This window comes from Humulus lupulus, chromosome 5 (genome assembly GCF_963169125.1).
Source record: "Humulus lupulus chromosome 5, drHumLupu1.1, whole genome shotgun sequence".
Lineage (NCBI taxonomy): Eukaryota > Viridiplantae > Streptophyta > Magnoliopsida > Rosales > Cannabaceae > Humulus > Humulus lupulus.
In genome coordinates, this window is record NC_084797.1 from 65,249,049 (window position 1) to 65,321,137 (window position 72,089).

The window sequence follows — 72,089 nt, forward strand, 5'->3', positions numbered from 1 at the left end:
AGCTCTTTAGCCATTACCATTTTAGGTGATATTCTTATATTGAAAAATCAATCTGACACTGTATAGTTATTTGGGGAGTGTGCATTAGTGACGTAATGCCATTTTATTTTGGAAAGCTTCTCAAGCAGTCTGGGGCATCTGATGATGTTTGTTCAAAGGTTAGTTCTGGTTGGTTTCAACTTCTATTACATTAATAATGTATTCTAATCTTGATGGTGACTGTAGTTAGGGATTGGCAAAGAGAAAGCTTTGAGCATAGCTCGTGTTGTTCAAAAATATGACAATCTCATTGGTTTTGGTGAGCTCTCAGTTCTTTTCATCCTTTACATTGTTTGATAAAAACTAATCCATATTATGGATATTGTAACATGGTTGTTCATTTATATGGTCTACAGTTGAACGATTTTCCCTTGGAGTAAGAAATCCAACAGTATTTTTGGCCGGGGCATCGGTTAGTGTTCAATGACTAATTTACCATCTGAGCTTGTTTTTTATATAGTTTTCCAATCAATAAATTAATTTACACACAAAAAAAAGAAAGAAAAATGAGAAGTTGTTGTCCTATTTCGTCTGGTCTAATATTTATGCTCATGCCCTGGGATTGATGTGTTTTTTTGGGTAAGCAGGGAATATATGTTGAGTGTTTCTTTGCTGGAGTTTGGGTGGTGGTTTGGTCACTCTTCCAATTCAAGTCAGTTTAGCTCTGATTAAAATCCAATTGCATCAGATTGAATATATGAAATTTTGTTGAGTACTAATACACTAGTGTATCTGACAGGTCAATTAAATGAAGGGTATGACTAATTTATGTTTTACACCTTCAATAGAGAGTTTCAAAACTAAGGGATCATTGAAATTTCAATTTCAGGAAGTTTTTTCTAATGTTCTGTTGTACATATTTTTCATGAATGGAGAACTAACAATCATTTATTCTCTTTCTGAGCACAGTTGGGGATAGGATTCATGATATAGAATACAAAGAAAATCAACCATGGTTTATATCTTTGGGTGGTATTGGCAATCACTTGTTAGATAACCATCCACTATAGTTATAGCTTTTATAATTTGGGAAAGCAAAGTTACTTTGATTGGATTTGATCTCATTTTATGTTTATGGCAAAGCCAAAACACATCTTCACTATGTGTCCGGTGTTACATTTTCAATATCACACAAATATTTTTTATAAATTTTCACATCTTAAGGGCATAGCTGAAAGTGCATTACAGAAAGTTATTTTTACTGCTGCTATAAACAGAATGAATACACATATACTGGTAGATAACTTATGTTGTAAACTTATAACTAATCTAACTCATGAAACTCAGAAAATAGAAGTTGGTATGGAGATTAAGAAAGTGTTCCTTACAGAATAACTGCTCTTGGCTCTCATATTTTTGTGTGTATGTGTGTGTGTGTGCATATAATTTAAATAAATGAAGAAAAAAAGAGGAAGAGAAAACTATATCTTGTAAGGTATATGTTGTAACATAGCTGTGTTATCTATTTGGAAAAATATAACTAGGAAATTTCTCTAACCTGGGCTAGTATTTTTGTTTGGGATTTTCTTGCAGCATTCTTATAGAGTTTAACTGTTTAAGTATATTAAGCTTTAGTTTATCTTGACTGGAGGTCTCTACTGGTGTAAAAAAGTTATTGAGGGAATCGTCTGGCCAGTACAGCGACTTCAGTATTCTTTCCTCTTTGAATTCTCAGGTAAATCATGTAACTTACTGTTTCTTTAGTAGGATATATGTTTATATATATATGTTTATACCATTTTAATAAGTTCTAATCTTCCAGTTTTATCAGATACTGTATTGTGCAGTGAGATAATATATCAAGTGACCGATTACACACATGCATAGGCACACACTGACACGTATACTTGGATTGACTGATAAAAACTGATAATTTCATTACTTGCAACATACAAACCTAGAATTACCACTTTCATGCATTTTTAATTAATACAAGGCAATTTGGTTCTGTTTTTTTTTTTTTAAAGCCCTAGAATTTTCACTTTAAGTAATTGCTGGTGTGATTCCATTATTACACTCGAATATTACAGGTGTGTAGATGTGACTGGAGCTTATAGTGCTCAAAAGACAGAGCTTAACATAAGCTTGACGACAATAGGCCTTTTGTGGACTACAACTGACTTTATTGCAAAGGGGATTACACATACCTGTGGAAGAAAGGGAAAAAGGTATATGACAAGTGCACAAAAAATGGACTCACAACAAAGACAAGTGCACAAAGGATGATGAATTGGAGGATGGAGCAAGTTTCATGCATGGTTTACTTTTATGTATCTTGTAATGTTTTTTTTTTCATTTTTGAAATAAAAAATGTTCAAGATTATAAAACTTTATTATGTTATGCTTTCAAACTTAAGTTAGAACTAAGATCTCATGAAGTAGACACATTCATGGTTTGAATTAGTTATTGTTTAATGTAATACTTATGGTTTATCAATCTATTAAGAATTACATTTTGATTTTTTTTTATCAAAATACAATAATGAAAATCTTTTAATTAAAGAAAAAATTATAAGTATCCTTATCACAATAAAAAACCTTAATATGTTATGATTTAGAAACATATTATAAGCGTAACAAATTGTTATGATTTATATAATATAACAAACTAAAAACGCTATCAAAATAATCAAATGTAACAGTTGAAAAGTGTTATGCAAAAAGTATAAGATTAAACTTCAAATTTATAACTAAATACTCTAACTAAATGTTATTATTTGAATATTATAGCAACTAAAAATGTGTTATTGAATAGTTTAAGATAACATCAAACATAACATTCAAATACTGTTATAGAAAAGACAGGACTTTTAATAACAGGGGCTATGTTAGCATTTTCAGAAGCGTTATTAATACCACCGGTTAGCAGTTTTTAAGTGTTATGAATACTGTTTTTTCTTGTAGTGAAGCCCGCTCAGGTGATAATCTCACCAAATAGGGCGTTGCCCAAAGTGAGGATAGAGACCTAGATCCTCACTTTGGGGATTTCGAAGAAGAAGTAGGCCCCATCGAGGACCTTGAAGAGGTCCAACTCGATGAGGAAAATCCGACAAGAGTTGTGAAAGTCGGTAAAATCTAAGAGACAACAACAAAACAAGAACTGATGGAGTTCTTAAAGAGGAACCAGGACGTCTTTTCCTGGTCGCATAAAGACATGGTTAGGATAGATCCTGGAATCATCAGCCATGTCCTAAACATTGACAAAAGCTTTCCACCTGTGCAACAGAAAAAGAAGGCTGCTCGACAAAGACCGATCAAAAGCTTTGAAGGAAGAAGTTGAGAAGTTGAAGTAGAATGGGTTCATCAGGGTGGTGTTTTATCCATCGTGGGTCTCAAATCCCGTACTCGTGCCCAAGCCGAATGGCAAGTGGCATGCATGCGTGGATTTTACAGACCTCAATAAAGCCTGCCCTAAAGACTGTTTCCCACTCCCGAGGATCGACCAGCTGGTCGATGCCACTGCAAGACACGAGATCCTCTCATTCATGGATGCATACTCTGGGTATAATCAGATCAGTATGCATCCCCCTAATGAGGTAATGAGGATCACACTAACTTTCGAACCGATACAGGGCTCTACTATTACAAAGTGATGCCCTTTGGTTTGAAAAACGCTGGTGCAACTTACCAGAGACTCATCAACCACATGTTTAAGGAGATGATCGGTGAAAACATGGAGGTTTATGTCGACGACATGCTGGTTAAGTCGAAGAAGACAAAAGGACATGTAAGGGATTTGTAGGAATGCTTCAACGTCCTTAATAAATATAGGATGAAGCTAAATCCCCTTAAATGTTCCTTCGGAGTTGGATCATGGAAGTTCTTGGGATTCATAGTTAACTCAAGAGGAATTGAAGCTAATCCCGAGAAGATAAAAGCCCTGATCGAGATGAATTCGCTAGTGAAGATTAAGGATGTCCAAAGTCTGACCGGGAGAATTTCCACCCTAAGTAGATTTATTTCAAAATCAACGGACAAGTGCGTCCCATTTTTCAATCTACTAAGAGGTAATAAGAAATTTGAATGGACAGATGAATGCGAACAGGCCTTTCAAGCACTGAAAATGTATATGGTGCAGCCACCCATCTTGTCAAAGCCGGTCGATAAAGAGACTTTTTTCATCTACCTGGCAATCACGAATTACGCTGCTAGTGCCATTCTGGTAAGAGAAGAAGAAGGTGTGCAGAAGGCTGTCTATTACGTAAGCAAAAGGCTGATCAGAGCAGAATTGAGATATCCCCCCATTGAAAGGTTAGCCTACTGCTTAGTATTGGCCTCTAGGAAGCTGCGGCCTTACTTCCAAGCCCATCTGATTACTGTATTGACCGACCAGCCTCTTTGGCAAGTCCTGCAAATGCCAAAGGCTGCCGGAAGATTACTAAAGTGGGCAGTCAAACTCAGGCAGTTTGACATATCTTACCTGCCGCGAGCAGCGATAAAGGGACAAGCCTTAGCTGACTTCATCGCCGAGTTCACAGAGCCCGCGGATGGCGAGCAGATCGAGGAGCCTAACGAGCCTGAATGTCAAATCCAAGCACCCTCGTGGAAATTGTTTACAGACGGTTCATCTAACGAATCCCACGCAGGAGCAGGAGTGGTATTGATAACGCTGGAAGGGCATCGATTTCACTGTGCAATAAGATTTGACTTCACTGCCTCTAACAATGAGGCTGAATATGAAGCATTTCTCGCTGGACTGCAGTTAGCCAAGGATATTAACATAAAAGTGCTTGACATCTATAGTGATTCTCAGCTAGTCGTGAATCAAATCTTGGGAGAATATCAGGCGCGAGGAATGAAGATGGTCGCCTATCTCGACAAAGCAAAAGATCTGTTAGCCCAGTTTGACAGATACACTCTCCAGCAAGTGCCTCGTGATCAAAATTCCAACACAGATGCTTTGGCAAAGTTGGCAAGTGCAAAGGACGCTGACACTCTGAACATAGTGTCAGTCGAGCGACTATCCGTGCCCAGCATCCACGCAGCCGAAACCACTATGGTCATCCAGATGATGGATCCATGGATGGTGCCATATGTAGAGTATCTATCAAGCGGCGTGCTACCAGCGGACAGAAACAAAGCTAGGACCCTTCAGCGGCAAGTTTCTAGGTATATCTTGGTCGAAGGAATCCTATACCGAAGGGGATACTCACTGCCACTTCTCAAGTGTATTACAAAGGAGAAAGCCAAAGAGTTGATGAAGGAGGTACATGAAGGTTTTTGCGAGGACCACGCTGGGGGCCAAAGCCTGTCAAAAAAGATCCTAAGGCAGGGATATTTCTGGGCAACCATGAATGAAGACTCCATGGAGTTCGTGCGAAAATGTGACAAGTATCAAAGGTTTTCTAAAATCCCGCGAGCAGCTCTCAACAAGTTAAAGCAAATGCAGAGTCCATGGCCCTTTGCAGTTTGGGGAATAGATCTAATCGAATCTTTGCCTACGGGCAAAGGTGGTGTATAGTATGCAGTGGTTGCCATCGACTACTTCACCAAATGGGCCGAAGCTGAGCCACTCGCGACCATAACGACAAAGAAAGTGCTTGACTTCGTACTCAAAAACATCATCTGTCGCTATGGATTACCAAAGAAGATAGTCTCAGATAACGACCCCCAATTTGACAGTGAACTATTCACAGACTTCTGCAAATGTCACGACATTATCAAAAGCTTTTCTTCAGTCACTCATCCCCAGGCGAACGGGCAAGTCGAAGTAGTTAACAAAACGCTGAAGGATACCCTGAAGAAAAGACTTGAAGAAGCTAAGGAGCATGGCCAGAACAGTTGCCTGAAGTCCTCTAGTCGTACAGAATTTCCCACCAGATAGCAACAGGTTATACCCCGTTTTCCTTGGCATACGGGTATGAAGCCATGTTACCTGTCGAGTTGGATCCACCCTTGCACTGCAGATTAGCATACGACCAGGATTCTAACAGCCAGCTGCTGATGGAATCCTTGGACTCGATTGATGAAAGGCGTGAACAAGCCCAGCTCCGAGTAGCTGCATACCAACAGAAGATTGCTCGGTACTTCAACTCCAAAGTGCGAGAAAGAAAATTCAATGTTGGAGACCTTGTGCTCAGAAGAGTTTTCCTTAACACGCGCGACCAAGCTGCTGGAGTACTCGGGCCAAATTGGGAAAGGCCTTACCAGATTGATGAAGTCCTTCACCCAGGCACTTATAAACTTGCATGCTTAAATGGAGATCTCGTTCCTTGATATTTGAATGGAGAACACCTGCGCAAGTATTATCAATGAACAATTCTTCTTAAAGAATTGGCTTGTACAAATTTTACTTTTTACAAGTTTTGTGTACGATCTTATTGATCACTCGTAAAGACATGTTTAGTCCATTTACTACAAGAATAAAAGGGACTGTGCTCAGCCAGTCATTTCTTGCCAACTATTGTATTTATTACAAGTATTTTCTCATTACGTGTGTTGTTTTGCTGTATTATAATTCTAATCATATTGCTACGAGCAGTAACATTCGGGCAGGTTCTAGTTAAGGCAAGTGACCAAGGACCTAAAGCTCCCCGATCACTTGGGGGGCATACAAGGTACAAGTAAGCAAAGCATATCATTATAAGGTATGTAAACACATGAGCAAAATAAGTGAAAGCATGCTAGGGCACTTAGAGTATTTTTCAAAATTTTGATATTTTGTTAAATCAAACCAAAGTGCTATGCTAAGTTCGGTCATGCGAAAAAATAGTTGTTATAATAATATGCAAATATATTATAATATCAAAGCGATCCTTTTACACCGCAAGCAGTAACTGCTTGGATGTAATTGTTCAAAATAAAAGTAAGAGCTACCCATGCAGCAAACCAAAAAATTATATTGTCTTTACATCACGACCTATAGGTCATGTGGTTAAAAAAGAAAGAAATATAACAAGAAAAGACTAAGGTGATTGAGGAGCTGGAGGATCCTGGGGAAGATTCTGGTCGACAACACCCGCAGCTTCGTTGTCTGCACCCTCCATCCCGGCGACCAGCGAGATTTCAGGGGAAGCGGGGACCCTCGATCTTTCTTCTTCAGCCAACTTAGCCACACAGCGAGCCAGTTCAGCTTCCCTCGCATTCTCAGGAAGGTAGTCAAAGTTGGCACCCTGATTGTGCTTCCAGAAATCATAGAAACACCTCAGGGTGGCATTTTTGTACCTCTCCAAGTTGCCTGCGTTGGTCTTCTCCAAGTCCTCGACCCGACCCTCCAAATCTCTGGTTTCCTGCCTGCTCGCAATCAAGTCTAACTCGAGCTGTTTAGTCGCTTTGAAGTTAAAACGGTTGGACTCCTTGTATTGGTCCCTCTGCTCGCGGGCTTTTTCCAGAGACTTCAGCTTCTCCTCCAACTCCTTAGCCAGTTGGGCCTTTTCCTCAATCACCGCCGCCAGCTGATCATCATGTCTACCCTCAACAGCTTTGAGTTCATCCTCGTGTCGTTGCTCCGAGGTCCTGGCCTGTTCGGTGACAACACCCAGGCAGATGCGGCCGGCAGTAAGGGTTAGCATGGCCTGCAGTCAGAACAAAAATTAGACAAACAGTAAACTAACGAAGACATGTTTTCACAAAAAGATATGACTTACACTAGTGAACTCGTTCAGGGCATGGTTCAAAATTGGGTCAACACCCATCGTCTCTGTAGCAGCCATTGCCTCTTGGCAACGTTCATGCTTCGTGATCTTGGTGACCCTCTCCTTGATCAGCTTGAAGGCGCGACCAACCATCTCATTCCCAGTTGAGGCAGGGTCAGCCTGCTGAGGTTGGTCAGATGGGGCAGCGGGAGAAGGAGTCGACCCAGCTGCAACAGATGGAGTCTACTGCTCGCGGGGAGAAGGCGGAGTCACAGTGGCAGAGGGCCTGTCCTCCGAAGGGCCTACATTCCAGGCCTTCTTCGCCTGAGGCGCTTTGTTGCTCTCCCCAGTATGTCTCTTACTGGTTTTCTTCTTGCTTGGAGGAGCTGCGGCAGCCTCTGGGGTGCTGTAAAGATCGAACACATTGGTGGAGTCCATGTCTGAAAACCAAGAACAAAGTCAAACAGTAAGATATCATGAATAGCCAAACACATTACATCAGGAAAAGAAACAAAAAAGGATTGCAAAGTCCAATACCTGAGCTATTATTACTGGTCGCTACACTACAGACTCTACTAGTCTTACACTCATTCTTTGACATGAAGAAGTCTGGCCCTAAGTGTGGAGCATATTTAAAATTGTCGTCCCCGTCGAATAGATGATAGGGAATTGGAAAATTTTCTAAAAGCGAAATAACTATACCGTTGTCATCTGACGAATCATCAGAGAGGTCGGCAGGCTCGGTGGCCTTCTGCTTTCCTTTCCCTAAGGGGGCCGAGGGCCTCTCTGCTCGATGAATGCCACAGGTTCCCCGATCGTGACCCCAGTCGGTCTCCTCGGAGGTGAAACTTGAGGTTGTTGCTCGGGTTCCTCTTCGGCGCAAGCACTCCCTGCCGAGGGCCCCCTCGTGTCCGACTGAGGGACCCAGAGGCCAGCTAACCTAAGGTTCGCCTCTGTAACCAGATTCTTGACACTCTTTTCAGCATCAGTCATGCTGGCTAAGAGTGCCGATCTCGACTCCATGCCCAGAGTTGGGTTTGGTCGCAGCCACAGGCCTGGAAGACATCAAAAGTTTAAGACATTGTGGAGGAAAACACTAAAAGAAGAAGTCAGCCAGCGATACAAAAGTTTTACCTCCTCGTGCGAAAGCCAGGTTATCCGCGACCATGTCAGTCGTAAGGAAGTACTCTTGGTAGTACCTCCCCACGTTTGAGATGTGGGTCGTGTCAGTCAGGAAAGTGCGCCTAGTTTCCTGATGAGAAAGGTGGAAGAACCCTGTGCCTTCATGGTTGGGGTTAGATTTGAGGTTGAACAGGTAGTTAACCTCATGAGGCGATGGCACGGGCCATTTTTTCTGGCTGTATAGGATATAGAGTGCAACAAGCATCCTATATCCATTCAGGGTTATTTGAAAGGGGGAAACTCCAAAATAGTTGGCCACCCTCTGAAAGAATGGGTGAAGAGGCAAGGTGGCCCCTGCCTCAATATGAAACCGCGACCAGGCGCTATAGGCGCCTCCAGGCAGATTAGCCCTTTGGTCTGGTTTGGGCTTGACTAAGGTCACCCCTGGCAGACCATATTTCCTTAAGTAGTTGGCAATCATTCTAATCGTCACCCGACTTTCAGAGACTACATACCACTCAACATCCAGCTGAATGGCGTGTCGAGGGCAGGCATGTCTTTGGATGTTTGGGTCGGGAGCATTTTCATCTCGACCACTGGTCGAGGGAGCATCAGCCGAAGCAGCAGGCTGATGAGAAGGGTCAGAGTTTTTCCTTTTCTGGGCCTTGGTTTTGGTGCAAGCCATGTTTCGAGTCAAGACTGGGGAAGTGTTTGGATTGGTACGAGAAAAGGGAATATCGGGTATCAATGTCGACGGTTGTTCTTCATCCTCGAGCAGTTGAGCTAGCAGATCGTCGTCGATGGGTCTTTCTCCTCCCCACGGGTCTTGCATATAAACTGCAAACAGACAAAGGAGGAGATAAGACACACAACCTGGGAGCTTATGTTGAAAGTTGGAATAACGTTGCTCGCGTCTACGACCAGCAACATTCTAACTGAAACACTAAGTTTTATGTGAACAGTTTGAAAAACGGATCAAAAAGTGAAAGTAAAAAGTTTTTCTGAAAAAGCTTTTTCAACTCCGGAGGGGCGAGAAAAACCTAGATTTTCAGCTGGCCTAAAAATTGAACTTTTACTTCGATTTTATGCCCTAAACCCATGATCTTGACTATCAAACTGATTCCTAACTTCTACAGAGCAAAACTACACTACCCTATCAAGCATCAAACGGTATATACAAAATCCTCACAAATTTCTACCCAAGAACACAAAAAGTTTCAGAGCACAGAAGCAGTATGCATGGCATCTCAAAGGGTTAAACGTCGAAAAAATTTACCTGGATAAAGATTGGAGATTCTGAAAAGGAATAGCTTTGGGCTTGCAAAAGGATCCTTAGCAAAGCAACTGAAAACCTTGAAGTTCCGGGCTCTGAAATATAGTTCTTGAGAGTTCTTGGCAAAGAGATGGCGTGTAAAGAGTTAAAAGAAGAATGTGGGGATTATTTATAGAAGCTCAGGTGTGTCGAAAAAGGGTAATCATGAGTTACCTTTTTCAAGGCATGGGGGAGTGTAACAGCCGTCGGAAAGGTTTCTTGAAAACTGAAAAGGCATGATTGGACGTGATTAGGTCACAGTTTTCAAGAACGCACGAGAGGCTCTGACAGATTTCGTGGGGCATACGAAAAGTTAGTTTCCCAAGTTTACTTATTGCTGGTCGCAATAAATAAACTTGGGGGGCAAATGTTTATCCATAAATAAGCTGCTAATGACGTGGCAAGGATTCTCGACACGTGGCAGAAACGTAGCAAAGATACGGCTCGCCTATCGACCAGCATTATTTCCACATGGAAATATCACGTTTTATATACGACCAGACTGGTCATATACTCCGTTCATTTATGTAAAGATCTGTACAGTTGTGATGATATTCGAGAATATCTCTTCATTATGACCTACAGATCTGTTTATTAAGGATATAAATTATTTCCTAATTCATGAAATCCTTCTTGAGCCTATAGATACTCAAGAAATAGCTCAAGGAGGGGATCGATCTTTTTCTTTCAGAATTATAGTACTATTATCCATGGTTTGTATTGCTTTCTTCTTCTAAGGTCTGTGAAATTTAGGAACCCTAGTTCTTTGATCACACCTTTGGAGCTCAATACTAATAATAGTATCAAGTGGACGTAGGTCATTACCAATCACTGGGGCCGAACCACTATAAGTCTCTGTGTTCTTTATTTTTCCATTAGATCATTTTCTCAAGCTCTATATTACTTTCCTGTCGTTTTCTAGACTCCGTGTCGTTGACCAAAATCAGGGTCAACAAAGATCAACTATGTTGCAAGAACGATTGAGTAGGTTAGCTATGTTGTCTATCGAAAATAATTTCATAGATAAGCTTCATTACAATGATTTGATTAGCAAATTTGCTTCTCAAAAAGCAAGAAAAATACATTTTTACTTGATTCATTTGTTGTTATCTCTTCTATTTTAATCATTGCGTTTAAATTGATGTTCTCATCAAGTTTTATGGCTTCAAGAGTGTTTATTGTGGAAAATTTAGAGAAGAAAAGCTTGTTGGATGAATACATCTACACATTTAAATTTACTTTTTTTTTGTTTATGTTGTTTTTGTTGTAATTATATCTAGAATGTTAGAGAATATATATTATTTAATGGAAATGGTAAAACCAAATTACAACTCTATGTAAAATTACATTAGACAAGGTAGTAGGTTAAATAAATATTACAACTCAATTGCAAAAGATACAAGTAAAGTAGAAAGATGTAGAAGAAGAAGAATACAACTCAAATAATAAATAATAAAAATAAAGATGAAGACTAGAATAAAGAAATAACAAACAAGAACTCTCACACAACCAAATTGTAGAGTAGTGGGGATCACCAACTTGAACAAGGTTCAATACCTTTGTCAAAAAGCTTATTTCTCCATATTCTCTAAGCATTAAGGGACTCTCAAGTTTGGAAATAGCTCTCTGAAATTATCAAGTCTTTTGGTGTATTTTCTAGCCAAGTTCTTTATGGATAGAAATTAGTGTGTCTTACAAGTGAGCATTAGACCCCTATTTATAGAGTTTTGAGACACCCTTTGAATTTCAAATTCCACCAACCCCTTGACTGTTATCAATGTTAAATTGGATATTTATGGAATGAAAATGAAGATTCGAGAGTTACTTGGCATGTTAAAATTGTTCAAATTGGAAAAAAGACAAAATGAATTTTGGCTGCCAGCACCCCAGGCCACAGCCTGGGACATGCCAACCCGCGGCCGTGAGCCACTACTTCCCAGGGACTAGGTTGAGAGAGTCTCGGATGTCTTGTTTTAAAAGGTAACCAATAAGTATCTTAAATACTTATAAAAACAACCAAAAAATAACAATGATATTTTTGTAATTACATTTTAAAATGTCAAAATTTGTAAGGGTTGACTTTTATTTTTATTTTGTAATTGATAACTATTTCTTATTTTAGCTATGCTTTTGTAAACTTCTCAAAAAATAATTCTCATACACGTCAGTACTAGAATGATAAAAAGTACCAAGCCCAAACTTAAAACTCCCCAAACCTAGAGCACTCTATTGCAAGAATTCAATAAAATTTAAAAGAAAAATGATTATAGTGATAAAATTTTGTTAAGGTTTTATCGAGGCCCAAATACTGAATTTGGAAAGGGAAATTTGACTTTTTATGCTTAATAGTATGGTGTAATACAAAATAATGCTAGGCATTTTTAACATTACAAAATAATGCCAATTCATTTTTGGATACCCAAAATACTCCTAAAAACAACTATCTCTTCTCTTCCCTCCTCCTCTCTTCCTTCTTCTTGTTTCTTCCTCACTCTCACTCACCTCACCTCACCTCACACCACCACTAAGAGCACCACGGTAGAACCCCATCGAGCTTGGGATCGCCACTAAGAAAGCCATTTGTAGAGGGGGATCAAGACCAAAGTAAGGGTTGAGAAATCTTGGAGAAAAATTTAATGAGTAAGCAATTTTTTCTTAAATACTTGGATTAGTGATGTTTTCTTTAAAATTTTTGAGCATTTTGAATAGATCTGAGCAATATTTGTACATTTTTTTGGGTTTTTTCTGGTTTTTTGTCGATCTGCATTTTCTGGGAATTTTCTGGGTTTGTGTTGTGCTCGATGGGTGCTCGATGCAGGCTCGATGGCACATCAATTTTAGGGTTGCATGTTCTGCTCGATGGGTACTCGATACCTACTCGATGGTAATGTGCATTCTCACTATTTCATGCATGCTCGATGGATGCTCGATGCCTGCTCGATGTAGGCTCGATGGCACATCAATTTTAGGGTTGCATGTTCTGCTCGATGGGTACTCGATGGTAATGTGCATTCTCACTATTTCATTCATGCTCGATAGATGCTCGATGCCTGCTCGATGGCACATCATTTTTTACGTTGCATTTTGTACTCGATGGGTACACGATACCTACTCGATGGGTACTCGATGGTAATGTGCATTATCACTATTTCATTCATGCTCGATGGATGTTTGATGCCTGCTCGATGCAAGCTCGATGGCACATCATTTTTTACGTTGCATGTTGAGCTTGATGGTTACTCGATACCTACTCGATGCAAGCTCGATGGTAATGTGCATTCTCACTATTTCGTGCATGCTCGATGGAGGCTCGATGGTCATGTTTTTCAGCATCGTTAAAATACCATTTCCTACCATCTGTTTTCCAGCTAACTGTATTTGTGTTTTTTTATTTCAGGTTCTACTGTTTACGTATTTGTTTCTTACAACGGTGTTTGGGAAATGCATGGTAGGAAATGGTATTTTAAGGATGCTGAAGGTGAAGTGATACCAGTAGAGAATGATGTCACTTACTTGCAACTACTTGACATACTGCACGAGACATTTCAGGTGGATAGAGAGGTGTATGAATTGAAACTCGAGGTGCCATACGTATGCGGCGAGCAACCATTTGCACCGGTTCAATTGAAGAATGATCATCAAGTTTGTGTATTCTTAGGAATAAGCTTGAAAGAATGGGTAGTCTTATGTGTGACTCCAGTTAAGAAGAATGTCATATCAGATCCTTCTCCTAGTGTGAACAAAAAAGACACAACCAGTGTCGATCCATCTCCTGCAGGTAGCAGTTACAAGCATCTTAGCGAGGTGGGCACTTTTGTTCCAATTACTGATCCGATGGCTACTATTCAGCTTGATATACCACAAGGAGGTCCCACAGGTGTGCTTGAGGCATATGAGTACGATCCCTATGTGAATGATGATCCAGTTGGTAATTGCTTTGAAGATAATGATGATGGTTCCGAGGATGACTCGTATTATAGTGCAGATGTTTCAAATGAGGAGTTAGACATTTCCCAAGCCCAACAAGTAGAAGAAGAGTCAGGACTGCCTCTTGCACAGGCACACCTCCCAACTCAAGGACGCCGAGCACCTGCTCGAAGCAGTAATCAACCTGCTAGGACAGAAGATAACATTGGGTGGAGGGAGACAATTGTATCAAGAGAAGATCACACCAGATGGAGTGCCCCAATGTTTACAAAAGAAGATATTGAGGCATCTGCTAAAACCCATTCCTCATCATCTAGTGGACCAATGGGAGAATTATATGTTGGGAAGACTTTTGAGGACAAGATTGATTTAAAAACCAAAGTTGCTCTATTTGCAATGAAGAATAACTTTGAGTATATGGTGAAAAAGTCTGGTACTAACGTGTGGTATATCACATGCAAAGATCCTGACTGTTGTTGGAGACTGAGAGGGAAAAAACAACCAATGTCCCCCATGTTTGAGATCACGGTATACAAGAGCGTACACACATGCTCACTAGAAGTGCGACAAAAAGGTCATCGTCAAGCTGCACCGTGGGTCGTTGGACACCTCATAAAGAACAAATACGCAGTTGATGGGACCAGTTACATAGCAAACAACATAAAGGAGGATATGAAGAATTTTTTTTGGTATTGATATGAGTTATGAAAAGGCATGGAGATGTAGAGAGAAGGTAATTACGTATGTTAGGGGGACATATGAGGATTCTTATTGCAAGTTGCCATCCTACTTGCACATGTTGCAGCAAAAGAATCCAGGTACAATTACTGATTTTGTCACTAAAGATGGTCGTTTCCTATATTGCTTCTTTGCCCTTGGAGTTTGTAGGAGAGGATTCAGATTTTGTCATCATGTGATATGTGTGGATGGCACGTTCTTGAAGAATAAGTATGGTGGCCACATGCTATGTGCCGTTGCTTTGGATGCGAATAGTCATTTATATCCAATTACATTCAGGTTGGTGGATAGTGAGAACCACAACTCGTGGGAATATTTCATGACGAAGTTGAAGGAAGCCATTGGGGACGTTGATGACTTGGCTTTCGTGTCAGATAGGCATGCGAGTATTATTCATGCTCGAGAGGCTGTCTTTCCTGATGCCTACCACGGCGCATGCTACCATCACATCAGTATGAATGTGAAAGCCAAGTTCAAGACTGATCATTGTCACAGTGAGATGTGGGCAGCAACCTATGCATGGAAGAAGACCGAATTTCTAAAGCATTTTGAAAATATTAAGCGAATGGATCCTCCTATAGCTGCCTATTTGGAGGGAATTGGTTTCGATAAGTGGTCTCGTCCTTTCTTTCCTGGAAAATGATACAATATAATGACAAGCAACTACGCTGAAAGCTTCAACAACAAGACCAAGGATGCAAGAACCTTTCTAGTTACAATTTTTTTAGAATTCATTCGGTTCACACTACAGTCTTGGTTTTCTGAAAGATGTAGTGTGACAGAGAAGACTACCACCAAATTATCCACTCTGATGGAGGCAGATGTATCGAACAATGCTGACAAAGGAAGGTTCATGAATGTCTATGCCCTTGGTCAATTCGAGTTTCATGTAACTGGTGCAGACAGCGATGCTGAGGTGAATTTGATGACGAAATCATGCTCATGTGGGGTATTCCAGCTCATAGGCACACCTTGTCCCCATGCAGCTGCAGCAGCTATAGAGCGTGGAGTGAACCTTTACTCTTTGTGTTCATCGTTTTACACCATTGAGTCATGGAGGAATTCGTACAAAGAAACCATTTACCCAACTGGGAACGAGGATGACTGGATACTTCCAGATGACATTAAGAATATGGTAGTTGGTGTACCCATAGAGAAACAGCAAGTTGGTCGGCCAAAAAATCCAAAGCTAGGAAGACCAAGGACAAACCGTTGGCCATCTGGCGGGGAAAAACCAGTTACAATGCGTAAGTGCAGTAGATGTGGTGGTTGTGGCCACAACAAGTCCTCATGCAAAGCTCGGCTTTGAGTTTATTTTTTGTTGTATTTTATTTAAACTTGAAGTTGAAGGTTATTTTTCGTTTTCTTTTTTTTATTGTCGTTAATGAATTTTGGTCGTTAATTGTCGTTAATAAAAAGATGCTCGACTCAAAAAAATTTCTTAATAATCTAGATTTTAAGCAAATAAATATAACAAGAGAATGTTCAATGTCTAACATTCTGATACCATAAGTCAATTGTCCATTTGTTTCTGAACAACTCCATGTTGTCATCGCAAATCGTGTCAAGTGGTAGCCTACCCAATAAGTGTTCGATGTGCTTGATGGCGTACACACCACAATCTCCACTGTAACCAAAACATAAATTGCATTAGTAACAAAATCAACATAGAATTTAATTTAAAAAACTTGAATAAAAACTAGACTTTTGTTTACCTGACTTTGGTTTGGGGTACTGAATCAACTGGCATGCGGTGCACATTGAACTCTTTGCATCTTTTAGCTCCAGGTGGAATCGTCAACCGAGGGTCGTCCTTGAAAAGTTGTGACTGCAATAACAACGATGGGAACAAAGTAGACCATGACTTCATAAACGATTGCAGTTGTTTATCACTTATCACGGTCACGTCCGAATCATAAACATTCAGAGTCCAAGTAGAAATGGAGGCTTCAACTGCAAACCAATGCGCTTGAAGGTAGTTCTGGCACCAATATACAGTGTCTACTCCCTTCCACGATGCCAGAAATTGATTGTCAATTCCCGTAATCATTGATATCACATCTGAATCCCACAAAAACCTTTTCTTATCCGCTTCCTTGGCATTCTGATATGCATCATAACGGGCCGGTACCACTTGTGAGAACATAATATTCATCACAACAACATCTTGCCAATACGCCCCGGGATAGAACTGTCGACGCCTACGTAGCATATGCTTGGCCCCATCAATATGCTGCAAAAATGATAGGAAAGCAATTAATCAGCCTATCAAAACCCCTATAAACCCCCATCGAACCACTATCGAACCCCATCGAACCCAATCGAACCCATGAACCCAAACCACCTGCCTATCGAACCCCCTATAAACCCCCATCGAACCACTATCGAAACCCCTATCGAACCACTATCGAACCCCAATCGAACCCAAACCATCTGCCTATCCAACCCCCATCGAACCACTATCGAAACCCCTATCGAACCACTATCGAACCCCAATCGAACCCAAACCATCTGTCTATCAAACCCCCATCGAACCACTATCGAAACCCCTATCGAACAACTATCGAACCCCATCGAACCCAAACCATCTGCCTATCGAACCCCCATCGAACCACTATCGAAACCCCTATTGAACCACTATCGAACCCATGAACCCAAACCATCTGCCTATCGAAACCCCTATTGAACCCACTGTTTATACCAGATAACAAATATTAATAAAATTAATAAAATTACTTACCCCATCATCGATCCAAAACTGTGGTGTCTTCATCGTCAGAAACCAACTCGGACCATACACACCAGTTTGGACATCCCTCTTCGTCTTGTTCGGAATATCTCCAAGCAACCACTTGCCGACCGTCCTGTACTGTGTAGCAAGTGGCTTCTTTAGAGGGTCGAGGACTAATGGCATGTCATCAATCGCATCCAAACGAGCTTTCTTTCTTGTTGGGTCGGTGTAGTCTTCAAATTTCTTAGGTTTGCATCTTTTCCTCTTAGCCAATTCAAACTCTACACCAGCAACATCCCCAGGTTCTATAATAGCAACACCTGGGGTCTCAGGATTTGCTGTGAGTACTATCGGGGGAGGAGTGCCTATGTCATGTGAGACAAAATCATCTGGGAGGTCAAGTGAGTCGGAATCAGAATCATTTGGAAGATCTTGTACGAATGTCAAGATCTTATTGACAGCATCCATGATGACCGCCTGGTTCTCTAGGATGGTATCCTGACGACTCTCGACTCGCTCCAACACCTCTCGTAAATCAGGTTGATCAGGACTGGGGTGTACCGATGGGGCTGGGGCCGAGGGTGTGGGGCTGATGGGGACTGAGGTATCCTCATCATCAGGGCCATCAACAAAAATATTGGCTGCCTTCGCAACCTCAGCAGTTATCTCCGCCACCTTCTCAAAATCAGTGGGAGTTTCTACCTCTTCTTCTTGGCCTAACCCGGGATACAAGGGAGCATCACCCTCCGTCAGAGCGCTATAATAATCTTTCTCCGAAGGCCAGGGCTTCAACATGGACAACACAATCAACTGCATCAAATACAAAGCATTAAGTTAGTTTGAAACCACCAAAGAATACTCTATTTTGACATAATATAGCAAAACTTACACTCGTCTTCTTGAACATCGGTACAAGGTCGGCCTTCGAAATAGGACGCTCCTTATTGCTCGACCAACTCAGCATCCTCGGAAACTGGTTTCCATGGTTAATACCATACTCTCGTGCAAACTGCTGGATGGCTTCGTATGCCCAATATTGCAATGCAGGGACATAACCATACAAACTGTATTTTGCTTCTTTCTGTTTCCCCTTAACTTCCTTCTTCTTCTCATAGTTCCTCTTCTGATGATGCATGTCTTTTTTACATGAATCCATAAGCTTGTTAAAAGACACCTTCCCCCATGGGTAAGTAAAGAAGTACTCAGTGTCCTCCACCATCTTTAGCGAATCTATCCAGACATTTAACTTGCCCTCTCGTGCAAGTAAAACCCCCTCAACAAAGAAACATAGGCCCAACTTGTAGGCATCTTCAACTACAGTGCAGTTTTTTAAAGAAGCCTCCAAATGCATTATCTTCACTGTTTCTTCATCATTAAAGTACTCCTTGATTAAGCGATCACTAGTCAATTGTTTCTTCAAATCAGTCTCAGATGGCCCTGAACTGAAGTTCAACCCCGTAACCAAAGCAAACTCGCCTCTACCAAATCTACAGGGTCTAGATCCCAAATGTAAATGCAACTCATCCTCTTTGATGCACTGGATCTTGCACAACATTAATTGATGTATGAGAGATGCATAGAAGTCTAACTTCTCAGCCATGAAAAATTGTTTGAAAGGGGATTCCTTCACCCTTTCTATCAACCCAAGCTCCTCAAACTTGTCCTTGATTGTTTTAAAGTAACCATTGCCCCTATATGTGACTCGTCCAGGAAAGTGATCTGTCAAGGGTAAAAGAAACTTCGGCATCTGCAAAAAATAAAGATAAAAATAATACAGTTAAACAAAGTCGCGTGAAAAATCCATCAATAAACATACATGCAACCATCGAACCCTTATCGACATGCATCGAACCCCTATCGAGTACCCACCGAACACCCATCGAACCCCTATCGAACAACCCTAGAGCATGCATCGAACCACCATCGAACCCAACAAAAAACCTAATGCATCGAACCCACATCGAGCATGCATCTAATTTCTTAGGTTTAAACCTGGGAACCCATAATGGACCATCGAGCATGCATCAAACACCCATCGAACCCCAATCGAGTACCCACCTAACACCCATCGAACCACTATCGAACAACCCTATAGCCTGCATCGAACCATCGTCGAACCCAACATAAAAACCACTCCATCGAGCATGCATCGAACCCCCATCGAGCATGCATCGAACCATGATTGAACATGTATCAAATCACAGAAGCACAAACCTTAAACCCCAAATGACCTAACCTATCGAACCCAATCGAGTATGCATCGAACCCCTATCGAGTACCCATCGAGTATGCATCGAACCCTCTAAATGCCTACCCATTGTTGCCCATCGAACCCCCCATCGAATAACATCGAACCCCCCATCGAACCATCAAGCAACATAATAAAACCAGGCAAAAACTCACAGTTGTCTTTCAACGTACCCATTCCAAAATACTAAAACAAAGCATATCAATATGCTCAAAACAATTCGTAAACTATGCAATAAACGAAAAAAGTCACAACATTCACACAAAAAATTCAAAAAAAAAAATATACATCTAAACATATATATATACAACAGAATACAATAGGGAGATCGACCTTAGTGGGTCAGGGAGGAGGGAGGTCTCGGGGAGGACTCAGAGTTGGGTTCAGTTCTCGGGGGAATCGACGCCGTGCGGGTCTCGGGGATCGACGGTTGTCGTGCGGTCTCGGTGGAGCGACGGTTGTCGTGCGGGACTCGTCGGAATCGACGTCGGTGGGGATTGGTCGACTGATTTCGTCCGAAAGATAGAGAGGAAACTGTGTAGGTGGAGGAGGGAGTTCGAGAGAAAAAGAGAGAGGGAAACTGAAGAGACAAATGAGGAGGATATTTTGGGTATCATAAAATAAATTGGCATTATTTTGTAATGTTAAAAATGCCTAGCATTATTTTGTATTACAACCCCATATTAAGCATAAAAAGTCAAATTTCCAAATGTATATGTATTTATGCTTTTATATTTTGATCGAAGCCAATTTAATTATAATTCTCTTTTATTACTGTTAAAGAATATCTACTGGTTTGTGATCCATAAAAATTATATATCTTTTTTTAATTCATCATAAACTAGTAATTTTTAATTAAAAAAGTCATAAATTATGGTGTTATTTGGTAATATTTAAAAAAGTAGTTTTTTATTTAATTAATTAAAATTTTGACAATTAAGCATAAAATAGTGTTTGATAACTCTATTTTGATTTATTATTTTTAAAATTTTTAATTAAAATTCATTAAATTTTAAAAATAGAATTTTTTTTACTTTCAAAATTTTTTTAAACAGCTTTTGACTTTTCATTTTTTTTTCATCTCTTTTTCAAATCAACACCTCATTTTGTATTATTAACCAAAAATTAAAAATAAAAGTTATCAAAGACATTTCTTATTTTTTGTTTTTAAAAACAAAAAACAAAAATAGTTACCAAAATATTTTTAATTTTTAAAAATAAAGAAACAAAAATGGAAAATGTTTAAAAATTCAAAAACAAAAATTTAGCAAACACAACCTATACGTTAAACTTTATAAATCACATGTTTTTGTCCTAACTCCTGTCCATAATCATCATATCTATGTCCTCGTTCGAAATTTTTGTTGTCATATGATAAATAGTATGTGAATCCCATACCTCTTTGTCAACTAATACTTTTACACTAACCTTATCAAATTACTATACTAAATATGCAAATATAATTCAATAAAATAATAATAATAATAAATTACACCCAAACTCTATAAATACTTAGAGTTTGTTTGAAAATAACTATATAATTATTAACTCGTATAATTATTATCCAGTAATTATATTATATTTTAAAATACAAAATGTATTTGAACGTCCAGTGATAAAGTAATAATTATTTATGAATTCTTATTGTCATTTTTAACAAAATAGTTAATAATTACACAGAAAATTAATAATGTATAATAAGAACGTGTTTGGAAACAACTGTGGTATTATTATACTGGGTAATTACTAGGGTAGTATTACATATATGAGTAATTACACTCTATTTTAAAATATAAAGTGTGTTTGAATGTCAATTAGTAATTACTTATGAATTTATATTATCATGTTTGACAAAACAGATAGTAATTACATATAAAAATAATATTAAGTAACAAATACTATTTAAAATTGATATTGATTAGTAATTACAAACACCCAATTCTCATAGGGAGAGTGTAATTGAGACCCCTTAATTATCTCCAATTACATAATCACAGCGTAATTATATGATCAGACAAACACGTTAAATTAAGTAATTACTCTGAATTACATTAAATTACAATTACAATTACAATATGACTTTCCAAACGCACCCTAAATATTATTTAAATTTGATAGTATTTAATAATTTCACAATGTAACTATACTCAATTTTCATGTGTCTATAAGAATGGAAGAATCTAATTAAAGTCTCTCAATCACTCATACAAACTATTAGGAATTTCTTCCAAATCCAATTACAAAGAAATTTCCAAACACACCCTTAAGAATTAAGTCGGAGTCCATATCAAGACAAATATATATTTTTTTAATTTAATGTATGTTATGTATTTGAGAATTAAAATATCTTTCAAAGTGTAAAATTGTGTTGTATTGGATTCCAGTTCCACATATGAAGATATAATAATATTTAAAAGGGGAAAGTAACAGGACAGTGCGAGACAGGTTGGTCAATATAGGAAACTACAAGGACAGTAATGCAAAAACAACAAGGGAAAAACAAAACAAAAAAAGAAAAAAAAAATTAAAGAAAAAAAAAACAAGAAAGAAAAAGAAACTGTTTTTTTTTTTGGAAATATAGAAAGAAAAAGAAACTTGGACTAAGAACACTTCAATAATACTAAAAAGCAAGTATTTATTTATTATTATTATTTTAATTTTCTTTTACTTCCACAGCTGTGTGACCAGTGAGGTGTGAATGGTCCTTCTCTTCATCAACCAAAAAAACTTTACGGACAGGGTCCATTAATAAGCAAGTTTTTTATTTTATTTTATTATTCTGGGTTTCTCTTTTTACTTCTCTCTCTCTCTCTTATATGGCCTTTCTGTCTTTTTGTTTTCACTTCCACCGGTTCACCCTCTCCGCTGTCTTCCGGTCTATCTAAATCTTGAGGAGCTTATGCCACTGCCAACAGATTTTCTTTCTAAAAAAACAAGAATAATAAAGGAAGAAATGTGGCTTCTTCTCTGATTATTCTCATAAGCCCCTAACCAAGCTCCTCTCTCATTGCCAGTCCTTTTCCTTTTTTAACTTTTCGTAACAAAACCAAATCCAAGTATCACACTGGAAAAGCTCCAACTCCAACTCCAACTCCCACTTTTTGTTTCTTGTTTTCCTTTTTCTCTCTCTGAGCCTCCAATGGAGGTTGGAGACATCAATGACCCAGTATTCTCCACCAGATTTGGTCAAAATGCCGTCCATTAAATCTCTTATTCTTCCACCTACTTGTTTTTGTGGGGGTTGTTGGAGTGAGCCATCACTACTGCCTTGATCTTTGCCTGAGAATTTAACGATGATTATATTGAAGATTTATTAACTTCTTGGGTGTCTATTGAGTTCTCCATTGGGTCGGTTTTTTATTTTTTAGTTTTGAGCTCTCAAGAAGAAACTTTACCTTTTTGTCGTCGCTGCCAAGTAAAAATACATTCAAAGAGTCTTTGGGGCCAAGATTTAGGGTTCTTGAGTGAAGTCACGCCGTCTTGTCCGTACGAAGCGTCAGGTACTAATTAGCTTAAAAATCTCAACAGTGGGTTCTTCTTGATCTTATAGTACTGAATCTTCCGTTAATTTGAAGCTTGTAGTCCTGATTCTGCTGGTTCTTTTGACCGTTTGAAGAAAAGGTTTTTCCTTTATTGAGCTCATTAATTTCAGTAATTCCTCTTAATGTTTATATCACGGAGAATCTGGGTATGTGATTCCGTTTGAAAAAATGTGCGTGTCACAAAGATTTTCCATATAGCCCTTTCAGTCTTGGTTTGGTCCTTTTTCTTTGATAGAGCTCCTTTTACAAGGATTCTTAAAGCTAAAAGCGATCAATTTAGAGAGGAGAAGACCAAGAAGGCATCTGGGTATTGCAACGGTTGAAATTTGAAACCTTTCTTTTATGTTTGTTTATTATCTCATCCTCTGACATTTGAGAATACACTACTTTCTTTATTGAGTATCCGTTGCTTTCCAAAACGTGGCTACAACTACACATTTAAACCCAATTCTCTGATCTGGTGAAGGTTGATAGAGATATATATTTGGTAGTTGACCATCTGAGTATTCTTATCTGGAATTTGGGAAGGTCAATTTTAGAGTGGCGTTTTGCTGAGTTTCTACAATCCCAAGCGTCAATGGGGCTTCTTGGAAGTCTCATGATGCTTTTACTTCTGATATACTTCTCATGGCTGTCGGATCTCAATGCTCAATCCATTCCCTTGTCTTCAAGAAGCCGTGCTGAAGCTCTGGATACACTTCTCCAAGATTATGCTTACAGGGCTTTTGTTCGTCCAAAGACTGGAACTGTCTATGATGGTAATGTTCCCACCAATTTGACAGGAATAAAGATAGCAGCTTTGAGGCTCAGAAGCGGTAGCTTATACAGGAAAGGAGTTAAGTACAAAGAGTTTGAAATTCCTCGAGGTGTCTCCGAGACTCCATATGTGGAGAGGCTTGCTTTGGTGTACCAAAACTTGGGCAATTGGTCTTCCACGTTCTACAATTTATCAGGTTATAGCTACTTAACTCCAGTACTGGGTCTTCTTGCCTATGATGCTTCAAACTTGAAAGCCTCGAATCTGCCAGAGTTGAATATCAGAGCAACTGGTAATCCCATATTGATTAGATTTTCAGATGTTTCTCCAGCCTCCTCGAGGGAGGCAGCCAAATGTGTTTGGTTTGATCTAAAGGGTGTCCCGAACTTCAGCAATGTAAAATCAGGCAATGTATGTTCAACAGTCCAACAGGGACATTTCTCTATTGTGACAGAGTCTATTGCTCCTTCTCCAGCACCGGTATCTCCTGTTCCAACTCCAGGTTTCCAACCTCCGAGCGTGGTTCCTCCACCCAAAGGTGAAGAAAGGAAGGGGAAGAGCGATTCTAAAGTATGGATAATTGTTGGGTCTGTGGTTGGCGGAGTGGCACTTATAGGACTCCTGGCTTTATTGGCTCTTTGGGCACAAAAATTCCAGAAAAGGAAGAAGATGCAGCAAATGGAGAGGGCTGCAGAGGTGGGAGAAGCACTGCATATGACCCCAATTGGGACTACAAAGGCACCAGCAGCAACAGTTACAAGAACACAACCGATACTTGAAAGTGAATACGTGCCTTAGACAAACACAAAATCGTGCCACCATTTGTATGTACACTTGGAAAATTCATATTCAAAGTTCATTTCCTGTAATCAGAAAAAAAAAAAAAAAAAATTCTTCATCGCTTCACACCATTTTTTGGTGGTGTCTTCTCTCCCTTATTTGTTCATGGTAGGTTATTTGTTTAGGATTTTTGTGTAATTCTCTCCCCCACCCTCCTCTTTGGTTCAATTATTCTTTACGGTGTGAAATTAGCCAAACAGTGATTATTCTCTTTGTGATGAATTCAGTTTCCCCATTGACTAAAGGAATAAAATCTACCTGTGGTGTTTTTTTCTTTGGTTTTTTCTATTATTGTCCACTTCATATTATGGGTTGGAAATTTCACTATTAATACTTAATGATTAATGATGTCCAATATTACCAAAAAATCCTAATACTAATAATATTTTCAATTTGATACTAAACATTCCTCTCATATCCAAAATATCGCTCCCAATATATCTTCAAATCCTAAAATCTTTTCTTCCTTTCTTTCTTTCATTTTCACGAAATTCTCCCTAGAAGCTACATATTTGTATGATTTTCATGTTGAAATCATTGTAAGCCATCTCTATTGTCTCTGTGAAGTTGCCAATATCAAAGGCAAAATATATTTTGAGTGATTTTGGAGGAGAAAAACCATGGGTAATAAGATTGTTCATTTTATGTATTGGGTATTATTTGTCTATATTTTTTTGGCTATTTCGAACAGATCTGAGCCTAAATTGATGTGTTTTTTTGGGTTTTTTTACTGAGATTCTGCGATCTGTGTTTTTCTGGGTTTTCTTCAACTTTTTTGCTCGATAACAGTTCGATATGAGCTTGATGGTATCTAGAAGGTCTTTTATGAGCTCGATGCTGCTCGATATAGTTCAATTATAGCTTGATAGTTTTAGGTTTTGTTGCTCAATTGTGCTCGATGACAACTCGATAAGGGTTTGATTGGACCCTAGAATATTTAGTGTAGTTGTTTTCTTGATATGTGCTCGATAGGGTTCGATGAAGGTTTTGGTTAGGTTTTATGTTCGGTTTATGAAATGGTAGCTCAATACTAACTCGATAAGAGCTCGATGGTAACTCGATAAAGTTCGATGATAGCTCAATAAAGCTCGATAATGTTCTTTTTTCATGAATTTTTTAAAAAAATGACAGTTTTCTTGACAATTTCAATGTTTTTTTTTTCCAACACAGGTTCCATTGTCTACGTTTTTGTATCCTACAATGGTAATGGGAATTACAAGGGAATAAGTGGATTTTCAAGGACCCTCAATGCATGGTGATACTGATGGAGGATACTGTAACGTACTTGCAACTTCTTGACATATTGCACAAGGAACTTAAAGTTGATAAACAGATGTATGAGTTGAAATTGGAGGTTCCTTACACATGTGGCGACCAACCGTTTACACCCGTTCATGTTGAAAGTGATCTTGGTGTCCGTGCATTCTTAGGAGTAACATCTAAAGAAAGGTTGGCCTTGTGTCACTCCTGTTAAAAAGATTGTCATTGCATATCCATATTCCACTCTTCGGACCTGAGGGAGCAGCCAGTACTTTAGGATGGCCTATGTAACGACCCAAATTCAGTGTTAAGGCTAAGGGCCTGGAGCAGTATGCCTGGAGGGCATGATGGGATTTATGTGTGACTTTAATAAGTTTAATGCATGATTATGATTGATTGCACGTTGTATGACTATTTGATTAATTGAGATGCATGACTACGTGAATTAGTATGCATGTAGACCTGATTGTCTTATAATGAGCATGATTGTAATCTGGCCATGTTAGGGCATATCTGTGATAATTGTACCATGTGAATGGTTCCATGTGAGTGTGGTGTTATTATCAGGATGCACGCATCGAGACGGTCCTAGTGAGCCAATTAGTCTAAAAGTCACAACGGGATGTTGTACCCGGCTCGGGAGGAGCCTAGGGGTACCTCGGGAATTTTATGGTTAAGTTGAGATTTAGCGGGTAATGGTTATTGGAGATTTAGTAACCTGGGTAACCATTAGTTACTGCTGTGGGTAACAAGTTTTAAGGTAAAAAGTGATAGAATTGAAATGAAGTGTAAAGACTTAAGTGCCCTTTGAGGTTTAGCTAAGGAGGATTAGTAGGAAAGGGTAAAATGGTCATTTGGCAAGGGTAATAGGCAATTCTCAGCTGGGTTTTAGTGGGTCACGGTTTGGGCATTTGGGTTATATGATGGCTTTGCTAAAATAAAGAGAAGGAGAGTTAGGGCAATGAGAAGAAGAAGAAGAAGAAGAGGAAAATGGGCTGAAGTGGGAGCTTAGGAGGGGAATCAAGGGAGCTTGTAGGGTGGATTCTCCACTTGGGGTATGGATTTTATGAGAAATTAAGTTTGATTTCTGTTTTGAATTGTGAAATCTATAGCTTGAGTTAAGTTTTAATGTTTGAGTTTGAAGTTGCTGATTTTTGCAATCTAAGGGTGGATTGTTGGGTATGTTTGTGTTTTGAGCTTGAATCTAGAGTTTATGAGTTGTTGGATGGTTCATTTGATGTTTGAAATTGATTTTGGGGTTTAGGTATTGGTTTAGGGTGATTTGGGATTGTTTTAGTTCGGGAAAAACGCAAGAGAAAACCCAGAAAATCTGGGTTCGCGTATGAGCGCCGCGACCCTGTTCTTGGGCGCCGCGGCGCGAGGTTGCATCAGGAGGAGGTCAGGCTGCTGGGCGCCGCGGCCCTTGAGGGGAGTGCCGAAGCCCTAGGCCATTTTGGCAGGCAAAAATTCTGGTTTTTAGGGCTTTTGCCCGGGGACTCGGGGGATGGTTCCGATACTTTGCTTTATGGATTTAGAGGTCCCGGGAGTGCGGGATTGGTCCCGGGAAGTGGTTTTGGGTTTGGTTAGTATTAAAAGTGTTTTGTGTGTGTTGTGACTAGGTTTTCGGAGAGGCTCGTGCTATGAGGACCGTGCTCATGACCGTGGTGCATCGGAAAGCTCGGGACACCGGTAAGAAAACCGTAACACCCGAGAATAGGGCATGGCCCCACTGTGTGATTGCAGGGCATGGCCCCAGATTGTATTATGTGCAAATGTTTAACCTTAAATGAATCATGATGTGTGTGAATGATTATTTGAATGTACTATATGTGTGATTATAATGAAATGAACGGCAAGGGCCGAGTGCGGCGTAGGCCGGGTACGGCCATGGGGCCGAAAGTAACACACAGCACATGGGATGCTTATATTCAGGGTGGGACCCAAGGGATACATGAGTTATCCTCGCGGTGAGAACCGAAACCCCAGGCTTTGGTAAGGCCTCTGGGGCGGCATGGCCGTGCTTGTTTATTATGATGGTTTTCCTATTTATCAGTAAATTATGCCAGCTATATGAATTGCATATGTTATGTATTATTTGGGTTTTCTTGCTGGGCTTCGGCTCACGGGTGCTCCGTGTGGCAGGTAGAAGCAGGGACTGAGTCAACCAACCATGAGTACGGAGAGCGTGAAGCGACGCGTACATGTTTGGCCTGCCCGACTGCTTTGGTTGGGGATTTATTCGAAAATGGCTGTAATAATCTATGATTTTATGATTTCTCAACTGTAACCTTATTTCAAGATGTAATTAGTTTTCAAACCTCATTTTGGGATCCCAAATGTTTAATAATAGAAGTTTTAATGGAACGACGCATTTTCAAAGATTACAGCCTTAACTTTTTAATTAGTCACACTTTTGTTTCAAAACCTCGGTTAGCGAGTTCATTGCACACTGTTTTTTCTTAAAAACTCACTTAGTAACGGCTCTAAGGAAGTAGGGCGTTACAGCCTATTGGTGATCTGAGGGACAACCAGTATGAGTACAACCCCAATGTGAATGACGATCCAGTAGCTGAACATAATGAGGACTTAGGATACAATTCAGTGAATGACGATCCAGTAGCTGAACATTTGCAAGTAGAACAAGCACAAGAACAACCAATACGTCATTTTGCACGGGCGAACCCACTAAGTCAAGGACGTCGAACACCTGGCACCAACTCTAGTCGTCTTGGTGGAACATAATATAACTACACAATGAACGTTCCAATATGTTCAATAGAAGATCACAGAAAATGGAATGCTCCCATGTTTACGAAAGAAGATATCATGGCTTCTAGTCGTTCTGAATCACCCTCATCTGGTGTACCGTTGGGAGAATTACATCTTGGGAAGACTTTTGAGAACAAGATGGAATTGAAAACCAAAGCGGCTCTGTAACGACCCAAATCCGCTAATAAGGCTTGAGGGCCTTGATTAGCGTGCCAGGAGGGCATGCTGGGATTTATGTGTGATTTTAATGATTTAAATGCATGGTTATGATTTAAAGCATGTTGTATGACCATTTGTTTATCTGAGATGCATGACTATGTATGTTAGTATGCATGTAGGCCCGGATCGTGTTAGAAGGGCATAATTTTAATTTTGGCCATGTTGGGCATAACTGCATTGATATGTGATGATTGTTGAGACCACAGTGATATGTGGGTGTATCAGTGATTTGTGACTCGAGGCGATCCCAGTGAGCAGGCTAGCGGAAAGTCTTAGCGGGAATTTATACCCGACTCGGGGCGAGCCTGGGGGTATGAACAGGAATTCAGAGAAATAGATTGAGATTTATTTTGATGATGGGGGATAATTATTTGGTGATTTATCAGGTATTGGGAAGCAACGGGAAAATATTAGAGACACTTGAGGATTATCGGGAATTGGGTAAATGACTAAAATGGTCCTACTTGGGTAAAAGGGTTTAGAATTAATAAGGAGGGCATTTTGGTCAATTGGCTTTTGAAGATAGAATAAATGAGGCTTTATACACTTAGTGGATTTTGTAGAATAGAGTAAAGGGGCTGAAAAAGAAAGGAAAAAGGAAAGAAAGAAAAGAGAGAAAACTGATGGGTTTTCTAAGGGATCGGTTTGGGGGTTCTAGCACCTCTTCTCTTCATTTTTTCTTGAGGTCAAGCTCAGTGGGGAGCTAGGATAGGCTGAGCATCAAGAATCTTAAGGTTACACTTGAAGACTTGGCAAGGATTAGCAAGAACATCTGAAACTTGAGGTAAGTTCTTGAGGATTTCAGTTTTAGGGCTTTACTGGTTTTGAGCTGTGTTTTTGAGCTAAATGGATGGGACTTTTGGGGAAAAGCAGGTCAAGCTTTGATGATGATCAAGCTAAGGAGGCCTAGGGTTGAATCAAGGTCGAAATTGCATTAATGGTATGATTTCTAAGACTCTATCTTTGTGGTTTACATGAATTTCTGGTTTAGGGTTGTTCATGGTAGATTTTGAGTTGTTGGGTTGCTTGAGCTTGGGATTGAGTTCTTGGGATGCTTGGGATGAGTGTGAGGTGTGTATAAGTTTGTTTTTGGGCTTGGGAAAGACTTGGACAAGTTTGGAGTTGAAATAAGAGAAGAAAATCGCAAGAAGCGATTTTTGGTTTTGGCTGCCTGCAACTAGCGCTACAGCGCTAGTCTTTGGGCGCTGTAGAGCTAGGCCTTCTTTCTGGGGAGGTGCTGATTCTGCTTGTAGCGCTATAGCGCTCTCTTTTGAGCGCTGTAGCGCTACCCTGCGCCCAGAATGGGGTTTTTGGGCTATTTGTGAGGGATTTTGACCTAGGGTTCGGGGTTCGACTCCGCCACCTTGTTTTGTGGATCTAGGACTTCCCGGGGGGCTCGGGATTGGTCCCGAGGCTAGGTTTTCAGACTTGGGGTTCGATGTTGACTTTGACCTATGTTTGTGCCTAGGTGTGCGCTAAGGCTCGAGTGGGATCGTGCTCAAGGAGTCAGGTGATTTTAACTATCGAATTGTTAGGTAAGAAAACTATAACACCCGTAGGATGGGGCATGGGCCCATAGTGTGACTGCGGGGCACGACCCTATATTGCATGTTGCATGATGAGATGATTGCCGGGCGTGGCCCTATACTGCATTACATGTTAGGGTGAAGATTTAATTGAATTAGCATTTGTTTGAATGTTGCTTGATTTATGCTATGTGTGATTATGATGAAATGAACGGCAAGGGCCGAGTGCGGCGTAGGCCGGGTACGGCCGTGGGGCCGAAAGTAACACACAGGACATGGGATGCTTATATTCAGGGTGGGACCCAAGGGATACATGAGTTATCCTCGCAGTGAGAACCGAAACCTCAGGCTTTGGTAAGGCCTCGGGGGCGGCACGGCCGTACTTGTTTATTATGATGGTTTTCCTATTTATCAGTGAATTATGCCAGTGATATTATTATTTGCATATGTTATGTTCAGCATGAGTTTTCTTGCTGGGCTTCGGCTCACGGGTGCTCTGTGTTGCAGGTAAGGGCAATGGCTGAGTCAACCAACCATGAGTACGGAGAGCGTGAAGCGACGCGTACATGTTTGGCCTGCCCGACTGCTTTGGTTGGGGGTTTATTTGAAAATGGCTGTAATAATCTATGATTTTATGATTTATCAACTGTAAACTTATTTCAAGATGTAAATAGTTTTCAAACCTTATTTTGGGATCTCAAATGTTTAATACTAGCAGTTTTAAATGAAACGACGCATTTTCTAAGATTACAGCCTTAAATTTTAATTAGTCACACTTTTGTCTCAAAACCTCGGTTAGCGAGTTCATTGCACACTGTTTTGTCTTAAAAATCACTTAGTAACGGCTCTAAGGAAGTAGGGCGTTACAGGCTCTCTTCGCAATGAAGAATAATTTTGAGTTTATGGTTAAGAAGTCTGGTACTGATGTGTTGTATATCACCTGCAAGGATCCTGATTGTGGTTGGAGAATAAGAGGGAAAAAAGTAGCGCGATCGGAGATGTTTGAGATCACTGTTTTTAATAGTGTACATACTTGCTCACTAGAATTGCGACAAAAAGACCACCATCAAGCAGCACCTTCTGTCATTGGGCACCTTATCAAGAACAAATATGCTATTGATGGCACTAGCTACACACCAAACAACATAAAAGAGGATATGAAGAATAATTTTGGGATCGATATGAGTTATATGAAGGCTTGGAGATGCAGAGAGAAGGCACTCGGTTATGCTAGGGGGACACCTGGAGAATCGTACTCCAAGTTACCTTCTTACTTGTACATGCTGCAACAAAAGAATCTAGGTACAATAACTGATTTTGTCACAAATGACAGTCGCTTTCTTTACTGTTTCTTCCCACTCGGAGTTTGTAGAAGGGGATTTACATCATGTCGTCCTGTTATATGTGTGGATGACACTTTCTTGAAGTCAAGCTACGGTGGCCACATGTTGTGTGTTGTCGCATTGGATGCGAATAACCACATTTATCCAATTGCGTTTGCGATTGTTGATAGTGAGAATCATGCTTCTTGGAAGTATTTCATGATGAAATTGAAGGAAGTCATTGGAGTTGTTGATAATCTATCTTTTGTATCAGACAGGCATGCCGGCATTATTTATGCTCTTGAGTTGGTCTTCCCTGATGCCTACCACGACGCATGCTACCATCACATAAGTATGAATGTAATCGCTAAGTTCAAGACTGATCATTGTCACAAGGAGATGTGGAATGTGGCATATGCATTTCAGAAGTCAAAATTTCACAGATTCTTCAACAATATAAAGCAAATGGATCCTGTCATAGCTCAATATCTCGAGGGTATTGGCTTCGATAAGTGGACTTGTGCTTACTTTCCTGGGAATCGATATAATGTAATGACAAGCAACTACGCTGAAAGTTTCAACAACAAAACCAGAGACGCAAGAACCTTCCTAGTCACTACTTTTGTGGAGTTCATTCGTTTTCCAATTCAGTCATGGTTTGCTGCACGTTGTGAGGAGGTAGAGAAGTGCACATCCAAATTAGCAATAATATATGAGAAAGATGTACTAGGCATTGCGGATGATGCAAGGAACTTGAAAGTCCATCCTCTTGGACAATTTGAATTTCATGTGGTAGACCCAGAAAGGTGATGGTGAGGTGAATTTGATGACCAAATCATGTTCCTGTGGCCAATTTCAAATAATGAGTTATCCTTGTGTTCATGGTGTGGCTGTGGCCATCTTGCGTGGTGTCAACATTTACTCACTATGTTCACCATATTACACTACTGAGAAGTGGAGGGAGTCTTACAAAGAAACAATTTATCCAACTGCCAACGAGGATGATTGGGAAGTTCTCGAGAACATAGAGAAAATGCAAGTTGGGATTCCCGTTGAAAAACAACCAGTTGGTCGACCGAAGAAGAATAAGGTGGGAAGAAGGAAGACAAACCGCTACCCATCGAGTGGCGAAATCATTCGCAAAGAGCGCAAGTGTAGCATGTGTGGTGCTCTTGACCACAACAAGGCTACATGCAAAGCTAGGCTATAAGCTCTTTTTTCTCATTTGGACTTGTTGTATTAATAACCTAGCTTGTTTTCCCTTATTTTTTATTTGATTTTTCTTAAAAGTTATGTTAAGCTTGATGTAAACTCGATAATATGTATGTTAGCTTCCTTAGCCCTTTCAAGCGGCCCGAGCTCCATAAACCTAGTCTTAATGTGATTTAAAGTGCTACTACCCCGATATGTCACTCGACCAGGAAAGTGGTCACTGAACGGAACAAGCAACTTAGGCATCTGCAACAACACATGAAAAAAAAATTGGTAAGAAAACAAAATGTTAAACATAATAAAAAAATTCAAAAAAAATTCATCAAAAAATTGAAATAAGTTGTCATCGAGCTCTATCGAGCTGCAACATACCATATCGAGCAACTATCGAGAAACTGTCGAGCTTATCGAGAAATATCAACAACCTAAATCTATAGAGACTATCGAGCCAGTGTCGAGCCTATCGAACTAAGCAAAATCTGTCTACATAAATAAACATCGAGCTACAATCAAGTCTAATATCGAACCATTATCGAACCTATCGAACCCTTGTAATCTAATACCACAGATCCATCGAGCCTACTATCAAACCATTATCGAACCTATCGAGCCCTTTTTATCTAATACCACAGATCCATTGAGCTCTTATCGATCCACCATCGAACCATTCAACCTACCTTATCGAGCCTACTATCGAACCATAATCGAGCCTACCGAACCCTTTTAATGTAATACCACAGATCCATGGAGCCTACTATCGAACCATTATCGAACCTATTGAGCACTATTTATCCAATACCACATATCCGTCGAGCTTTTATCGATCCACCATCGAACCATTCAAACTACCCTATCGAGCTTACTATCGAACCATAATCGAGCCTATCGAGCTAGTTTCATATATTACCATAGATCAATCGAGCTTCTTGTTGGGGTTTTATGCCCTAATTAAAACCCAAATTCTTTGTAATCTCATTTTATTATCAATAAAAGAATAGAAATCATTTTTTGACTTGGTCAATCACTTTGCTCACATGTTTTATTTTCATGATTATTTGTTTAATATAAAATTCTATTAAATCCCGAGCATATAGCTAATCTTATTTATAGTGACGTAATCACAGTGGAATATAAATATGATTATATGTTCAAAATAAGTTAGTCCTAAGATTAGTCAGTGCACCGGATTTACACTGACTTGCCAATCTACGATATGATCTACTTACACATTACAGTGTTATGTTCTTTCCAGAACATTAGCAAAGTAGATAAGATCAGATGTATTTGTTACATCGGACAGGACCGATATTGACAGTTGATAAGATAAGTAAACATACCGTTATTATCTATTCTAGTCATATCATATAGTTGACCATAGGTCAATTCAATCTCAATTCTGAATGGTTAGTATTCTAACTGATTGTATTATTTGAGTTCTTTAACTTGTTCGTTACCAGCTTACCCTACGGACTAGCCCATACTTACATCTTGGGAACTCGGTAGTATAATTGAGTGGGAGTGTTAATCATAGATATGAACATCTATAGCTTCTGATGAAGAAGTGAAACGATGGTTTCCTTTTAGTTTGGTTCAAGGTGTTAAATGATAGAGATCTCATTTCAGTAATTAAATTAGTTTACTGAAATATCATTTACAAGGAACTAAGTGTTTTAAGGATAAAATACAATGAGGGGTAAAACGGTATTTTAGTCCTATCTCATTGTAGACCGTCTATAGAGGATTGAGTGACAATTGTGGTTGTAACAATGGATAATTAATAGCGTATCTATATTTGTTATAGAGCGTTCTATGAATTCAAGAGTGCAATTCCAAGTCTATAGTGGAGTCACGAGGAATTAATAAGTTAGTAAATTTATTTGTTAGATTTATGATAACTTATTGGAGCTTGATTTCATAGGCCCATGGTCCCCATTGTACCTTGGATAAAATCATCTAGATAGTCTCAATTAATTGATTTAATCATCAATTAGAATTATCAAAGTTGACCAGGTCAATTTTGGATAGTTTCATAGAGTTGTGTAATTTTGAGAAGAAAAGAGAAATTATGGAAAATTTATTAATTAAGATAAATTGGTATCTAAATTAATAAATAAGTTTAAATCAAGGTTCAAATTATAAATAATTAATTTGATAAATGATTTAAATAATTATTTAATTAATTAAATCAATATAAAATAATACAGGCCTTGATTTTAAGTCCAATGGGCTTATAATCAAATGAGAAATTTCACGGGCCTATAGCCCATGATAATTTCGACCTAGGGCTTCAAAATAGCTATTATTTTATTGATTTTTTTAATTAAATTAAATGGTCTAATTGAGTCTATAAAAGAAGTGCTTATAGAGAAGTCATCAGTTAAGATTTCTGAGAAGTTTGATAAGTCTCAAGTCAGATTTTCTGATAGTTTTAGATTCTCTCTAAACACAAGTCATTTTCTAAGCCTCTTTGTTATTTTCTCTTATTCTCTCTATATCTATCTCATGTGTTGAGAATTGCCCACACTAGTCTAGGTGTTTCTAAGGATACATTGGAAGATCGTGAAGAAAATAGAAGATCGGTTCAGTTTCTTGATAATACTCTGCGACAGAAAGGATACAAGAGTTAGAGAAACTGAAGGAATGACTCTTTAATTCCGCTGCGTATACTGTAAGTATTCTATTATTTGTTTCTCTTGAATTCAATTCTAGAAACATGTTTTAGACAATCTCGTATTAATTTGTTTAATATTAGATATACATGAAAATAAATAAAGATCCTGTATAAGCTTTTTCCAACACTTCTATCGAACCTATCGAGCCACTGGTTCAAACCCAGAAAAAATTTCCCACAAAATCGATGAACCCATTCCACAAATCACATATTCAACAACAATATAAAGCAAATATGGACTTGGGTTCAAGATTTTACCTTTGTTTTTGAAACTTTGAAGGAAATATGCGCCGTGGGTCTCGGGTGCGGCAGAGAAATGGGAGTTCGCCGTGGGTCTCGGGATCGACGGATAAATGGGAGAAGGTGGCGGTTCGACGATTTTTTTGAGATTTTTGTGAGAATGAGAGAGAGAAACCGAGAGTGTATACAGAGAGAAGTGAGAGGTTGAATTTTTTGGGTGTAGAAAAATGAGAAGGGTTTTTTGGGTATGAGGGAAAAGTTTCGCATCAATTTGAAAAAGTTAATAGTGTTAAGATTTTTTTTGTAATTGTAGATATTAGTATGTATAAAAAGAAAAATTTCCCTTATGAAAATCATTTTAGTAACAATCACATTACAATGAAAAATTTTATTGTAAGAAAAGGTTCAATCTCTTCACACCTAACCCTGACCCTGCTTGTGTTTAAACATGGCTAGTCTAAATCAGATAATGATCAAGCAATATGGTATGACAGTACTGTCTGATATTTTGGCATAAAGATAAGTGCTTTTGCGGTTTGATTGGGCAATGGGCGATGACACAATTAGCTTTCTTTTGGACATTTTTGTTTTTGTTTTATGTTTTCCTTTTTTTCTCTCCCTTGTTACCATGACTGACTGTTAAAACTTTCATTCGATGTGTTACAATAATTGCACCTAACTCTGGCTGTATGTTGAAAAGAAAATAAACTAACAATTTCTTTTTGGATATTGACAAGTAGTGGTAGTTATCATTGATTATCATATAAAGTTACTGCTTGTTAAGAGAAAAAAAAACCAATGTTCAAAGTGTTGTCATCTTACGTTTATAATAATAAGATCACAATTTGTTATAGATAATTGTTGTTAAAAGAGATCTAAATGGACTGATCTAATTCAACTCATTATCTTTTGTCACAAAAAGGTTAATCCTAATGTGTCAAAATGAGATCAGCTGGTTCACGTGTACAAAAGCTACCAACAATGACTTTGTTTATTTATTATTTTGATTCAGTGTACCAACATTGTTTTTAAATTGTGGGTTTTGATTAGGTATTTGGGAATAGAGTGACACATCTACTACTTATCTCAATAAACTATATTCAAAGAGAATATCACAAAATTTGTTTTAATTGGGGTGACAAATGTCTTCCTTTCAAATTATCTAGTTAAGTAACTAAAATATGTTACCAGGAAGGTTGGATGCTTGTACCTTATTATTTAGGTTTGAACTCGAAGACTTGTAAACAATGAAATTCAGATTGGATTCACACGCAAATAATACTTCGGCTGTAAATGATGCCATTGCCAAGGGCTTATAGATTTCTATTTGTTATGTAATGCATGTACAATAAGGTTAAGCAACCCGTAAGTGAACCATTGAGATGGTGAAACTTGCATGTTTGTATATTCTAAGGTAGCAATTCCAATCAAATCTATGTCAGTGGTCATGATTAGCAACAAAATAAACGGCAAAAAATGAGAAAAAGAAGTCATGCCTTGGTAAACATTGTGCCATTATGTCAATATCATTGACTGTTTCAATTACCATTATATGGTTTCGGGAAATTGCATTGATAACGAATTCGTGATTGGAGCATCGAGTTTCTGTGTGTATTAAAAAAATAAATTATATTTTACATTAGAAACACTACAAGTATAAATGAATAGATTCAAATTCTCTGTATAAAAATTGTATCTAAATCCATGTCTATCATAATAATAAAAGCCCCTATATTATCAGTTTAACATCAATAATTCTATTAAGTGTTAAGTCAGATATGAATTAAAAAATAATAATTTTTGTACTTGGATATGAAATAATAAATACATTAAAATAAAATTTAAATTTGAGCTAAAACCATTAAAACAATTTACTCAAAATCAATGTAACTAAATTTTAAATGTAATAGAAGACATAATAAATAACCCCATATGAATAAGAGTCTAAACTCCATACCAAATATATAAATTTAATAAAAACAACACTGTGACAATCATCAAACGCTCAAACTGATCAGCGTGTAGTTCGGTTTCAATTAATTAATGCTTTCTCTCTGAGTGAGGAATCCAACTTTTTCTGCTGTGACCAGCCAAGGACCTGGTATTTTGTTTCCTACTTTTCATTATAATTATTATTTTCTTTGATTTATAAAAACAAAAGAAAATATTTTCTTACAGACCAGCACCTAACACATTTATTGAACACAGATATAATTACGAAAAAAAAGCATTTATAGATGCATTATTCTGAGTACCTAAGACGCCAATAGCAAATGACTAAAATTGTTTGTTTTATTTTCTTTTTGAGAATATGAGTGAGAATATTGTGAATTATTGAATCACACATTCTTTTGTGTCTTTAAATGCATAATTTAGAATTAGTGTGTAACCTAATATGTATGTAATCGAGGAGATAATTGAGGGACTAATAAGTGATAGCGCAGGAATGATCTAAATATAATCTTCACCCACTCGCAAACAACACGTGCCTAAAAGATCATGGTGGCAATGTGTCCATTGATCTTATGAGGCCGTTGCAATTGGGGCTGAACCTAGAATTTCTTTTTAATGTCGGTAAAATTTAAATAATTGTATTAAAAATAGACAAAAATGTATAGGGCATAATTACATAAAAAAATTGTTAAAAATGAACTAAAATATATACAAATAATACTACAAATTAAGTTAAAAAAGATGAGGGTGGGGTTGGGGAGGCTTGGACATGGGTGACTTCGGTTCGCCTCTAGTTGCAACTTGCAAGGTGCTCATTTACCTCACGATGTGCCTAAAAGCTCGTAAAGTGTGTTCATTAACTTCGCTACGTTCCTCTAACAACTTGTAGTCACAAGGTACCCATTGACCTCGTGACGTGTCTAGCAACCCTTGGTCATGACTTGTACATTGACCTCACAATATGTAAGTACATTATTATTGTTGGATAATAAGGATGTGATATTAAAAATAACAATTAACATGAACATATATTGTGAGAAGTGGAGACGAAAAGAGAGTACAATTATATCAATAATTGAAATAAAATAAATCATATATTAGAAATACCGCTTTAGTGTCAAATAGCGTCTAGTGTACCACACTACCTCCTTAAAATAATTACGCCTCTTCACCGGATGCTAGAAGATTACTACGGGATTTGTCTCGCATGATAAACGGTCTATGAGCAGCAACTAACAACCATGCTTGTACTTCCAAAAACTGACTAATGTCTAAGAGCATTGCAATAATTTGACTGAGGACTAAGAGAGCTTCGACACCGGATGGTATGAACTCAAGAAGAGCTTTCAACCAAGAACACAAAGGAAGAGAACTTAGAATAGAGAGAGGAAGAGAAAATTTTGAAAATTGATATGGTGATTTTTGAAATTGGTGTGTTGAACATTGAGGTGAAGCCCTCTTTTTATAGCATTCAAGGGGAACCAAGTGCTTGAGAATCAAGCATATGAAATTGGGTAACTACACACAAAATCAATTTTTGGGTAACTGCCCAAAATCAATTTAATTTAATGCAATTTTCGTGTATGGCAAGATGAAATCTTCTAGGTTCATTTCTAGTGTGTTCTAGAATATTTTGGTTGAAGTTTTAAGAAAAAATAAATTCAAGCATACAAAATTGGGTAACTCCACACAAAATCAATTTCGGGTAACTGCCCAAAATCAATTTAATTTAATGCAATTTTCGTGTATGGCAAGATGAAATCTTCCAGATTCGTTTCTAGCGTATTCTAGAATATTTTGGTTGAATTTTAAGAAAAAATAAATTATGGGTTACAAAATAAGCCCAATGCTGATCGGACTTTATGGGTCGGCATTCGTGCCCACAGGACATGCGAGCGCACATAAGTCGCATGCGTTTTTGCTCCACCCATGATGATTTGCACCCCCTACGCTCGCACAAGAGAGCCTCATTGCTTATCAACTTACAGAGTTAAGGATATGAAATTCTATATACCCCTTTGAAAGGATACTCAAATTTCCATGTGGGACTAACACAAATCCCATTATTTTTCCTAATCATTTTGCTACTTTAGGTGAAACCTTCTCATTCACCACATAACCATTTTGATCATATTAATACTTGATTTTTTATGTACTCAGGGAGGAGAACACAAATGTCCAAAGACATCTCACTAACAACAAGTGAGTCTGAATAAAAATCATGCCTCAAAATGTTACTTTAAAATAGTGTTGCACACTATTTTTTCCAACAACTCCCCACATAAATGAAATTGGCAAGTAACAACTCGACACAACACGATACGATGATTTTGGTGATAGACTTAATGGTTGAAACCTGCATAGGATAGGTAGGTGTTACCCTTTGAATCTTCCCTTTGTGAAAATATGTTTATTTCACAAACTAAATAGTAAACGTGATGTCCTTGAACTATTTATCCATTGGTGTAAACGATGACATATTCCACACATGAATCTTCCTGACACATTTCAGTTCTCACTGTTATGTTTATTGTCCATGAACATATGGCTGATCTTGTAAAAAATTGGAGTGTTCCCTCTTCACTCTCACATATGTGATTTCTTAATTAAGAGTGTCTCGCATTACTCTGCTCCGATAGATTTCTGACGCATAAGAATCATTAAAATCTTAGCTTAACCTTTCTCCTTACGGGCATAATTGTTTCATCATAGGAATTGGACTTGGAAAAAATTCCCTCAGTGATCCAGTACAGTCTTTACAATTTAGTGGTCCATTTTGAACCTAGATCTTGGGATCTCTAGTCAACTAGGTTAGGTATCCATTGTATTATCCCTATTTATTCATGGGCTTTAGTCGCATTCCCCTCGATGATTTATCAACTAACTCTCTATTTAACCCTTTGGTTAGTGGACCACAATATTATCTTTTGACCTCACGTAGTCAATAGAGATAATTCCAGTAGAGATTAGTTTTCTAACGGTATTGTGTCTTCGACGAATATGTCTTGACTTAACATTATACATATTACTTTGTTGGCTAATTGCAGCTTGATTATCACAATGTATGCATATTGTAGGCACAGGTTTTGACCATCTTGGAATGTCCTCTAGAAAATGGTGTAGCCATTCTGCTTCCTTCCCACATTTATCCAATGCGATACATTCAAATTCCATTATGGATCTAGCTATTGTAGTCTGTTTTGAGGATTGCCAAGATACAACTGTTAGGATTGGTTAAACACAAAGCCTAAACGGGTTTACACAAGTTAGTGTAAAATCCTTAACAATTTCACATAATGGAGGTGTGAAATTTGAGTTTGAGTTGTAGGCATTAAAAATTCTCTTTGTGGGTCTAAAGTGATACAACGAGGCATCTAAGCATGCACTAAAAGTTTGGGAGCAATTGGAATTGTCTAAGGTCAATTTTGAGCAACTTAACTAGATGTTAGGCAATATGTCACAAGTCATTAGTCGACATGTCGCCTATCCCATGCATAAAACACACATAACACCCAAAAAGCAATAGGCGATATGTCTCTGGTGACTAGCAACATGTCGCCTATTTCTAATGTGTCAAAAATATTTTTGTCTCCAAATTTAAAACCCAAAAGCTCTAATCCTATTGATTAAAGTTAATGACGATGCTTACACTATAAAATAGGTCAATTAGAGTTGAGAGGCCTTGATCACACTTCTCAATTCTCTCTCCAGCTATCAAGAACATAATATCTCTCCAAGAAAATCACAAAGAATTGCTTGACTTGTGTGATTTTTAAGGCTCGTCAAATCCCAATTCTCATTTCATTACTATAGAAGCTTCAAGAAACTTGGGAAAGACTTGGAATAGAGAATTACAATAACGATTCTCGCCGTGGCAAGCTTTGTTGCAAGGATTTCAATATCTCTAAGATAGGAGGTTTTTATTTCATTTTTGAGTTTCCCATCTTCTCTTGTGTTATTACTTTTGATATTTTAATCGTACTTACTGTTTAGAGTTGTAAAATTAGGGTGGTGACTACTCACTTTCCCAACATTCTAATTCTCCATTTTCTTGATTTTGAGATCTAAATCCATCATGGAAGAAAATTCCTCTATCTTTGCTCTCAAGTGTATGTCTGTAACGACCCAAATTCACTAATAAGGCTTAAGGGCCTTGATTAGTGTGCCTGGAGGGCATAATGGGAATTATGTGTGGTTTTAATGATTTAGGTGCATGATTATGATTTAAAACATGTTATATGATTACTTGAGTATTTGAGATGCATGACTATGTGTGTTAGTATGCATGTAGGCCTTGATTAGGTTAGAAGGGCATAATCGCAATTTTGGCCGTTATGGGCATAACTGCTTTGATATATGTGATAATTGTCGAGACCACATTATTATGTGGATATATCTGTGATCTGTGACTCGAGACGATCCTAGTGGGCAAAGTAGCGGAAACGTCATAGCGGGGATTTATACCCGGCTCGGGGTGAGCTCAGGGGTATAAATGAGAAATTAGCGGATATATTGGAGTTTATTTTGACGTTGGGGAATATTATTGGCGATTAATTAGGTATCGGGAATTAAGTGGGAAATATTAGAGACACTCGAGGAATTAGCGGGAATTGGGTAAAATGACTAAAATGCCCTTAAGTGGACTAAAGGATTATAATTAATAGGGAGGGCATAATGGTCATTTGTCTTTTAAGGATGGGTATTACTGGGGCTTTATGTTAGTGGGATTTGTAGAATATTACAGAAGTTTGGAAAAAGAAAGAAAAGGAAAGGAAAAGAAAGGAGAGAAAACAGAGAGAATTCTCTAGGTCGGTTTGTGCTTCCTTCACTTGTTTCCTGAGGATTTCTGGAGTAAAGCTCAGAGGAGAGCTGGGATTAACTAGGCATCAAGGATCCTAACCTAAGACTGAGGAATTGACAGAGGTTTAGCAAGGGTCCATCAATACTTGAGGTAAGACTTAGAATTCTTCAGTTTCAGTTTCTGGTTTTTTGAGTTGTGGTACTTAAGTTGAAATTGGGTGGAACCTTAGGGAATTCAGACTTGAGGCTGAGGAGGAGCAAGCCAAAGGGGTCTAGAAGCAGCTTGTGGTCAAAATTCTATCATAGCTATAAGGTCTAAACTCTAAACTTTGATGTTCAGCAGGTTTTTACTGAGTTTTAGAGTTTAGAAGTGGCTATGGTGAATTCTGAGTTTGTGGATGCATGTGCTTAGGTTTTAGATGTTTGGGGTGCTTGGGATGAGTGGAGTGTGGTTATGAGGTTGTTTTTGAGTTTGGGTAAGAGTTTGAAGAGGTTTGGTTGAGGTTGGTTCGAAGAAATCGCAGAAGAGAAATTTTGGTGCTGGGCTGTCTGTGACTAGCGCTACAGCGCTAGCCTTTGGGCGCTGTAGCGCTAGGCCATAGTGCTGAGGGGAATTTGGCTTCTGTCTGTAGCGCCCTCCCAAGAGCGCTGTAGCGTTACCCTGCCTTCTGAAGGGGATTTTAGGGTTATTTACAAGGGTTTTTGACCTAAGGTTTGGGGTTTAGTCCCACCACCTTGTTTGGTGGAACTAGGACTTCCCGGGGGCTCGGGATTGGCCCCGGGACTAGGTTTTGAACTTGAGGGTTGATGATGACTTTGGCCATGATTGTGTTTAGGTGAGCACTAGGGATCGAGGGGGATCGTGCTCAAGGTGTCGAGGGATCAAAGCTATTGAACTGAAAGGTAAGAAAACTGCACCCGGTTACATGTATGTGATGGGACTAAGTGCTCCCGAGAATTGTATCGTGTCAATGTTGGTATTACGCCATGGGACATGCAAAAGCGGCCTAAGAGTGTCGTACTTACTATTAGCGCACAGAGCGCGATTCAGCCACTGGGAGCCATGAACACTGGGATAACAGAGGGAGCAGCCTGTGGCGCTAGCCCTGGTTATCGTTATAAACTGTGCATGTTATGAATTGATATGCTTAACATGTGGAATACTTGACTATATTGAGTGGTTATTTGACTGAGGCTATATGATGCAATGTGAGATATTGACTTGAGTGTTAAATGCTTATGCTCTGTTGTTGTTGTGTTTTCTTGCTGGGCCTTGGCTCACGGGTGCTACGTTGTGCAAGTAAAGGCAAGGGCAAGCTGGACCAAGCCTGAGGTGGAGAGCTCCGAGGTGAAATGTACATAGCCAGCTGTTCGATCACCACGATCGAGGAGTGGACCAGGACAGGGACTACCTAACTGCTTGTTTTGCCTTAGTATGGCTGGTTATTGTATCTGAGTCTTGCAACTTTTATAAACAATCTTTAAACTTGTATTTCTGGGATCCCGTGTAATCAGATAATGTTTCTTAATGAAAAGTGTGGCTTTTGAGACCAAAACGCTTTTAACCCTAGTACCTTTGTAGCTTCTGCAACACGACTTTAATTAAATGACTTGATTAGCAAGTCTGGCACTTAATAAACACACGGTGTAACGGTCTTGGCTATCCAGGGCGTTACAATGTCACAAGATTTTGTTCGTCTACATCGCTTTAATGGGTAAAATTTCATTTGTTGGCAAGATAAGATCAAATTCATTCTCACTACCTTGAAGGTCTCATACAATTTGGATAAAGATTTGAAGGTCTTAGATCCACCAAAGGAGGGTGATTCTCAAAATGTGGTCAAACAAAAGAAGAAAAGGGAAGAAGAAGAACTAAATGTCGTGGCCATATTCTTAATGCTCTCTCGGATTGCTTATATGATATTTACACCAACACCACTTATGCAAAGGATATTTGGGAGGCAATAAAAAACAATCATAAAGAGGAGAGTGAATGTGCTAAGAAATTCCTTATCACTCAATATATGGTATTTAAATTCTTTGATGACAAATCCCTTCTCTCCCATATTCATGGGCTCCAATTTATTGTGAACAAGTTATCTAATATTAAAATAACATTGCCAAAAAATTTCCTAGTGGGTGTAATCATAGCCAAATTACCTCTATCGTGGAGAGACTATAGGAAGAAAATCCTCCATAAAAATGATAAAATTTATTTGTAAGAGATTCTCAAACATTTAATGATTGAGGATGAGTCTCGTTCTAGTGAAAAATGTGTGGATGAGTCCAATGGAGGGACCTCCAAGGACAATGCTATAGATAAGCCTACTCACCCCAAGGGTAAAGGTCACAAGAAGCCTCAAAGCAAAAGAGAAAACCCTATAGGTTCTAAGAGGAATGATGGACAATTCAAAAGTCCTAAGGGACCTTGTTTTGTGTATGGTAAATGAGGCCACTTATCCAAGGAATGTAGGTTTAGAAAGACCTACAATAAATGTTAGGATGGGTTAAAATACAAAGTTCAAGTGTTCTTACACAAGTTAGGTGTAAAACACTAAATGGTTTCACGTAGTGAAGATGTGAAATTTGAGTTTTTGTTGTAGGCATTTAAAAATTGTATTTTTTGGTCCAAAGTGATACATTGAGGTATCTAAGGATGCCCAGAAAGTTTGGAAGCATTTGGATGTGTTTAAGGTCAATTTTGAGAAGTTTTACCTGGCTAGGTGGCATTGCATTGCCACCTTGATGGCAATGCATTACCTATAACCCTAGGGTATCTCTAATATTATTGGTTGAACTTAATGAATGTGCCTACACTATAAAAGGGTCCTCTTAGAGTTTTGATAGACTTGATCACTCTTTCAAATGTCTCTCTAACCTCTCTCTCCAGCTCTCAAGATCATAAGTTTTCTCTAAGAAATTCATAAAGAAAGTGCTTGTCTTTGTGAATTTCAAAGCTTGTTCAATCCCAATTCCCAGCCCTACTAGAGAAAGTCTCAACTATCCATCAATTACTAGGAAATGGAGAATTTGGACAATGATACATCTTATGTATAAGCTTTGGTTTTGATTCTCATCAACATAGGATTCAAGTGGTGATTCTACCTAGGGTTTGAAGCTTGCAATAAGAGCTAAGAGTTTGTTTTACAACTAGGGTAAGCATCATTCTATCCTAATATTTTATTGGACTCTACCAAGGATAATTGTGTGTAGATTATTATTTTTGTGGTGGTGTAATGTAACGCCCTGCTAATTAGGGTCCGTCACCAAGTGTATTTAAAACCAGTGCTGGACTTGCTAAACAAGTCATTTGGACTAAACGTGTGATTAAACCACTAAAGGTTTAGGTATTAAAAATTTTGGTAAACTCATAAGCATTTTCATTAAATTAAAAGCATGTTCTTTACACGGGATCCCAAAAACATCAATTTAAAAGCTGGTTACAACATTCAAGTTACATAACAAGCCGACCTAGGCGAAAAAAGTTGGGTTTAACCCTAGTTTCCTTGAGCATATCGGCCGTGGTGGTCGAGCGGACTGCATATGTACATGTCACTGCTATCGCCCTCTAACTCATGGCTGGTTGAGCTTCTCCTTACCTTTACCTGCACCACAAAGCACCTGTGAGCCAGAAGACTCAGCAAGAAAACATATTAAATAGTTCACAGAGTAATACATCTATCAAATAGTAATAACTGAATCTGGTGAAGTCATTATACAAATCGGCAACCATGGGGTCATGCAAGTGCGTGTTGCACTTCCTTTCGGTTTGCTGGCATCCGAGCCAGTCAAGTGCATGTTGCTCTCCCAGGGTGGCCCAGCCATGGTGGCCCGCACTCCACGTGCATAATGCCAATCTTAGCTTATAAACTGAGTCCTTTAAGTTCTTGACTTATAAGTCAAGCCTCACATGCCCCCGACTTGAGTCGAAGCTTTAGGACCCTCGACTTATAAGACGAGTCTTTCGAAGTCCAATATGCCCTTGACTAATAAGCGGGTCCCCATTTAACATCCTAATAACCCTCTGGTTTATAAACCGAGCTTCCCAGTCACAACAGACAATCACATTTCTCACATAACATACATATCAACAATTACAATGCATTATAATACATTCAAACAGCAGTCATAGGCATAATCATAATTATGCGTATTCCAGTGTACTTAATCAGATATTCACAAAAATAATTATAATCATGTTCATTAACAGGGACAAAGCCTTAATCATGTTTATATTTGCCCATTGAACTAAGCCCTAATCACACACTCACATACTGGGTGCAGTTTTCTTACCTTCGATCCGAATGCAAGTTACTAGCGACGCCCTTTGAGTACGATCCCTAATTCAAGCCCTTAGCGTAGACCTAGTCGCAACCATAATAAGGAATTCCATCAACAACGGGAGAATAAAAGTTTCCAGACCAAATCCTAGCCTCTGGGACGTCGAATTCCACTAAACAAGGAAGTAGAATCGACCCCAAGCCCAAAAGGTTAAGTTCCCGACCTAAAAACCTCATTACGGCCAAAATTCCCCTTAAGGGTCGCGGCCCTAAGGACCATGCCGCGGCCCGCGTCTAAAATAGAGGCTCGACCTCCCTAGAAAACAAAACACGCTCCCTTGAGGCATCGCGGCCCGCCTTTGCCTCCGAGCCCTCCTGGCTCCTTCTTGCTCCATAGGGCTGCGACACACTAAGAACAAGGCCGCGGCCCCGCCCTTCGAACCCAGAATTTATAGGTTTTTTCCTTAGCCGAACCCAACTAGAAACAATCTAATTACACCCCAATCTTCCAATTAAATCCCTAAAACCAATATAACTTCTTTCCAGCAACCAAATCCAGCTAAATACTAGATTAAAAACCCATCAATAACCCAAAATTCACTCCCCAACCATCAAACATGCAAAACTTTAAACTTCAATCAAAACCACAGAAACATCATAATTGAATTTTGAATTTAAGACCTTACCTCTGATATGATGCTTCCCTTGAGCTATTCTCCTAATTCCTAAAGCTCAACACCTCAATTTCCTAAGCTTTGTTCTTCAATTTCCCCAAACTTCTTCCAAAACTTCAAGAGATAGAGAGAAAACGAGGGAGAGAAAATGAGTGAGCTACTGAGAATCCCTTTTGATTTTCCTAAACCTTCTGATATGTTCCCAACCCTCCAATTCCTATACTTGGACAGAAATGACTAAATTGCCCCTTGCCTTAGCCTATTCATCATGTGCTCACAAGGGAAATTTTGTCCTTTGACTCACACCTCGCTATTCACAATTTATGTCCTATAATTCCCGTTACTTCCAATATTCTCACATGATTACCAAATAATTTCCATTACCCGCTAATTCCCGGTAATGTTCTAAATTACTAAAAATGCCCCTAAGCTCACCGCAAGCCCGGTATTAAACCTCGTTGTGACTTTTTCGCTAACTTGCTCATCAGGATCGCCTCATGTTGAATAACCCAAATATATCCACATAATAATGTGGTCTCAATCACGCAGACACATATTTGTATTTATACCCTGAATGGGTCAAATTACTAAAATACCCTTCTTATAAGAAACGAGCCACATACACATATTAAATATTTCTAACATGCAAGCATAATTATATTATGATACAATTCACATAATAACACATTTATTGCCTCCTGGCCCCCTAATCCAGGCACTAAGCCACATTAGGAAATTTGGGATGTTACAACTATCCCCTCCTTATACTAATTTCGCCTTCGAAATTTTACCTGAATAGATCGGGATACTGGTCCCACATGATTGATTCCAACTCCCAGGTCGCCTCCTCGACCTTGCTGTTCCTCCATAATACCTTCACTAAGGGTATAACTTTATTCCTTAGGACCTTGTCTCCTTAGGACCTTGTCCTTCTTGTCTAATATCTGGATTGGCTGCTCCTCAAAGGATAAATCTGTCTGCAACTCCAGATCTTCGTAACTCAATACGCGAGTTTCATAAAAAAACATACTTCTGCAGCATCAAAATATGAAACACACTGTGCATGGCCGACAACGCCGGTGGTAATGCCAACCTATAGGCCACCTCACCGATCCTTTCCAGAATCTCAAATGGTCCTACGAACCTAGGGCTCAGCTTGCCCATCTTGCCAAATCTTCTCACCCCCTTGAGTGGCGAGACTCTAAGGAAGACATAGTCTCCCACCTAGAACTCCACATTCCTACGCTTCAGATTCACATAACTTCTCTGTCTACTCTACAATGCGAGCATCCGAGCTCTGATCTTTTCAATAGCTTCATTGGTCCTCTGAACTGCCTCAGGACCCAAGTATCTACGCTCACCCAACTCATCCCAGTGAATAGGTGATCCGCACTTCCTACCATACAACATCGCATAAGGAGCCACTCCTATGGTTGCCTGATAGCTGTTGTTGTAGGAAAAGTCTATCAGGGGTAAATATTTACTCCAAGACCCCTCAAAATCCAGTACACATGCTCTCAACATGTCCTCCAGTATCTGGATAGTCCTCTCAGACTGACCATCGGTCTGAGGATGATACGGTGTACTAAACTTCAGTTTCGTGCCCATTGCCTTCTGCAAACTTCCCCAGAACTTGGAAGTAAAAGTGGGGTCTCGATCTGACACGATCGACCTTGGAGCTCCATGAAGACGTACTATCTCTTTTACATAGAGATCTGCATACTGGTCAACGGTATAAGTCATTCTCACTGGTAGAAAGTGAGTTGATTTAGTATATCTATCTACAATCAACCATACTGAATCATGGTGACCCACTGTCTTAGGCAATCCCACCACAAAGTCCATTGTGATGTCTTCCCATTTCCACTATGGAATGTCTAAGGGTTGCAATAATCTTGCAAGCCTCTGATGTTCAACTTTGATCTGCTGACACGTCAGACACTTGGCTACATACTCAGTTACATCACTCTTCATCCTCGGCCACCAATACAAAGTTCTTAAGTCCTGGTACATCTTCATGGTGCCGGGATGCAAGGAATACAGAGTGGAATGAGATTCATCCAGAATCTCTTGTCTAAAAACAACATCCATCGGAGCGCAAATCCAACCCTTATATCTTAGCAGGCCCATGTCTGATATAGAATAGTCCCTAGCTGCTCCAGCTAGAACATCCTCTCGAATCTTCACCAACAGTGGCTCTTGTAACTGACTCTCCTTTATCCTTTCTAGGAGAGTAGACTGCAGGGTAATGTTGGCTAATTGGCCCACTACTAACTCAATCCCTCCCCTGGTCATATCCTTTGCTAACTCCTTGGATTCTGCCTCGCACTGTACAATTGCCTTGGACCTCTCCGACTTAGGGCATCAGCCACCATGTTGGCTTTCCCTGGATGATAAAGAATATCACAATCATAATCCTTTACCAGTTCCAACCAACGCCTCTGTCTCATATTCAAATCCTTATGTATAAAGAAGTACTTGAGGCTCTTATGGTCTGTATATATCTCACACTTCTCTCCATAAAGGTAATGCCCCCATACCTTCAATGCAAAGACCATTGCTGCCAACTCCAAATCATGGGTTGGGTATCTCTACTCATAATCCTTCAACTGACATGACGCATAGGCAATCACCTTCTCTGCCTGCATGAGGACACAACCTAACCCCTCACTCGAAGCATCGCAATAAACCATAAAATTCTCCTGATCAGTCGGAAGACTCAAGACTGGGGTGGCAATCAAACGCCGCTTTAACTCCTACAAGCTGTTCTCACATCTATCTAACCATATAAACTTCCGATTCTTACGTGTCAACTCCGTTAGCGGGGACGATATTCTTGAAAATCCTTCTACAAATTTCCTGTAATAGCCTGCCAATCCAAGGAAGCTTCGGAAGCATTCCTTGGCCTTGACCAATTCCTAACAGCTTCAATCTTAGCTAGGTCTACCTTGATCCCATCTCTACTAATGATATGACCCAAGAATGTCACCTGCGGTAACCAGAATTCACACTTCTTAAACTTCGCAAATAACTTATGCTTTCTCAGTCTCTTTAAGACCAACCTGAGGTGTTGCTCATGCTCCTCCTTTGACTGTGAATAAATCAGGATATCATCAATGAAGACGATCATGAACTAGTCCAAATATTCCTTGAACACTCTGTTCATTAAGTCCATAAAATATGTTGGGGAGTTAGTCAAACCAAACGACATAACGAGAAACTCATAGTGCCCATATCTGGTACGGAAAGCTGTCTTGGGTATGTCTTCGTCCTTAATTCTCAACTGGTGATAACCAGATCGAAGATCTATCTTTTAAAATACCATTTTACCTTGAAGTTGATCAAATAAGTCATCTATCCTTGGTAGAGGATACTTGTTCTTGATAGTCAACTTATTCAGTTCCCTATAGTCTATGTACATCCTTAGAGAACCGTCCTTTTTCTTCACAAATAACACTGACGCACCCCATGGCAAGAAACTGGGTCTAATAAAACCCAGATCCAACAACTCTTGTAACTGTACCTTGAGTTCCCTCAACTCTGCTGGGGCCATTCTGTAAGGTGCCCTAGACACTGACTTTGTCCCTGGTGCTAGCTCAATAACAAACTCGATCTCCCTGCGCAGCGGCAACCCTGGTAAATCTTTTGGGAACACATCCGGGAATTCACAGACCAACCTAGTCTCTGATGGTCCCACTGGCATGACCTGAGTGGTATCCACCACATTGGCTAGGAATCCTATGCAGCTTCCCTGCAGTAGGTCTCTAGCCCTTAATTCTAAAATCATAGGTATTCGGGGTCCATGCACAGTGCCAACGAATACGAAAGGTTCATCACCCTCAGGTTCAAAGGTTACCATCTTCTTTTTACAATAAATGGTTGCTCCATATCTAGTTAACCAGTCCATTCCAAAAATCATGTCAAAGTCGGATAGCTAACTCTATCAAATCAACCGATAACTCCCTGCCATCCACCATCACTGGTAAAGACCTAACCCATCTCTTGGAAACCACCAATTCCCCAGTGTGTAGTAATGTCCCAAATCCCACAGTATAAAACTCACAGGGCCTACACAGACTATCAATAATCCTACTAGATACATAAGATTGTGTAGCACCAGAATCAATCAACACAAAATAAGATATGCCAGCACTAGAAAGCTGACATGTGACCACTGAGGGCCTAGCCTCAACCTCAGCTTGTGTCAATGCAAATACTCGAGCTGGAATCAAGCTGTCTGTCTTCTTAGGTTCTTCTTTCTTCAGTCTTGGGTAGTCTTTCTTGAGATGCCCCACAAGTCCACATACAAAACAGGCCTTCGCCCGACATTCGCCTAGATGATGTCTCCTGCATCTGGCACATTCTGGATATGTTTTCCAGTTCTCATTGCCGCCTTGGCGGCCAATCTATGCACCATGTGGCCTCCTATCAGGTCTAGGAGCTGAACTAGTATCCAGAGTCTTCCTTTTTTGGTCGATGGGGCCTCTTCCCCTACTTGATCCTGAGAAGGGAGGTCCTGTCCTCCTCATATCCCTCCTGGCTGCGTTCTTGTGCCAGATGTTATTCTCAGCTCCCTCTGCAGTAGGGGCTCTCTCCACTACCTGAGCATATGTCGTCACTCTAGGTACAGTGGTAATTCTGACATCCCAGGCTATCATAGGCTATAGCCCCTGAAGGAATCTTTCCTTCCTTGTCCCATCAGTGGGCACCAAGTCTGGAGCGAACTTGGCTAATCTGTCGAATTTCATGGCATATTCGGTCACTGACATATTCCCTTGCAAAAGTTTACTGAATTCCTCAGCCTTTGCAGCTTTAACAGCCTCATTGTAATACTTTTCATTGAAGAGGGTTTTGATTTCTTCCCAACCCATTGTGGTTACATTTCTAGTTTTGGACACCACCTCCCACCAAATTCGGGCATCCTCCCGAAACATGTACGTGGCATAGGACACTCTTTCATTGCCCACAACTCTCATGAAGTCCAAAATGGATGTAATGGCCATCCATTGTTCTGCCTTAAGTGGATCTATGCCACCCTCAAAAATCGAAGGGTGTTGCTTCCTGAACCGCTCATATACCAACTCCCAGCAGTTCTCCAACTCTGTCTTCTGCTGTACGACCGGTACTGGAACAGCAGATGGGGCCCCTGATGCAGCGTTCCCAGCTGAAACCTGCTGTTGCCTCAACTGTCAAATCTCTTTATTCTGTCTCTGTAGTTGAGCTTGCAAGTCTGCAAGCACCTATTGCCAATTCTCAGGGGCTGGCAGAGGGTTCTGACCCTGATCATTACTTTCGGCCTGATTCCCAGCACCGGCTGGTTCATTAGATTGCCCTAGAAGCATACTTCCAAGTCTATCTGCAATCAATGACTCGGCTCATCAGGCGGTAATAACAATATCTCACATCAACCCACGGTTAAAAACTGATCAAATAAGCATCCACATGCATTGACAATGCTAATAATCATCCCAATAACTCACATATAATAATCATGCTAATAAGCAGAGAAATTAATGATATCACTTAAACAAGATGCTAATATGCATATTCTTTGGCATGCATACACATATCCTGATGTTATTAAATATCTCCAACATTCAAGAGCAACCAGATTACTAATAAGCATTTTCCAGCATGCATAACCATTTAACAATGCTTAATAAACATTTTCCTTTAGCATGTAACGACGCTGATAAGCATCCTCTATCCAGGGTATACATACAACAGCCCTAATAAGCGTTTTTGACATTCATCAAGTTTAATGACGCTAATAACCAATCCTATAGCATTTCCAAATATCTATCGTGCTAATAAACACGTTCTCAACCTACATACAATAGTCAAGGGCCAGGCCCTATCAGAATAACTCATGCTTCTTATTTAGACTAACAGGTAAAGCACACATAATTCATTTAAGCAAATATACACATAACTATATTGATAGTTACCCAACCCTGAGTCGAACTTGTCTTTAGCAGTGAATGTACATTCCCAGTCCAACATCAGGAACCCTTTATAACGCCCTAGATAGCCAAGACCGTTGCACTGTGTGTTTATAAAGGTGCAAGACTTGCTAATCAAGTCATTTAGTTAGAAATGTGTTACTGAGACTATAGTTGAACTAGGGTTAAAAGATTTCGGTCACAAAAGTTACATTTCATATATTCAAACATTCTTTTACATGGAATCCCTAAAGTAATAATGTTTAAAAGACAGTTCACAAAATTTCAGGTTTAAAGTACAGCCACCAGCCACTCTAAGGGCAAAACTGACATTTAGGCTTTTCCCGTCCTGTACCACGGCCGATCAGCTGATTATGTACATTCAGCCAAAAGTTCTCCAAATCAAGCCTGGTCCACTTTACCCTTGCCTTTACCTGCACCACGTAGCACCCGTGAGCCAAGGCCCAGCAAGAAAATGCAATAACAAAGCATAATCAACAATCAAACAATCAGACAACTCGTACAGTATAATCATATACTCAACAATTCAAACCATTCATATAAACATGCATTCATAATACTAACTCATAAGCTCACATTAATAACCATCTCACATATATTAACCAATTTACATATAATTACAAGGGTCAACGCCCTTAGGTCGCCCCCTATTTATCCCACTGACTCCGGCCCGCTTAAATCGAGCTCAGTGAATATCAAGCTGTCCTTAGCTACCAGTGGCTGAGCCGCGCCCTATGCGCAAATATTTATTTCGGTACTCTTAGGCCGTTTATCACATGTCCAATGGCATAACACCATCTATGATATCGTACAGATATAGGGAGCTCTTAGTCCCAATACAATCACATAACCGAGTGCAGTTTTCTTATCTTTGATTTCACTAGCTTTGTTCAATGAAGTCAACACTTAAGCACGATCCCGTTCGAGACCTAGCATACACCTAGTCACAGCCACAAATTAGAACCATCACTAAACTTCAATACCGAAACCTAACCTCGGGAAGCCCTAATTCCACCAAACGAGGTGATGGAATCAAACCCCGAGCCCCCGGGCAAAAACCCTAAATAACTCAAAAACCTACTTCTAGAAACAGGGTAGCGCCATGAAAGCGCCACAAAGTGGGTGCTATAGTGCTACAAGAAAAGCCAAAATTTCCAGGAAACCCAAGCCTAGCGCTGTAGCGCCCAAAGGCTAGCGCTACAGCGCTAGTCACAGACCAGCAACACCCTGTTTTTCTTCCTTCGATTTTCCTCGAACCAACCCCCTTGGAACCCTTCCAAACCTAAAATACACACCAAATTGAGTCTACCATCAACTATATCTCCCCCCACACAACCCAATAACACAAGACTTAACAACATGCATCATCAAACTAAGAAAACAAACATTGAACTCAAGAACTCAAGAACTCAAGAATTCAACCAGAAACTCAGAAACTTAGAACTTCAAGGCCAAAATTTATTACCTTCTATGGAGAATTTCGACCATAGGTTATCTATAGTATCCTTCTAGCCTCAAGCCCTTCAACTCCTCAAGCTTATTTCCCTTAATTTCATCCAAAACTCAAGCTTAGAAATCACCTCAATAAAACTCAGAAAAACTCTTTTAGCTTCACCAAGGTCTTTAGCCCTAAGTTCCAACTTGAGCTTACTCTGAGATCCCAGCTCAAAAACTCACAGAGATTGGTGAGGATTAGAGCAAACCGAATGGAGAAGAAAGAGTCCCTGTTTTTCTTCTTTCTTTCCTTCTCTTTTCTTTCCTTTAACTTCTGAAACTTTCTACAACCTCCACTAAAACTAAAAAGCAATATAACACTTATCTCTTTTCAGTCAAATGACCATTTTTCCCTCCCATTAAATCCTAAGCCTTAAAGCATACCAAAGGCATTTTAGTCATTTTCTCCCAATTCCCGCTATTTCCTCGAGTGCCCCTAATTATTATCGCTTACATCCCGACACCTAACTAATCACCAATTATTTCCCTCTGTATCAAATAATCTCCAATATACTAATCAAATTCCAAGAAATACCTTCGGACTCCCATGGGCCGGTTATAAATCTCCGCCGTGATAAACTGCTCACTAGGATCGCCTCGAGTCACATGCTACAAATATATCCCCATAATAATGTGGACTCAACATTTCATCACAAATATTTACATTTATGCCCTCAACTGGCCAAAATTACGAATATACCCTTATAACCTAATCAGGGCCTACATGCATACTAATACACATAGTCATGCATCACATTTATCCAAATAATCATATAAGCATGCTTTTCACATAATCATGCATTTTCACCATTAATTCACATAACTTCCAATTGTGCCCTCCTGGCGCACTAATCAAGGCCCTTAAGCCTTATTAGTAATTTTGGGTCGTTACAACTATCCGCTCCTTGTAATAATTTCGTCCTCGAAATTTATTCAAACACATCAGGTAGTAAACCACGTACCTCTGACCATAAATCCCAAGGTTCAACGCCCTTACTTTTACTCCTCGATAATACTCTTACGAGAGTAACAATCTTGTTCCACAAGATCTTGTCTAATAGCCATATTTTCGTTAACCCCCCCTTGCACCACAAACCTGCTAAAACTTCAGGGTCTGCTTAGTTCACAACGATCACTTCATTGTCTTATCCATATACCAAAAATACCTATGAGTCATCACCCCTACCAGGGTGAGACCAGTTTATAGGCCCCCGACCTAACCCTTGGTACAACTTCAAAATTTCTGTCGAGTCGGGAGTCAGAACTTCCCCCTTTCTTTCTCTGAATATCATACTTTTTCTTATCTACACTTACTTGGAGAGATACAAATCCCTCATCCTGAAACTTTGTATTCCAAAATTAACAATTTACAAGTTCTTATGTCCTTTCAGATAGGCAGACACTCATGCCTTAAGAATTCCAACAACCTCTTTGGTTTTCCCCCTGAACCAATACTAAACCGTAGTATCCATTATCTTTCACTTCTTTACTTCGCATATTACTTCTTGATTTTTATCTTACCATGTCCTATATCATGTCACCTTAGTTGTACTCCCATTTTCATCACCGTGACTATCTCATCAAGGACTACACTTTCCTTAATATCTCAAGTTTTCGCATACTCAACGCTTAATTTCTTAAAATAACTGTTAAGCTTTCAGATTGCCATTCCATCTGCAATCAAACGATAATTCCAGGTTCCCACTCTATTCTCTTCGTTCTCTAGTTCCTTTCCAAAACTCAGAAAACTATAGGGTCTCAACTCAGCACCGTCAATGTTCTGCCCATTACCAGTTCACCTGAACCAATTTCATTAACCCATTCAGATGAGTTATAACTTTCCCTATCCAATAACCTTACTTATAATCTAATGTGGTCCATTCTTATGATCCACCACCATACCACTTTAATATCCAAGTATACTAGATTCTGTCACCCGCTCAAACTTCCCGGTACAACATACCCTAGGGGGTGGGACGATATCCATTTAGAATTCCCACCTCCCTGCCAAGTTTCTATCGGACCTCTTATCCGATCCTGGTGCCCTAACTTGTATTACCTTGATAGGGTTCTTCCCTGTCTCCACCAATACCAACACTTTGGATTCCATTGTCCAAAGAATACATACATGGTCATCACCACACACTAATGCTATACCAATCCAGTTGTTACCTTGTCCACTCCATTGTAATTTATGGCATTCTTTTAATTAACACACACCTCACAAGTAAGAGATCTGCCTCCATTTAGATCTTTTCTTTGCACAGTAGAGGATTTCTAAAACCAACCATCCACCCATTCATTACGTTTCACTAAATCTTGGTCTCAAGGTTACCTTTCTTACAAATGATCAAACGCTCAAATATCTTACACTATGCATACACTACCAACTCAACGTACTATGTGTATCGACCATGTTCCCATTCTTTCACCTCCCGTGAGGCTCGAACTATTCTCTCGTCAGTCTGAGCCTGTGCGTGCCCCAATCTGTGATGCAATCCTCACAGTTTCATATCCTTATCAAAAGTTAGGTCCTTTACGCCACCCTTCTGTATTCACCCATACACGCATATTCCTACCTCACCAAGCACTAATCAATTCTTACTCTGTCTTCTGAACTTCTGATCAGACACTATCCATTCGGTCTAACTTCAAATTTTATAGTCCTTTTAATCTTTGGTGTAGCTGCCTGCAAAGATACTTATGTGGTAGATGACGCGTTTACTGGTCTTGTTGTGCTCCCTATCTGTTAGACGTTCTTCACTAGCTTCTCTGTGGATTCAGATCAACCCCCTTCATACATGTCCCCTCTTCTTCTTGTAGCATATTCTGAATACCCCTGGCGAGACCAAACTGACACTTCATGGAACTTTACCTGTAACCCTGCTTCCTTGGTACTAACATCATCAACATGGTAGTTGTTCGCATTCCACTTCTAATTGGAGAGTAGCCCAATATACCACCAATAAACCCTGAAGGAGACTTGTCCATACTATTCCTATATCTTCTACTTGTAGAGCTTACCTAAGTTGCTAACGCTTGAATCAATTAAGAGCCTTTGTTACCAATTCATCACACCCTCCTCGGTACAAGTTGTGATTCCTAAAATGTCTCTTTCCTTGATCCACAGCTGGTAATAACAAGATCGTAGATCAATTCCTAAAGACATTGTCATGTCTTGTAATCGGGCATTTAAACTCTTTATTCTTAATAGGCGAGCTAACAATTCCCGCAATACGACACTCTACCTGATCCACCCTGAGGTCAAACTTCTTCAACAGCTTCAGTAATTCTTTCTGTCAAACCATTATCATCGTCCATAATGTCCCTGATACTGAACCTATCTATAGCCGAGTTATGAAGCGTACCCAATCCTTCCTTGTATACCTATCTGAATCCTTATTGGTCAGCTTAGTTTCCATTCAGTCTAATTAAAGTATTATAAATGATATTCCCTACAATCTACGGTTGTTTCTCAACAAATTAACTCTCACTCTAACTCATATCGAGGCTTCCATATGACAAGCTCTATTGTTCTCACCACGAACCTCTATATTACTTGTGTCCTAGTTCCTCTTCCAAAAGTTTCTAATTCCTCTTAGTATTTCTAGCCCCTCACAAAGTTCCTCAAGGCATATTCTGTAGAGTCCAAGAACTTTAATTAGCTGGTTAGATAGTAGTAGTAATAGTAATAGCTAGTAATAGTTATAGTATCTTTATTACTGTGGATTTTGGTTCAAGCCGGGACTTAGTTGAACACTCGTAGCAACACTTATAGATTTTATAAGTTTAACCTATAGTTTAAGAATATTAATTATAACATAAGGTGTCCTCAGCTACCAGTGGCTGAGCCGCGCCTTGTGCGCAAATATTGATTTCGGCACTCTTAGGCCGTTTATCACATGTCCCATGGCATAACACCATCTATGATATCGTACTGATATACGGAGCTCTTAGTCCCAATTCAATCACATAACCGGGTGCAGTTTTCTTATCTTTGATTTCGCTAGCTTTGTTCAATGAAGTCAACTTTCAAGCACGATCTCGTCCGAGCCCTAGCATACACCTAGTCACAGCCACAAATTAGAACCATCACTAAACTTCTATACCAAAACCTAACCTCGGGACCAATCCTGAGCCCTCGGGAAGCCCTAATTCCACCAAACGGGGTGGTGGAATCAAACCCCGAGCCCCCGGGCAAAAACCATATGAAATAACTCAAAAACCCACTTCTAGAAATAGGGTAGCGCTAGGAAAGCGCCACAAAGTGGGTGCTATAGCGCTACAAGCAGAGCCCAAAGTGACAGGAAACCCAAGGCTAGCGCTGTAGCGCCCAAAGGCTAGCGCTACAGCGCTAGTCACAGACCAGCAATACCCTATTTTTCTTCCTTCGATTTTCCTGGAGCCAAAACCCCTTATAACCCTTCCAAACCTCAACTACACACCAAATTGAGTCTACCATCACCTATATCTCACCCCACACAACCCAATAACACAAGACCTAACCACATGCATCATGAAACTAAGAAAACAAACATCGAACTCAAGAACTCAATGGTATCTTAGTAAATTGAGTAACTATAGGTAACTCTTGAGGATAGTTACTTTAAGTGTGAAAGTGGTATTTTTGCAAGGGATTAAGGAAAGGACTAAAGTGCCTTGAGGGTTAGTTAGAGACTAAAATAGAAATGAGGGTAGTTGGGTAATTAGGCTTTAGGAAGGGATAACCTTGGCTAAAGGATAGTCATTCACATTTTTTTTTCTACACTTAGACAAATTCAAGAATTCTGCTGAATGTTTGAGAAGAAGCAAGAAGGAAAGGAAGAAGGAGTCTAGAGCTGAGATTAGATTTGAGTTTCTTGAGATCAAAGAAGGAGTTCAAGATGAGTTTGGGGTAGCTAGAGCCAAGCTTAGGCCAAGATTTGTCCAGAGGTAAGGCATCATCTTTGAATTTTAGTTTCTTGCAAGTTTGATTTTGGAGGTTAGGTTGAATATTGAAAGCTGGGTTTTGTCTTAGCAATTGTAGAAACCAGCTAGAGAATCAAAAGGTGTCAAGCTTGGAAGTGGATTTGGTGGTGGCTCAAGGTCGAATTCCATCTTGAGGTATGGATTCCATGCATATTTGAAAGTCTTTATCTGGTATGGTTTAAGATTTTTAAAGGGAGGTTTAAGTTTTGAAAGGCTTGGTTTAAGTTTCTGAAGTTTTAAACCAAATTATGAATTGTAGGTTTGATTGTGTGTTTGAGCTAGTTGATGATGTTTTTGAGTTGTTAGATGGTTTATTTGGGGGTCTTGAATTGAATTTGGGACTTAGGTATGAATTGGTATTGGTTTGGGAGTGTTTTGGCTCGGGGAAAACGTTGGGAGAAAACCAGACTTCTGGGTTTGCGAAGGGGCACCGTGACCCTGTTCTTCTGTGCCGCAGCGCTAGGCAGCTTCAAGGGAAGGGAGCCCTTCTGGGCGCCGCGACGCTAGGCCATTTCTGGGCAGGAGAAAATTATGGTTTTTAGGTTTTTGCCCAGGGGGCTCGGGGGACGCTTCCGCCACTTTGTCTGGGGTTATGGGAGGTCCCGAGGGCTCGAGTTTGGTTCCGGGAGATGCTTTTAAAATAGCTAGTAATGGGAGTGTTATTTATGTGTTGTGACTAGGTTCTCGGTGAGGTTCGGACTAGAGGACCGTGCTCAAGGGTTCAGTGCTCAAGAAGCTCGGGACACAGGTAAGAAAACTGTTGTACCCATAGAGTAGGGCGAGGCCCCATGGTTGTGTTGCAGGGCACGACCCTATATAATTATGTGTTGGGTGTAGCCCATTGAGTGTGTTAATATATATGTTTAAGTTATGTTTTAATTATGCTGTGTACTGTATGCACATATGTGAGTGATCGGCAAGGGCCGGGAACGACGAAGGCTGAGAGTGGCAAGGGGCCAGGAGCAGCGTTAGCACGTGGAGTGCAAGTTGCCAGGGTTAGACCCTAAAGGATACCTGGGATATCCTTACGGTGAAGACCGCAACCCAGGGCCTGGTAAAGCGCCTGGGACGGCTAGGCCGTATATGTTTAGCTGGTTGGCAAATTTGTTGTATGGTGAGTGGTTTATATGCATATGTTGTATATCTATGTGGAGTTTCTTGCTGAGCTTCGGCTCACGGGTGCTTTGTGGTGCTGGTAAGGGCAAAGAGAAAGTCAACTGACCATGAGTATGGAGAGCGTGAGGTGGCACATACATGTCTGGTCTACCTGGCTGCCATGGCTAGGGGTATTTTTGTGAATTGTTTGTAAAGAACCCTATTTTGTTGTTTAGTCGACTTTAAATATATTTTGAGTTGTAAATATTTATAAACAGTATTTTGGGATCCCAAATGTTAAACATTTTGTGATTTTTAGTAAATGGGATTATTTTCAAAGTTTAAGACTCTGTTTATGGTTTGATTACACGTTTGCCTTAAAATCTCGATTAGCGAGTTAAAAGCACGTTTAAAACTCACTTAGTAACGGCTCTAAGGAAGTAGGGCGTTACAACTTGGTATCAGAGCGAGCCAAGGTTTATTGGTTTTGGAGATTGACCGAACATGTAATCTCGCTGTCAGTGACAAGCTCGACTCAGGGTTGGTCTGTATGGTTGATTAATATGCTTGAATATGTACTTGAATGCCCTGTTTGCCTGCCTGTTTCATATAGAGCATGATGAATGAGTTAACATATGCATAATGCCAAGGCATGGCCCGTTGTGTGTTATATGCTATCTGTATGTTATCTGGATTGCTGTCCATGGATGGCTGTTGTGATTGGGAGGTGGTATTGGATTTTGTTGTCATGCCTGATGAGCGGCGTCGTTGGTTGCAGGCATATAGTTGAGATGCCTCGGAAATCATCTAGACTCCGCGGCAATCGGGCCGAGGATGACAATCAGGGTCAGGACCCTCCACCTGCCCCACAGAATTGGCAAGAGATGTTTGCTGAAATGGAAGCAAGGTTGCAGAGAACAGAAGAAGAGCTTCGTCAGTTGAGGTAGCAGGCCCCTCCACAGGTCACTAGGCTGCCAATTCAGCAGGGTGCAGCGCCAGTGCCAGTTCAACCTGTGGTTGAGAACACGTGGGAACCTCTGTATGAAAGATTCAGGAAGTAGCATCCTCCCACCTTTGAGGGTGGACCAGACCCACTGCGGGCAGATTAATGGATGAATATGGTTTCCTCTATCCTGGATTTCATGAGGGTTGAGGGAAACGAGAGAGTTGCCTGTGCCAGTTATATGTTTAGAGAGGATGCCCGCATTTGGTGGGATGTTGTGGTTCAGAGAAGGAATGTGGCAGTCATGACCTGGGAAGAGTTCAAGAATATCTTTAATGAGAAATATTACAGTGTAGCAGTTCGAGCTGCAAAGGTTGATGAGTTCATTAACTTGACTCAGAACCGGTTGACCGTGATAGAGTATGCTCTGAAATTTGATCGATTGATGAAGTTTGCGCCAGATTTAGTGCCGACGGATGCGGCAAGGAGGGATAGATTTGTGCGGGGGCTGAATGTTATGATTGCCCATGATGGGAAGATCACCTTGGATCCAGGTACTACTACTTATGCCCAGGTTGTGGACAAGGCCCTTACAACTGAGGGGGCTGAGGACCAAATCTGGAGAGAGAGTGCTGTTAGGCGCGATGCTAGGAGGATAATGCCTCCTTTTGTTGGATCCAGTCGGGGTAGTGGCCCCAGTGAGCAGAAGAGGAAAGCCCCAGATTCTTTCGTTCCTCCCATTCCTGATAGGTGGGCACGGGGTGCTTTTAGTGGCCGTCAGGGCAGTGATGACAACTGGAGGAGCTTCCCAGTATGTCCTCGGTGCAGACGACGACATCAGGATGAGTGCAGGATCAGGGCTTGCTTTGTCTGTGGGAGTGCCAATCATTTGAAGAAGGACTGCCCGCAAGTCAGGAAGGAGGAGCCGAAGCAGGGAGACAGTCTCGTTCCTGCCAAAGTGTTTACTTTGACTCAGACTGAGGCGGAGGCTAGCCCCTCAGTTGTGACAAGTCAGATTTCTAGTGCTGGGTCTTTGTTTACTGCATTGTTTGATTCGGGAGCTACCCACTCGTTTGTGTCTGCTAGGGTGATAGATCAGCTGTGTAGACCTAGTGTTGTGTATGCTAGGGGTTTTCAGACTTTGTTGCCAACTGGGGAACTGGTAGTCTCTAGGAGATGGATTAGGACATTACCAGTAGAGGTAGATGGTGGGGAATTGTCTGTTGATCTGATTGAGCTTGGGATGGATGACTTTGATATGATCTTAGGAATGGATTGGTTAGCAAAATATGGGGCAACGATTGACTGCAAGCGTAAGATGGTGACTTTTGAACCAGAAGGGGAGGTACCCTTTGTATTCGTGGGGATGTCTGGTGGACCGCAAATACCTATCATTTCAGCATTGAAAGCTAGAGACCTGATGCAGGAAGGTTGCATAGGATTTCTAGCAAATGTTGTGGACATCTCTAAGGCTGAGTCGGTTAGACCAGGTGAGACTAGATTGGTGTGTCAATTTCTAGACTTATTTCCAGCAGATCTGCCAGGCTTGCCACCGCAGCGGGAGATTGACTTTGTTATTGAGTTGGCGCCAGGGGTGGAGCCAGTATCTAGGACACCTTACAGAATGGCTCCAGTAGAGTTAAAGGAGTTGAAGATTCAATTGCATGAATTACTTGATTTGGGGTTCATCAGACCGAGTTTCTCGCCATGGGGTGCTCCGGTGTTGTTTGTTAAGAAGAAGGATGGATCTCTTAGGATGTGCATTGACTACAGTGAGCTGAATAAGTTAACCATTAAGAAAAAGTATCCACTGCCTAGGATCGATGATTTATTTGACCAGTTACAAGGGATTACTGTGTTTTCTAAGATTGATATCCGGTCAGGTTACCATCAGTTAAGGATTAAAGAGGAGGACATACCAAAGACCACTTTCTGAACGAGGTATGGACATTATGAATTTCTGGTTATGTCCTTTGGATTAACCAAGGCTCCAGCAGCTTTTATGGATATGATGAATATGATTTTCAAGGATTACTTAGATAAGTTCGTAATTGTATTTATCGATGATATCTTGGTATACTCTCAGTCAGAGACAGAGCACGAGCAGCATCTGCGGTTGGTTTTTCAGCAGTTAAGGGAATATAAGTTATATGCTAAGTTCAGCAAGTGTGAGTTTTGTCTACCGCAAGTCACATTTCTGGGTCACATCGTCAGTAAGGAGGGGATTCTGGTTGATCCAAGTAAGATTGAGGCAGTTAGAGGTTGACCTAGACCGAGCAATGTTTCAGAAGTAAGGAGTTTTCTGGGTTTAGCAGGATATTATCAGCGGTTTGTTGAGGGGTTCTCCAGAATAGCTATGCCATTAACAGAATTGACAAAGTATGTCTGGACGGACAGATGTGAGAGCAGTTTTAAAGAGTTGAACCGACGACTGATCACTGCGCCAGTGTTGAGTCTGCCAACAGATAATGTGAAGTTTGTAGTTTACCGTGATGCTTCCAGACAGGGTTTGGGGTGTGTGCTGATGCAAGCTAGTAAGGTGATAGTCTATGCTTCGAGACAATTAAAGGAGTATGAGCAGAGATACCCTACGCATGATTTGGAGTTGGCAGCGGTGGTATTTGCACTTAAGATTTGGAGACATTATCTCTATGGTGAGAAGTGAGAGATATACACCGACCATAAGAGCCTGAAGTATTTCTTTACTCAGAAGGACCTGAATATGCGCTAGAGGCAGTGGCTGGAATTGGTTAAGGATTATGACTATGATATCCTATACCATCCTGGGAAGGCTAATGTAGTGGCTGATGCATTGAGTTGAAGAGGCCCAGGACAGTTGTTCAGTTCAAGGAAGATATCTAATAAGCTGGCTGAGGAGATGACTAGAGTGGGAATAGAGCTGGTGGTTGGCCGATTATCCAACATCACTCTTCATTCTACACTCCTTGAGAGGATCAAGGAGGCGCAGGGGAAGGATTCCCAGTTGAGAGGTCACAAAGAGAATGTCTTAGTCAGAGTGGCTAAGGACTTTTCTATTTTAGAGATGGGGTTACTGAAATACAAGGGTCGGATTTGTGTTCCGATGGATTCTGTTATCCGGCGGGAGATTCTAGATGAATCGCATAACACTCCCTACTCTTTACATCCAGGTACGACGAAGATGTACCAAGATTTGAGAGCTTTATACTGGTGGTCGGGCATGAAAAGGGATGTGGTGGATTATGTGGCCAAGTGTTTAACATGTTAGCAGGTCAAGGCTGAGCATCAGAGGCCAGCGGGATTGTGCAGCCTCTAGGGATTCCGGAGTGGAAATGGGAGGACATCACCATGGACTTTGTGGTTGGTTTGCCGAGAACTGTAGGATAGCATGACTCGGTGTGGGTGATTGTGGATAGGTATTCCAAGTCAGCCCACGTTCTGCCTATTAGGACGACTTATACCGTGGAGCAGTATGCTAAATTATATGGGAAGGAAATTGTTCGACTTCATGGAGTTCTGAGGTCGACAGTGTCTGACAGAGACCCCACCTTCACCTCCAAGTTTTGGGAGAGTCTATAGAAGGCTATGGGCACGTAGTTACGGTTTAGTACCGCTTACCATCCTCAGACTGATGGACAGTCTGAGAGGACGATTCATATATTGGAGGACATGTTGCGAGCCTGTGTGCTAGATTTTGGGGGATCCTGGAGTAAGTATTTACCTCTGATTGAGTTCTCGTATAATAATAGCTACCAAGCGACTATCGGAGTGGCTTCGTATGAGATGCTGTAAGGGAGGAAGTATAGATCACCTAGGTTGGTGATCATGTGTTCCTTAGGGTTTCACCTCTGAGAGGAGTGAAATGGTTCGGTGTTCGGGGCAAGCTGAGCCCTAGGTTTGTTGGACCCTTTGAAATTCTGGGACGGGTTGGGGAGGTAGCTTACAAGTTAGAGATGCCTCCAGCTTTATCAAGGGTTCATAATGTTTTTCATGTGTCCATGCTCCAGAAATATGTATCAGATCCGACACATGTGTTGAGTTATGAGAGTTTGGAGCTGGACCAGGGTTTGTCCTATGAGGAGAAGCCAGTTCAGATTCTTGACCGGAAAGATAAAGTCTTGCGGAGCAAGATTATCGCCTTAGTGAAAGTGTTGTGGAGAAACAGCAAGGTTAAGGAGGCGATGTGGGAACTTGAATCAGACATGCGGGAGCGTTATCCCGAGTTGTCTAGGTAATTTCGAGGACGAAATCTCTGTAAGGAGGGGATAGTTGTAGCGACCCAAATTTGCTAATAAGACTTTGGGTCTTGATTAGCATGCCTGGATGGCAATAATTGGTTCATTATGATAATATATGTGTATTATATGAATATATGATTAGAATGCATGTTTAGGCGATTAAATATGCATGTGGGCCCCGTTAGATTGATAGGGGCAAATTGGTTATTTTATCCTGTTGAGGGCATAAATTTAACATATGTGATATATGTGATATAATGGTAATATATTTGTGATGCACGTTCCGAGACGGTCCTAGAGAGCTTTTCCGCTTAAAGTCACAACAAGATTTTCTACTCGGCTCGTGAGGAGTCTCGGGGTATCTCGGGATTATTATAAATTTAGTTGGGGACTTTTTGGTTAATGGTTAATGGTTAATGGTATCTTAGTAACTTGGGTAACTATAGGTAACTCTTGAGGATAGTTACTTTAAGTGTGAAAGTGGTATTTTTGCAAGGGATTAAGGAAAGGACTAAAGTGCCTTGAGGGTTAGTTAGAGACTAAAATAGAAATGAGGGTAGTTGGATAATTAGGCTTTAGGAAGGGATAACCTTGGCAGAAGGATAGTCATTCACATTTTTTTTTCTACACTTAGACAAATTCAAGAATTCTGCTGAATGTTTGAGAAGAAGCAAGAAGGAAAGGAAGAAGGGGTCTAGGGATGAGATTGGAGTTGAGTTTCTTGAGATCAAATAAGAAGTTCAAGCTGAGTTTGGGGCAGCTAGAGCCAAGCTTAGGCCAAGATTTGTCCAGAGGTAAGGCATCATCTTTGAATTTTAGTTTCTTGCAAGTTTGATTTTTGAGGTTAGGTTGAATATTGAAAGCTGGGTTTTGGCTTAGCAATTGTAGAAACCAGCTAGAGAATCAAAGGGTGTCAAGCTTGGAAGTGGATTCGGTGGTGGCTCAAGGTCGAATTCCATCTTGAGGTATGAATTCCATGCATATTTGAAAGTCTTTATCTGGTATGGTTTAAGATTTTTAAAGGGAGCTTTAAGTCTTGAAAGGCTTGGTTTAAGTTTATGAAGTTTTAAACCAAATTATGAATTGTAGGTTTGATTGTGTGTTTGAGCTGGTTGATGATGTTTTTGAGTTGTTAGATGGTTTATTTGGGGGTTTTGAATTGAATTTGGGACTTAGGTATGAATTGGTATTGGTTTGGGAGTGTTTTGGCTCGGGGAAAACGTTGGGAGAAACCCAGACTTTTGGGTTTGTGAAGGGGTGCCGCGACCCTGTTCTTTTGTGCCGCAGCGCTAGGCAACTTCAGGGGAAGGGAGCCCTTCTGGGCTCCGCGGCCCTCATTGGTGGGCGCCGCGTCGCTAGGCCATTTCTGGGCAGAGGAAAATTGTGGCATTTAGGCTTTTGCCCAGGGGGCTCGGGGGACGCTTCTGCCACTTTGTGTGGGGTTCCGGGAGGTCTCGAGGGCTCGGGTTTGGTTCTGGGAGATGATTTTAAAATAGTTAGTAATGGGAGTGTTATTTATGTGTTGTGACTAGGTTCTCGGTGAGGCTCGTACTAGAGGACCGTGCTCAAGGGTTCGGTGCTCAAGAAGCTCGGGACACAGGTAAGAAAACTATTGTACCCACAGAGCAGGGCGAGGCCCCATGGATGTGTTGCAGGGCATGGCCCTATATAATTATATGTTGGGTGTAGCGCATTGAGTGTGTTAATATATATGTTTAAGTTATGTTTTAATTATGCTGTGTATGCACATATGTGAGTGATCGGCAAGGGCTGGGAACGGCGAAGGCCGAGAGCGGCAAGGGGCCAAGAGCGGCGTTAGGACGCGGAGTGCGAGTTGCCAGGGTTAGACCCTAAAGGATACCTGGGATATCCTTACACTGAAGACTACAACCTAGGGCTAGGTAAAGCGCCTAGGATGGCTAGGCCGTATATTTTTAGCTGGTTGGCGAATTTGTTGTATGCTGAGTGGTTTATATGCATATGTTGTATATCTATGTGGAGTTTTCTTGCTGGGCGTCGGCTCACAGGTGCTTTGTGGTGCAGGTAAGGGCAAAGAGAAAGTCAACCGACCATGAGTATGGAGAGCGTGAGGCGGCGCGTACATGTCTAGTCTACATGGCAGCCATGGCCAGGGGTATTTTTGGGAATTGTTTGTAAAGAACCCTATTTTTTCGTTTAGTCGACTTTAAATATATTTTGAGTTGTAAATATTTATAAACAGTAATTTGGGATCCCAAATGTTAAATATTTTGTGATTTTCAGTAAATGGAATTATTTTCAAATTTTAAGACTCTGTTTATGGTTTGATTACACGTTTGCCTTAAAACCTCGATTATCGAGTTAAAAACACGTTTTAAACTCACTTAGTAACGACCCTAAGGAAGTAGGGCGTTACACAGAGTCTGCCAGCAGCTTTGAAATCGTTATAGGACTCAGTCAAAGTTGTTTACTCAATTCAAATTAGGCTGAAAAAGTGCAATTACGTGTATAATATTTCAGCGTATGCCGATATATCGCAGCTCTAGGGGGCGATATATCGCTATTCGAGGAATACGAAAAACACGTAACTTAGCACGAACACCTCGATGAGCCTCGGGAACATAAGCCTAGGTGATATACCGCCTACCATGGGCGATATATCAACTCTAGGGTAGGTTTTTCAAACTATTTTGAAACCGAGCTCATTTATTCCATAACCTCTGGATAAGCCAGAATCTTTTTGACCGAGTCTTAAGCCTCTGCTGAACGAATATTCAAATGTTTTCAATTAAAAAGTCATTATTGTTATTCAAGCTAAAAGAAGATATTTTCATTCTTTCATTCTTCAAGCTGAGTTCAGAGCCTTCAAGTTGCTAGGTTTACTTTAGAGTGTTAAACACTTGGGTTGGGGGTTATAAGCTTTATCATTTTAAGCTTATTAAACACTTGGGAAGTAAGGTTCATAGTGTGTATTTTGATTTCGAGGTGTAGTACAGTCATAGTGCATTCAAAGGCATTCCTATTCCTAGTTCATTTATGTATATTTCATTAGTTTTTATAGTTTTTCTCTACTCGAATCCTAACTCAATATATTCCATTCTTGGTTAGGCAATTAAGTTCCTTGAACTTGAGGTTTTTTTTCGGTAAGTTCTTCTTCTCAGTGGTTTAGATTCATTTCTTTCTTTTAGAAATACTCACCTTCTCATTTATGGTTTCTAGGAGTGTTCCAAAATTCTGTCCTTGTTCTCACATCCCGGTTGTTGACGGTGAGAACTCGTCAACTAAGTTAAGTTAGAAAAATTGCAATGTAGAGATTATCAAAAGAAAAGCTTTAAAAATCAAAGTAGGAACTCCGAGAATTATTGCAGAAGAAAAATGGTGAAATCAGTTTGTATTGATTATGGTGCAATGCTACAGTAATTTTTCCAACCCCCCTCAATGTTGAAGAGGGATTCCCTTTATAGGGGGCTCTTATGGCCCCTGATACATTGTGGTCCAGGGGACCAGGTTGTACACAAGTACACTATCAGGTGAGTGGTATCAGATGTAGTGGTATCAGATGTAGTGGTGTTGGCTCTAGTACGTGGTCAGAGCTTGTGGGAACACCTCAGCTTTTGTACTCGATTATGCCTCCACTACTTGCCTTGTACGGGTGTCAGAGATGGGCTGGTGAGGATCACAACGGGTACCTCATTTGTACGACCACTACCTGTCTGGCACGAATATTATGTCTGTACTCTGACTCCTTCTGACTTTGCATGAATCACTATGAGACACCCCCACTTCGTTCTTAAGGGTGCGTTAAAGATGTCCTTGGTCTTACCTCATGTTAGACCCACAGTAATAGTGGTGTCCCGTCACCAGCACCTATCTCAAGGGGAGAGACTAGGCCCCTCCAACGAGGCCCACTATGTAGGCAACCCCTAGTGGCATGGATATGACGTGCTGAGGTGGGGGCGTCTCTTGCAAGGCCCCTGGCGCGGCCGGTGCGTGGGCGAGGCGTCGGTCTAGCGAGACCCCAGACGCAGCTGGTGTGTGGGTGAGGCGACGGTCTCGCGAGCCTCTGGCGCAGCTGGTGCGTGGCCGAGGCGAGGGGCGAGGCGTTGGCGAGGCGACGGTCTCGCGAGGCCCTTGGCGCGGCTGGTGCGAGGGTGAGATGATGGTCTCGTGAGCCCCTGGCGCGGCTGGTGCGCGAGCGAGGCGAGGGGTGAGGCGACTGTCTCGCGAGGCCCTTGGCGCGGCTAGTGCGCGGGCGAGGTGGCGGTCTCGCGAGGCCCTTGGCACGGCTGGTGCGTGGGTGAGGTGAGGGGCGAGGTGATGGCACGCGGCGAGATAACCTCGCTGAGGTATGAGGCGAGGTGGCCTCACGGAGGCATGGGGCGAGACGACCTCGCTGAGGTGCGAGGTGAAGCACGATGCAGCTGGGTGCGCATGTGCGAGATAGGGGGTCTCGCGAGGCTTGTGTCGTGACTCTGTGCGGGTGCGATGCAGCTGGGAGCACACTCGCGAGGTGTCTCGCGAGGGGCATGACTAGGAGCCATTCATGTGAGATGGAGGCATCACGTGGGGGGATGCGGCTTGGAGGCATGTGCATGAGTCGAGGGCATCTCACATTTTTCTCCCATGAGCATGGCATGACTTCAAGATGTCTGGGGCGCTCGTGGGTGCCCAAGGCGAGGTGGTCATTTGGAGCACGGTTGGTTCGGGCATGCTTTCGAGGGATATAAAGGGTTCCAGACATTGTTGGGTTAGATCTTTTACAAGCATGGAATATTGAGCATCCACACTTGCCCCCCAGTCTAGGAGTGGACCTTTAGGTGCTCTGGTAGACTCTTCTGCTTGATTCTTATAAATAGGCCCCCATGCCAGGTCTATTAGTTACACTCAATCTTCCTAGCCTAGTGGTATTTAGTCTTTTGCTCCTTTCAAGAGGTGTCGGGTTCAATCCCCCACAAGCATGGAATATTGAGCATCCACACTTGCCCCCCAGTCTAGGAGAGGACCTTTAGGTGCTCTGGTAGACTCTTCTGCTTGATTCTTATAAATAGGCCCCCATGCCAGGTCTATTAGTTACACTCAATCTTCCTAGCCTAGTGGTATTTAGTCTTTTGCTCCTTTCAAGAGGTGTCGGGTTCAATCCCCCACAACCTCACTTTTATTATAGTCCCCCCCTCCCCCCCCCCCCCCCCTTTTTTTTATATATATTTGGGATAATTTTTGGTATGTTTATGTCCCTTCATATATTTGAATGCTAACACATCTTTTCTGTTTATTTTTGTAGACGCGTACTTTCGACCACTTGCCTCTATCTGACCGTGATGATGCTTTTGGCCCTCGACCTCCTTTTGACCATGACAACGCTCCATTTTACCTGCTTAAGGTATATTTTCTTTTTCCCTCATGTTCATTGGGTCCAAATTAGCATTACTCGGGATGGGGTACTTTGGCCTGAGCTTGTCGTGAGTTAGCCCAGTTGCATGCCCCCTTGTTTATACCCTGTAGTGGATCATTTAGGGCATTTGCATCTAGAGGTTTTAAGCCCATTCCTTTGTGTTTTGTAGCAATCCTCTCATTTATACGTGAACCCCTTTTTGCTTTCGGGACGAGGTCTCATGGCCAGTGACGGTCCGTTCGGCATACCTCTGGGGGTTGAGTTTGTTGACTTGTCTTCAGA

At 40.5% G+C, this 72,089-nt stretch overlaps 2 protein-coding genes across 2 annotated transcripts; one reads left to right on the forward strand and one right to left on the reverse strand.

The window, feature by feature from the left end:
* Nucleotides 1–7,856: 7,856 nt before the first annotated feature.
* LOC133779192 (uncharacterized) lies at nucleotides 7,857–17,086 on the reverse strand. Its single transcript, XM_062219182.1, has 5 exons — nucleotides 17,030–17,086; nucleotides 16,428–16,945; nucleotides 16,210–16,339; nucleotides 10,012–10,126; nucleotides 7,857–8,053 (listed from the first exon to the last, which is right to left on the reverse strand). Exons 1-5 carry the CDS (start codon nucleotides 17,084–17,086, stop codon nucleotides 7,857–7,859), a joined length of 1,017 nt encoding a protein of 338 aa, XP_062075166.1.
* Nucleotides 17,087–22,429: 5,343 nt separating this feature from the next.
* Nucleotides 22,430–25,106, forward strand: LOC133777410 (uncharacterized). Its single transcript, XM_062216977.1, has one exon. The coding sequence runs from the start codon at nucleotides 23,811–23,813 to the stop codon at nucleotides 24,786–24,788; it is 978 nt and encodes a 325-aa protein (XP_062072961.1). The 5' UTR covers nucleotides 22,430–23,810; the 3' UTR covers nucleotides 24,789–25,106.
* The last annotated feature ends 46,983 nt before the right edge of the window (nucleotides 25,107–72,089 follow it).

Excerpts from the sequence above, each read along its gene's own strand:
- LOC133777410 (XM_062216977.1), top strand. The coding sequence starts at position 23,811 with ATGGGGCTTCTTGGAAGTCTCATGATGCTTTTACTTCTGATATACTTC.
- LOC133779192 (XM_062219182.1), bottom strand. The coding sequence starts at position 17,086 with ATGGGGGTTTATAGGGGGTTCGATAGGCAGGTGGTTTGGGTTCATGGG. Across the intron at positions 16,946-17,029 it reads GGGTTCATGGGTTCGATTGG|CATATTGATGGGGCCAAGCA; the intron begins GTTCGATGGGGT and ends TCATTTTTGCAG. Across the intron at positions 8,054-10,011 it reads AATCTCCAATCTTTATCCAG|ACATGGACTCCACCAATGTG; the intron begins GTAAATTTTTTC and ends CTTGGTTTTCAG.